This window comes from Vicugna pacos, unplaced genomic scaffold (genome assembly GCF_048564905.1).
Source record: "Vicugna pacos unplaced genomic scaffold, VicPac4 scaffold_104, whole genome shotgun sequence".
NCBI lineage: Eukaryota > Metazoa > Chordata > Mammalia > Artiodactyla > Camelidae > Vicugna > Vicugna pacos.
Window position 1 is genome coordinate 5,563,361 of NW_027328784.1, and position 71,684 is coordinate 5,635,044.

The 71,684-nt window shown below is 43.6% G+C and overlaps 1 protein-coding gene across 1 annotated transcript; it reads left to right on the forward strand.

The window, feature by feature from the left end:
* The first annotated feature begins 15,936 nt into the window (after positions 1–15,936).
* On the forward strand, positions 15,937–54,420 carry LOC140694821 (uncharacterized). The gene is made up of 12 exons (XM_072957874.1): positions 15,937–16,096; positions 18,538–18,698; positions 19,173–19,453; positions 20,298–20,366; positions 41,032–41,058; positions 42,866–42,924; positions 43,122–43,274; positions 43,811–43,934; positions 48,505–48,564; positions 48,663–48,820; positions 49,099–49,219; positions 54,317–54,420. The coding sequence occupies exons 2-6, from the start codon at positions 18,560–18,562 to the stop codon at positions 42,869–42,871; spliced, it is 522 nt and encodes a 173-aa protein (XP_072813975.1). The 5' UTR covers positions 15,937–16,096; positions 18,538–18,559; the 3' UTR covers positions 42,872–42,924; positions 43,122–43,274; positions 43,811–43,934; positions 48,505–48,564; positions 48,663–48,820; positions 49,099–49,219; positions 54,317–54,420.
* The last annotated feature ends 17,264 nt before the right edge of the window (positions 54,421–71,684 follow it).

Genomic DNA, 71,684 nt, shown 5'->3' on the forward strand with positions numbered 1-71,684 from the left:
TTTGGGGAAGGGTTTACGAGTGCAGAAGGGAGAGCTCAGGTCCTCTGTGCTTTTCCTGAGTGCCCTGGCCTTACCCATTCCCCCAGCCCCCTCTGGGCAGCCAAGCCAAGGAGCTGGGCCACCAGGGGTTGTGCTGATCAATAATCCACCTTCACCCCAATTCCGGGGGTAGGTACACATGGTTGTAGACACTGGAGTCAGGTCCTTGGAGGAATTCCTCACCGAACTATGTTTTGGACCTTTTATTTTTCTCTAGAACCTCCAGCTGAAGAAGATTGTCTTAGACACATGAAAGTTGAGGACACCTTCTGTCCCCTCGCAACCCAGGTGGGCCTGGGAGTCTGCTTTTTCTATAGCCGATGGGCTCGTGTTGATTTGGGCATCCCTGTGCCTGAATTCCTGCAGTACACTCGGTGGTAAGGATGGGGGTGCCTGGCAGGGAGGGAAGCGGGTTGGGAGACTGTACAGCTGGGCTGATGTTAACCTGGGGTGAGCGGGAGCTTGCTGATGCATGGCATCTCGGGGCAGGGAACTCTCCACACTCAAGAGGGGTTCCCACTCCCGCAGGGTCCCTTTGATCAGGGTGCTGGGCTGTCAGGGGACCACAGGGGTCCCAGTGAGGATTAGGGTGCCTTCAGGCAATGGGAAGTGTGGGGTCCAGTGGCAATTGAATTAACTGTGCACCCAAACCCAGCCCCCACCTCTTTCAGCCTGTTTCCTAATCTGCAAAACTGGAATGTTATTAAACATCTCGCGGGGTCATTGATGGGCTGGGACAGACTACACAGTCAGGAGCTGGAATTCTTCTGTCCCCTGATTGTTTGCCTTCTTTCTGACTATTTGCTCTCACAAGCTCAGTCTCTCTGTCTCTCGCTCTTTCACTTCTAAGTTTCTCTCATGCTCTGGTTTCATTTGATTTCCAACCACCGCCCCTCCCCTCCGCCAAACTCCAGATGAGTGAACTTGATTTCTATGTGTCAGCTCCAAATTCCCAGGAAAGATGCTCTGTCACCCTCTGGATCTTCTGTCCAACCCATGAGTTGTGGCCAGATGAGCGAGTCCCTCTGGGACCAGCAGAGGGTCTCTGCCCAGCCCCCAGCCACCACTGTGGGAGCACATAGCTCTCCGTGGAGGAAGTACTGGCTGTGACCTTGTGTCACTAAGTGTGAATTTATGTCTTCTCTTGAACCACCTTCATCCTCCTAAACAAAGATGAAAATTAAACACTCCCGGGATTTGTGTCATGGAACACTCAGGGTGGGGGCTAATGGGGCTGGAATTTCTGCTGTATTTAAGGGGCTACAGTGAATCCCCAACGAGAGCCTGCAAAGGGAACAGCACCAGCCCCACCCGGCACTTAGGGCGCTGAGTCTGCGTGACGTTGAGCCAGGCTTCTGACCACAGCTCAGGGGTCTGGTCTGACCAGTTAGCCTTTGAAACCAACCAGCTTTGGATTCCTCAATCCCACCCTGAGGTTTTACCTGAACCATCAGCTTCTGTATCTCTGAAGACAGATGCTGAGGACCCTTCACGTAAGCCGTTCGCACAGCCCTGTTCAGGCCTTTGTGCTGCACGGTCTGCCCGGCGAGCTGACCGAGGTTGGTATTTTACTGATGTTAGAAGTAGTCTGGTTTCCCGATGTACTGTTTCACTGAACAAGCAACAGAAGCCACTTCTCGCTGATAAAAGCAGAAAAGGGACATAATGAAAAGATACTGGGAGGGTGTGTGGAGTGGCCAGGACCGGAGCCAACCCAGGAGCTGTAGGAGGTGTTAGGGAGCCCCAGGCACCAGGCTGGGAGGGGTGCTACCGGGCCCCCTGCCACCCCAGAAGGGACCCCCCTCCACCCGACCCTCCACCTCACTCACTGCAGGTTCATGTCCCGGCAGGGCCAGGTCACACTGAAGCCACCAGCACACACCTCAGTTGGGGAACTGGCCCCGTCTGAGCTGCGGGCGTGCCTGGTGTGGGGAGAGGCCCAGTTAGAGGAAGGCAGTTCCCCTACTGTTCCGAGTTAAGGTGCAAGTCAGTGCCCATCACTCAGGAGAGCCAGGCTGGACGGACCTCATTGTGGTGACTAGGCTGTCTGAGTTCACTTATTACTTTCTACGTTTGAAGGCCCTGGAGGGAGAAAAAGTGAAGGTTCTAGTACTTATTTTGTGTTTCCCACGTACCAGGTGTGGTAAACAAGCCACTTCAGACAAGGCCCGGAGCAACCACGTAAATAGGCCACGGAGCAAGTCGTGCAGTCAGGCCTCTGTGGTCCCGAAACCCGTGTCCCCATCGGCTCCATAGTTACCAGTGGAAACTAGGGGGATTTATGGGACTGTGTGCTCCTGTGAGGGCTGGGATATGTGTGTTTAAGTCCACATCTTCAGAAACTCGGCTAGAACCACAGCCACTGATTGCACGGTGGCAGAGGAAGGGAGGATTCCAGCCTCTGGTCCAGCTCGTGTGGAGCTCAGAAGTTCTTCCTCCTGTCCTGAAAATAACACCAAATCTGAGGGAGCTGCAAACCCACTGCTCTTCTTAGATCCCAGAAGACTGAGGGGGAAAGCTGCTCCCAACCCAGAGAGGTTGCAAAGGGAACAGCGGGCAGGCTTGGAGAGTCACAGCTCCCAAGGCAGAACCTGCTTTTGTAAGAACCCTGGGGGCAGGCAGATTTAACAGGTCCCTGAGGCCAGCAGGAGGCTCAGTGTGGGGAAATCAGAGTGTGACAAGTCCAGGGGGCCAGTCAGAGGGGCCCCATGCTCTTTTTCATGTATTTTACATCCAGGACCATGTCCTGTTCTCAGAATGAAGGTCAGAGGATAACTCCTCATGCTTCCTGCCTGGAGAGGAGAAAATAACTGTATTGAAATACACCCAGAACATTCTGTTTCATTGGGGGAAGTTGTTTTTTGTTTGTTTTTTTAATGAGAAATTATTTTACCAGAGCCTAACCAACCTGGGAGAAGGGAAATCCCTTCTGTGTCACCCAAATTGGGGTGGGGGGAAAGAGACACACTTGTGGAGGTCACAGCTCAGGGCACAGGCTCAATGAGAACTAATCACAGGACTGCAGATGCCCTGCTCTGTCCCGCTCCCCCAACACCTTACCTCCATGTCAGTAGGGCCCGTGTGTAATAACAGGAATAATACTAACAGAAGTAAATGTCTCAGGAGTGTCTAGGGAAAACCCAAAGACAGCGGGGAGATGAAAACAAGGACACACAGGCTGTTTTAGCCTCTCACACCAATAGCTGTAGCAAACTACACACAGCCCAGCCCCAGTAGATAAACAGACAACCTCACAGAAGAAATTATTTATTTTGGTTCTCTTACCCAGTGCATTCCATGGTGCATCCTCGCCTAGAATTGAGTGGAAGCAAGTCCATCTCAGAAGGGACATAACTGAAGAGGGATGGCTTCCCAGACTCTGAGGGGCAGAGAGCACCAGCCTGGGTTAGAGAAAGGTGAGGGGTGGGGTAGGGTGTGGGCTGCCTTCTTCCCCATATAAGGAACCTTCCTGAGGCCAGCACAGTAGGAGGGAGGGCCATGGGGTGGAAGCAGCCAGACTTCATCCTGAGAACTGTTGGGATGCCTCAAAGGGACCATTCAGGTGCCCAAACTGGGCCCTGATTGAGGGAGCCAGTCGGTCTGACTCAGAGCCCAGGACTGAGGTGGGCTCACAGCAGGCCGGTATTACTTGGCCGGATCCATTTCACTTCTCCGAAGCCCTGTGTAAAACATGAAGCGTGGACGGCCTGGTGAGCACAGCTCTGCCCTCAAGACCGGTTTCAACTCCTCTCTTCCCAGAGAACAGCATCTCTGAACCCGTCCTGGGTGACCTCACAGAGATCACCCTAGTGGCCCAGGCTAGTGACCAGGAACATGTACCTTCCTGCAGGCAACCCCTGACGTCCACTGATGCATCATATACTGGCAAAGAGTGAGTCACTGTGCATTGGTCTAACAGCAGAGACTCTGCCAAAGGCCCAAGAGGTGGTGTGTGGGACATGCAGGGGTGCAGGAGTGTAAGCAGTGCAAAAGTGTAACTGGTGACAGGGGTGCAGGGGCTGTGGAGGGCGCAGGCATTTCAGGGGATGTGGGGGTGGAGGGATGCAGAATTGCAGAGAGTAGCAGGGGTGCAGAGGTGCAGGGAGTGTAGGGATGCAGGGAGGTGCTCAGGGACCTGGCCAGGATAAGAAGGCAAGTGCACATCCTTGCAGTCAGCCTGACCCCGGTGGGCTATTGCAATGCTTTTGGGCGGCGGCGGCGGCGGCGGCGGCGGTTGGGAGGCTGCCCGGGCAAGCCGATCGATTTCTTCTCTTCCCTGCAGCCTGGCCTGGGGTGGGGCTTGGCCGCTGGAGATTCGCCAGATGTTGCACTCCAGGTAAGCTTGCTCCTGGGAGGTGGGGCCGTTAGGTCAGAGGGCGGTGGCAGCGGCAGAGGGGCGGAGCGGGCCTACCCCTGGCGAACGGGTGGAATAGCTGCCTTGTCCCGGCTGCTGGGCCTGGGAGCGGCCTCTTCTTCCCCAGGTCGCCAGACACTCCTGTCCCACTCAGCTTGCTGAGTGCGGAGTAGGGGCGGGGCCGTTAAGGTGCGGGACCCACGGGGGGAGGGAGGCTGCCGCGGGGGAGCCGATCAATTCGCTCCGCTCTCCCCAGAGGCGGAGCCAGGGGCGGCTTCTGCTGCCCTAGAGGCGGGACGCCGGTCTCCAGATGAGCTTGCTCCTGGGAGGCGGCGGCGGAGGCGGCAGGGGCAGGGGATGTGTTCCAGGGAGTTGCTCCATTTCTTCTCTCCCCCACGGCCTGGCTTGGGGGCGACGTCTGCCGCCGGAGATTTGCCTGAGGTCCGACTCCAGGTGAGCTTGCTCCTGGGAGATGGGTGCGGTGCGGTCAGGGGGCTGGTAAGGTGGTGGCTGCAGGCATAGGGAGGCTGCCCCGGAGGAGATTGTGGATTAGCTCCATGTCTGCACCGCGTGGCCTGAAGGCGGCCTCTGCTGCTCCAGGTCCCGGGACACCCCTGTCCCACTTTGCCTGCTGGGGGCGGGAGGCAGGGTAGTCAGGGTGCAGGGGTGGCGGTGGTCGGGGGCCTGCAGCGGGGGAGCGGCCCATTTGCTCCCATCTTCCCCGCGTCTTGTCCTGGGGGCGGTCGCTGTTGCCCTGTGTTACGAGACGCGTGTATCCTAGTCGGCCTGACCCCGGGAGTTGGACTTGGTACTTTGGGGGTGGTGGCAGCAGCGGCAGGTTTTCCCATGGAACTTGTCCATTTGCTCCCACTTCCCCCCATGGTTTGCCCTGGGGGCGGTCCCTGTTGTTCCAAGTTCGTCGGACGTCCATCTCCAGGTCAGCCTGCTCCCTAGAGAAGGCCACTGTGAGGTCATGGGCAAGAGTGGTGGCTGCTGCGGGGGTAGGGGCTGCCTTGGGGAGCTGGTGGATTGGCTCCCGTCTCCCCGATGGCCTGGTGTGGGAGTGGCCTCTCCTGCCCCAGGTCACCAGACTCACGTGTCCTACTCAGCCTGCTGGGGGAGGGGCGCCCTGGGCGGTGCCTTTAAGGTGCGGGGGTGGCGATGGCGGGGGTAGAAGACCTGCAGCGCGGAGCCTGTCAATTTGCTCTCCTTTTCCCCGCGAACAATCCTGGGGGCGTCCTCTGCTGCCCAAGAAGCCGGATGCCCGTCTCCAGGTCAGCTTGCTCCTGGGAGACGGGCCCGATGCGGTCAAGGGGCAGAGGCAGTTGCGACGGCCGGGTGCCCCGCCTAATGGGGCCACTTCTTCTCCTCTCCCCTGACCTGGCCTGGGGACGTCCTCTCTGGCGCAAGATTCGCCTGACACCCCACACCTGGTCTGATTGCTCCTGGAAGGTGGGCGCGGTGAGATCAGGAGGTGGAGAGGACAGGGGCTGCCCCTGGAGAGCTGGAGGATAAGCTCCAATCTCTCTGCAGGCCTGACGTGGGGGCGGCCTCTGCTGCCCCTCGTTCCCAGGTCACACTTCTTCGGGTCATATTTCCCCGGGGTTGCGGTAGGGTGCGGGGGCGTCGGGGTGTTGGCGGGGGTATGGAGCCTGTCACTCGGGAGCTGGGGGTTTAGCGCCCATCTTTTCCGCAGATTGGCCTGTGGGCAGCCTCTGTTGCTCCAGATCGCAAAGCAATTTCCCTGACAGCTTAGCCACCAGAGGTGGGCAGGATGGGCTGAGAGTGCTGAGGCAGCCGCCAAGGCAGCAACGGAGGGGGCTGTCCCTGGCCAGCTGGTCAATTTGTTCCCATCTCAACCTTTGCTGCCCCAGTTTCGCAGAACGCCCTTCTCCAGTTTATTCTTCTCCAGGGAGGTGGGCGCAGTGCATGCAGCCCGAGGTCTGGGCTCTCCCTTGGGAGGGGCAGAAATCTCTTGTTCTCCTTTGTCTTTATTCTTCAGCGAAGTGGTTACTGGACGCAATTCTTAATTCTGAGAAAGTGTAGCCTGTGTTATGGAAGAGCTGCTGGACAGTGAGGTTTCTGGGTGGATTTTCACATCAGCTGATGCCCCAGGCAGGCAGGAAAGCTATTACTCAGAGCTTCTTAGTCTGGGGTTGGGGATGGCCCCGCCATCCTCGCCATGCTTTTTAAAAATGTGTTACTCCCCTCTTTTTCCTAGGTGACATTTTAGGTTATTGGGTCTCAGATTGCTGGCACACTCATCCCTGTTCTCAGACATCTTTTAAACTTGGGTGAAGTGATAAGTAGGGGAAGATGATTTACTGAAAGGTAAGAATACTTAAATTCGCATTAAAGCTACATTCTGTCAATCTTTCTAAAATGATTTTCCTCTGATTCTAAATCCACGACCTAGTGAATGTTGTACTCCTGTGTAAAATCATTGATCTTCACATCACATTTGTTGAGTGGTCAACGAGATTTGTTAATTAGATTATTCCTGAAAGGAAAAGTTCAGGCTTTTCAGAATTCCTTGTCTGATGTCACCCAGGCAGTCACAGTAGAAGACAGAGCTGATATAAAAATCCCTCAGCTGCCTGAACTGCAAAGCTTCTGGGATTACTGATCCCTGAAATGCAGGTGACTCTTGATGATAATCTGGGGGATGGTTTAAATGATCAGATTCTTCCAGTCCTATAAATGGGTTCCGTGGCCCCAGCCCCGGGAGAACTGGACATAAGGGCCATATCGTGTGTGGTGGGATGGGAAGGCAAGGTGTAAGAGCTGGAATCACTGAGATTCCACACTCGCTAAACACAGACTCCAGAGCCTAATTGTTGTCAGGTTCTGTTCTGGATTTGAGAGTGTGTTCATACATGATTCTTGCCCTTCTGGAGTCACTGCCTGGGTGGAAGTAACCTTTACATAGATCTGTGGAGGATGACATTTAAGTAGATGGGCTGTTATGGTTCTCAATGTGCCCAGGCTTGCTCTTCCAGGCACTCGTGGGACTAACGCGAGTCATGTTATTCACTCATTCACTGATTTATTACCCTTGAATTGATCACTCGTCCCACAGTAAGTGAAACAAGGTAACAGGAAGCTGAGTTTTGTCCCCTCTCCTATCACTGATTGTTTTTCAGTCGGGCGCCCTGCGTATGCATTGTGAAACGGTGGTATTTCGTGCCCAATGGGGCAGCACTGTCAGTTCTGAGAATCAGGGGAGACACATGGGTAGGACAGCACCCTGACACACATGGCACCCCCCATCCCGTGAGACAGAATTGTCGATGCTCAGGTGACCCGATGTAGACTGCGGTGCTAAACCTGAGCATGTTTAGTTATCTTGGTGGCTATGAAAATACAGACTACCAGTCGCTACCTCTGGAGACTCTGAGGGTGTGCACCCCAGGATTCTGCATTTTAAGAAGCACTTTAACGAATCCTGATGAAGAGATCTGAGTGTCCCACGGAGAAACACTGGTGTGCGAGGCACCAATATTGAGGATTCTCAGGGAACGATGTCTTTTTAGGATGGTCCATGGGCCCTCACTTTAGACTTTTGCCTTGAGTTTAATTTTATGTGTTCAGAAGTGATGTCTTTCAATTCCAGTGCATGTCAGCATGCTCTGTGCAGGGATTTACTCTCAGTAGATGGCAAAAACTATGATTCTTCAGGTCACCGAGCTACACTGTGAACGATATTTTATTTTGGTTTTCTTTGTAGCAATGCAGAGTCTCCCGAGAAGAGATTTAGACTCAACAGCTTTGTGTCAGACTTTGGAAGACCGCTGCTGCCCAAGGTGTTCTCTGGCAGTGCAATGACGAATCTAGGTCCCTCTTTCACTGCTACATCAATGAAGTGGACCACTTGGACAAGGCCAAAGCTGGTATCCCTACCATAGCCCTTTACAGTGTTATTCGGCTCCAGGAAGCCATCAGATGCAGCAGGTGGCCAGAGGAGGAGCCGAACAGACTCATGAAATGTGACATCCCCAACTTTATCAACACGGACCAGAACTCTGCCTTTGTGGAAGATGATTTCCTGATTTTGTAACTACTGATTGTTCTAGAAAATAAGCCAGTTGCCCAGAACTCACACAAAGACTTGAATTGAGAAACGTGCTTTCTCAGGTATCTTTCTGAAGATGTGAAGTCTGTCTTTGTATGGAAGGAAGTCCCCTTTCACAAAACTGAATGTGTTTGTGTCTGAGAGAGGGAAATGGAGACAGAAAGACGAAGAAGCAGAAGAGAGCCCCCTCAGAAGAGATCTAGTTAAGGTGAGTTTTTGTGCCTTTAAAAAACATTTGGGGTTTTAGGGGGAACAAAGTATTTACACTGTCTTATTCTCCTCATTGGAAACCTTGGCCCCGTCGTCAGAGTCAGCGGCCTTGAACGGGGGTTGCACGCTGTGTTTCATCTGGCACTGCGACTTCCATGCTCTGCCTTTAGCACGTTGCTTTGCCTGTCAGGGTTGCCACCCTTTTAACTGTAAGGTGAGGAGTCTGGAGTAGATGATCCACCCCAGCTCTGCTGTTTTGCAAATTTCTGATTTCGTATTCGGATGAGTCTGGGATACACCCAGAGCAGTATAAACCAGGCCCTACCTCCTGCCTATTGCTGGGGCATCCCTCAGGTCTGTGCCTTCTACTCAACCCTTTACTGAGCCCAGCTTTTGTCAGGAGCCCAAGTGCCTACTGGGATGGCAGGGGACTTGTCTTTCGTGGTCACGGTGGCCAAGAATTCTATTGGTGTGCTGAAACAACTCTTCTGAGATCCTCCACCCACCCCTGCTCAAACCTAATGACAGCACTACGGTTCCTTTCCTAGGAGGAGGATCAATCCATGGTGCATTTTATGACAATCCTGTCCCCAGGGATGCACGGAAGTTTATCAGCTGAGTGAGGGGAGGTGCCTCTGTGTCCCTGTATCTCTGCCTGCTGACAGTTCGCTGCCACCGGCTACTGAACAAGAAAAGTGCTATTCACCATGTTGTGTGTTTTCCAAATGTGTAGGTGATGGTCTTGTGGCTCGTGCGTGGGCTTTGATTTGGGATGGTGAAGGGCTTATAAATACCTCATCAACATGTATTCGAGGTGGCCTGGTGCCACACAGATTTGATTCATGAAGGCATCAAGCCTGCACACTGGTTTGGAAACAACTTGGTTTTGATCATTCACACTGCATGCATGACTCGCTGCTAAACTCTGGGTGGTTTTTTCATTTCAGATTTATTCACCCCATGTCTTGCTTAAGCTGAAAAATACATTTATTTCACCAGAATATTCTCTGATTCTTTGTTTACACACATCCAGTTTTTTAATTCCTTTAAAAATGATTCTGTGTTTATAATGCCTCCTAATTTCTATCATCTCTATGTTGCCAGTGGCCTGAGACATGCACCAGATTTGATGCCGGAACAGTTCCACCAAAAGAAATCCCTTTGCCGTAATATCTTTTGAGGAAAATATTATTCTTTAAGGCTCTAACAGTAAATCGTAGAAGAAAGCATGGAACATTTCTTGTAGTTAATACATGTTCATGCGAAAAGAAATGATATTTTCATTAAACAATGTTGATTTTAATAACTTTTACAAATGTGAACATTATTATTCATAATTTAAGTAACCAGATAAAACCACAGTTATTTATTATGAAGATTGAAAACTATTGACATGGTCTCTTAATTAGAAGTAGCTTTATTAGAAGACTGAAGGGTATTTAAAAGATGGAAAAATACCCATGATGACACCATCATTTTTATTAACTAAATATCAAGAACTGTGCAGGGATAAGATTTAACCCTCTGCAAACTGCCAAGTTAGCATGAGGTAGTTTGTGGATGCTGCCAGAGGACAGGACACTCCCCCAGGATCAGAGACAAAGGACTCCCTGCCAGCACAGCAGGCAGCCTGTGGTTCAAGTTCATATTGGTTCCTGAGTTCCTTTCCTATTGCTGTTGTAACAAAGGACCACAGACTCAGTGGCTTAAAGCAATACACATTCATCTTCTCACTGTTCTAGGGTGCAGTAGTGCAAAGTCAATGTCAGTGGGCTAAAACCAAGGAGTGGCCAAGGCTACGTTCCACACCTAGGCTCTTGGGAGGGATTCATCATCCTACCTTTCCCAGCTTGCAGAGGTGCTCACACTCCTTGGCCCAGGGCCCTGTGTCACTGTGACCTCTGCTGCCACTTTACATCTCTGTCTCTGACTATATAGATATAGAGGAAGAGTCTTCTACATCTGGTATGGACCCTTTTTCCTACATGGACATTGTATCCTTATTTATGTGCAGATGAAAACCCCTTCCCTCCAGGGTGCGGTGGCATCAGCTCACAAGATGACCACTCTGGGCTTTAAGTGTCCTCTTTGTATTGTCATCAGGGAACTTCTCTTTCCATAGTTAGCTCTGTGTTACTTTGTTGTTATATTTTACCCAGAATTACTGAAAGTTTTACTTAAAAGGGATCCTAATTAGCTCTGTTTACCTGTTTCCAGAGCTGAAAGCTTCAGTTCTAGAGTATCAGTTTGACTTTTCCTAAAAATACATTCCAGTATATTTCTCTGGTGAAAGTCTCTACCCTGTTATCTATTCTCCCATCATTTCCTTATTTTCTTGAATATATTAAAAGTATTTTATAGCCTTTATTGGTAACTCTGATGCCTACATCACCTGGGGTTTGCATCCTTTGTCTAATGCTCCTTATTCTCATGTTATCTGTCATATAGTCTGGACATGTTGCATGTCTAGAAATTCTTTATTACATGGCAGACATTGCAAATGAAAAATCCATGTTATCTTCTGTGAGAGCTTTTCTACCTTCCCGTTAGGCAGACAGTGTGAGGGACTGATCATGTCACTCCAATCAGGCGCTGAGGTGGATCAGGACTAAAGTGCCTTTTTTCTTAAAACAGCTTTGAGGTATACTTGGCAAAATAATTTTCACACGTTTAAAGTGTACAGCTTAATATGTTTTGACGTAAGAATATCCCCAAGGAACCATGACCACACTCAAGACAGTGAACATACCCATCACCCACAAAGCTTCTCTCCTGACTTTTTTTGTCCCTCCCTCCCTCCCCGTCTCTTCCCCTGGGAACCATTGATCTGCTTTCTATCACAACATATTGGTTTGCATTTTCAAGATCCTTATATGAATGGATTCATGCAGTATCTACTCTATGTTGTCTGACTTCTTTCATTCAGTGTAATTATTTTGAGAATCATCTGTGTTGCTGTATTAATAGCTTATTTGTCTTATAGTAGAGTATTGTTTAGTGCTGAGTTTTTACTGAAGAGTTTATTGTGAGCAGTGTTTGTATAGACCATCATTTCTTTCTGCATTTACTTCTTGATGGATGCATGGGTTATTTACAACTTGTGCTATTATAAATAAAATAGCAGTGAATATTTGGTTATAAGTCTTTGTATGGACATATGCTTTTCCTTTCTAAAGCACCAGATGAGGAATGTCTGGATTATATGGTACATAGGTGTTTACCTTTTTAAAAGAATCTGTTAAAGACTTTCCCAAAATGGTTGTACTATTGTAAATTCCTCGTGGTGTGTATCAGTTCTGGTTGCTCTACTTCCTTGCCAGCACCTTGTAAGGTCAGTCTTTCTAACTCTATTCATTCTAGTATGTATGTGAACTAGTATCTCACTGTGGTTTTTAAAAGTATTTCTCTAATCATTAATGACACCTTTAATCAGCATCTTTTCATATGCTTATTATCCATCTGGATATCTTTATTGAAGTGTGTTTTCTGGCCTCATTCATTCAGGTGTTTGAATTATTATTGAATTTTGAGACCTCTTTATTCTGGATCAGATACAAAGAGAGACCATTATCAGATATATGATCTGCAAATAGCTTCTGTCTATGGCTTGTCTTTTCATTTGCTTAGCAGTGTTTAGAAGAGCATTGAAGAGTCTTCATGTTCATAAAGTTCACTCTATCAGTTTCTTTTTAAAATAGATGATACTTTTGGTGTCATAGCAAAGAAAAATTTGCCAAACCCAAGGCCATAAAGCTTAAGCCTATGCTTGTTCTCCTAGCTGTTTTATAGTTTTAGATTTCCTATTAAGATCTATGATCCATTTTGAGGTAAATTTTGTATATTTTGTGAGGTGTGAATCAAAGTTCATTTTTTTTTTTTGCGTATCACTATCTAATTGTTCCAGCACTACATGCTGAAAAGATCCTTTCTCCACAGCATCCTTTTTGAGAATCAATTGTCTGTATAAGTCTTGGTTTAGTTCTGAACATTCTATTGTGTTCCATTATTCTATTTTCCTGTTTTACACCAACACCATAATTTCTGATTACTGTAGCTTTATAAAAAAAATTTGAAAATCAGATAGTGCAAGTCTTCCAACATTGTTTTTCTTGTTCAAAGTTGTTTTGGATTTTTGGGATCCTTTGAATTTTTATATGAATTATAGAATAAGTTTTTAAATTCCTTACATCCTGTTCTGCCAAAATTCCACCCATGTCTTTGGCCGTCTCCAGAGCCACATTTTCTGAAGAAGTCTCTCTAGATCCCAGGTGAAAGGAATTTCTCTTTCGTCTGTGCTCAAATCACATTTGATATTATTTGATTCCATTTAATCATATTTGCCTGTATGTACTTGTCTGATCTTTCCAGCCATTTAGTAAATCTCAAAAGATTAGGAATCTTGACTTGGTTCCCTCTGTGTGCTGAGAAACTAGTTCTATGCTTTGCAGGAGTGAGCCCTGCAGTAAGAGGTATCTGCAGCACACATCTAGCTCATTGCTTGAATATTGTCAAGGAATTCTGCAGATTTAGAATTGTTTATTGATTGTTGTCTCCAAGACGGCTCAGTCTTTTTTATTTCTATTGCTACTGCTGCAGTTTCAAAGAACAATGGGCTAGTTATTTTGCAAATATCAAATCATACTCTAATTGTGTTGTCACGCAAATTATGTGCTGCTGTGTCTTAACAACCTGCTTAGTGTTCACAGGCTCCTTCACTCATGGAAAATTTGGGAGAATGTCATATCCTTAGAGATAGCAATGCTGTCTTTGGCAACCTGAGCAGCAGTATCTGAATTCACTCCTGCTATTTTTCCAGTGTCCCCTCTAGACCTCCTCCAGCCCTCCATGGGGGGCTCTGCAGTTCTGCCCTAGAAAAGCCTGTTGCTTCTCAGGAAGACTTCCCTATGAAACATAATCATGTCCTTCTTGTGGGGACATTCAGTCCAGAGACCTGAAAGCAGGGGAAAATGTTCAGCCTGCTTTTGGTAGAACCTAAATTCTTCCATACTTGTTAGAAGCAATTTCAATGAGGAAACTGTTTTGGCATCTAACAAATCAGCATAAATGACTGATGAGGAAGATCAGCTTCCCCATCCCACTCAGTCGTCATGTTGATGTGACACACACATTGGCAAACATTTTCCCCTGTGAGCAACGTAAAGTTCAAGACGTTATGAATGGCTTTTTATTTTTATTTCTTAGTCTTTCCACATTCACTGTGTCTCGTGAGATTATATGAATCCTGCTTATTTTCAGCCCAGCACTAAACTTTTTAAAAGGATCACGTGTTTAAAAGGCTAGTGGACAATTTTTTAGAAGACAGAAATCCTTAGATTTTGGTCCCAGAGTTGAATCTTGGTTAGTGGTGAATGAAAATTCCCGTTAAAATTTTAAATTCAGTGATATAAAGTCTTAAAAATAGTTAAATATTAGTCAATTTCATTAAACACTATAAGAGTTATTTACCTTTAAGCCTGTTTCTGGGGCAATTTTGCAATGATTCCCTCCCTTTATCGATTCCCTCTTTATCAGAATCCTTGAGAGGCCCCTGTCATCATTGTCAGTATCATCATTATCATCATGGAACTGATTCTTCTGGAAGATTCTAGGAAAATAAAGAGATGGACGGGATTATGTGTAGGTCAGTGTGTGCATGTACAATAAGAACAGCTGTCAGGCATTAGATGCAAGATACCCATTTCATTTAGGGGAGAATGTGGTCATGAAATCCTGATGTGGTGAATGAAGGAAGCGGTGGGAACAGGATAGTCAATGCAAAGGAGGAGGAAGTGAGTGAGTTGGAGAGCATAGATCCTTGGTTAGTTGATCAGCACATTGGTAAGAATGAGGGGAGTGTGATGGCAGAATCATGTCCCTCCCCGGCCACAGGGTAGCCACCTGTGACAAGTTACTGTACATGGCAAAAGGGATGACAGATATTTTAGGATTAAAAATCTTAGAGGATTTCTGTCTCCTAAATTGTCTATTAGTTAGCCTTTAAACCCATGATACATTATTATAGATTAGTGCAGGGGCACAAATAAAAAGGATTCATATAATCTCACCAGACAAACTGAATGTAGAAAGGATAAGGAAGAAAAACAAAAAGTCACTTATAAGTGCCTTGAACCATAAATTGCTCATGAGGAAATGTTACACAAGGTGAATGTCACAGCCACATACATACTGCCTGAGTGGGATGGGACAAGGGGATCCTGAGATGAGACAATAGGGTGAGTAGTCTGGATTGTCCAGGTGGGCTGAATGTAATCACAGGGGTCCTTAAAATGGAGGATATTTCCCAGCTGAGTTTAAAATCAGAGGGAGGTGTAGCGATGGAGCAATGTTCAGAAAGGCTGCTGACCATGAAAATGGAGGAAGTTGAGGGGCACAAGCTAAGGAAGGTGGGTGACCTCTGTAAACTGGAAAAAAAAAAGGAAACATTCTCTTCTAGACCCTCTAGAAGGAAGGAACCCTGCTGGTATCTTGAATTTATCCCAATGAGAACTGTGTTGGATCTCTGACATCCACAGCCATAAGCTGATAAGTCTGTGCTGGTTTAAGCTATTAAGCTTAATGGAATTTGTTACAGTGGTAATAGGAAAATAACATAGTGAGCGGTAGTGTAAGGGATTAAAGGTCTAGGATGGGGTGTGGAGAGAATTCTGACATTTACACCTAAAAAACAACCAGGTGAAATGGGAATGTGTTTTAAGGAAGTCCTACCTGGCAGGGCTGTCAAGCAGACTGGAGTGAGCGAATCCTTGGAGTTAGAGGAATCAATTAAACCTCTACAAGGAAAATAAGAAATAAAATGTAGCAGGGCTTCAGTGTTAGTAGATGTAGGAATGGAAATGGGCAGAGAGATATAAACATTATTTTGAAATTAGCTACAGGTTTGATGACTGCATGTTTGGGAGAGTTAGCCGATGTGTGGACTGAATGCATCCCCTCAAAATCCATATGTCGAAACCTCATCTCCCAGGTTGATGATATAAGGATGCGGGGCCTTTGGGAGGTGATTAGTAGGATAAAATGAGGTCATGAGAGTATTGCCCTCATGAATGGTATTAGTGTTCTTATACAGGGCCCCAAAGTGCTTGCTTCTCTCTCCTCTCTGGGCCATGAAGATAGTGGGAAGACAGCCATCTTCGAGCTGGCAATCCTCTCCCAGATACATTGACCTTGAAAGCCTCAGCCTCCAAACCATAAGGAATATGCTGGTTGTTTAAGCCACCCGACACACGGTAATTTGTTACAGAATCCCAGGCTGACGAAGACAGTGGAGAATGACACTGCGTTTGGAACTGATTGCCTGGAGAATGCTGAAACCCAGGGAAGTGGGCAGCACAGACGTTTACTCATTTAATCCTGCCAACACTGTAGGGGATAGAGTCTACATTTTCCTCGCTATTTAAAAGGTAAGGAAAAAGAGGCACAAATAATAACAATGACAATGACAACAACAACAACAACAGCAACAATAATTTGTCCAAGATTCACACAGAACTCCCTGGAGGGAGAGTGAGAATTAATACTTATGCAGGCTGGCCCCAGAGCCCCTGCTCATAACTACTAAGTCAGATCACCTTGCTTATTTAGATCAGTTTTTTTTCAACTGTGATATGAGTGTACTGTGTCCAGTAACTTATAATTTCAAAATACCTCACTGTAAGGGAAACATTAGTTGCAGGCATTACAACCCACAGAAAGCTAGACATACAAAAATAACTTGTTAGGGCAAGATAACCAATAATGTTTTTAAATATTATACCTGCTGACCCTTTGCAATAAAGTGTTTATTTATAATTCTGTCTGGCTACAGAATAACATCATAATCCTGCATGTGGCTGGTGGCTCCCGTGTTGGACAGCACGGGTCTAGAGAATTTAAATGACTTGCCCAGCCTTGCCCAGGAAGCTCGTGGTGGGATCAGAGCTATAGTCTGGGACTGTTCCTTCCTATCCAACAATTCCCTCATGGAAGTTTAGAAGCTTCTCCTTTGGTGCCCAGCTGTCTATCCGTACTTATGACATCTTGTCAGGTGCCCCGGCCTGCTCCTGAACATCAGCCAGAACCCACTTCTGCTCTTTTTTGGCCAGGTAATACCTTCTAGCAACTTCCATTGCCTTCTTGGCATCAGTTTTTACATGGAAGGGTAGTGGCTAGAGAAGGAAATGTGTCCACATGACAGGTTTTTCATAAATATAGTAGGAGTGGTCAAGAGAAGAAAACCTCAGGAATACGAGTGGAAGCAGGTCATTTAATATACCAAATGCGTACTTTCAATGTATGTTTGTGTTTCCGAGTCCATGCTTGTTCTACTCGTGCATTATAGGCCAACACATCAGGAGACAAGGATTTGGGGCAAGAAATAGCGGCTTTAATTTGTAAAGCCAGCGGAGAAGATGGTAGACCAATGTCCTGGAGAACCATCATCCCAAGTCAGAATTCAGGCTCTTCTTATATTAAAAAGGGGAAGCGGGAATGCTTGGTTGTTGCAAACTTGGTGTATGAATTCTTTGTTGTTAGAATCCTTTGTTCTTGCAGCTCTTCACCTGGGTCAGATCCGTGTAAACCTCCAACAAGCAAATGTTATTTTCTATTCTGTATCTTGTTATCTTTATACGAATGGAAAAGTGATAATATCCTTCAAAGTCAGAGCCTTGAGAATAGGGTCTCCTGTATATTTCAGGATCTAGGCAACATTGTTTCACAAAAGGTGCAGAAACAGCAAGACTAAGCCTAGGAAACAGGGCACATGTTTAAAGTCAAAGGAACAGATCTAATATGGAGTCAGATTTGTTCTTTCCTATTTCAGTAGTGCCATGGAGAAGGCACTGTGGGCAGCTTTCTGTAGGGTCCTGGAGGCTTTCTCTCTCAGCCTCTGTGCGCCTCTATTGAAAACCCGTCATCGCTATCTGGCCTGCTGGAAAACCAGTCCGCCTGTTTTGCCCTGAAGTTGTGTTCTGTTTATAACTCATCTCTACTCCTTGGAAAACAACTCAATAAAAACTCAGTTGGTTTCCCACCAGCCCTGAGCAGGGGTGAGGGATAGCATGTTATTATTTTATTAAAAAAATATATAAAAGAGTTTTAAAACAGCACTGGGCACATAGGAGAGAGACAATCAATGCTTCCTGGCTTAAATCGAAAATGATGACTCAGTGAGTCTATGGCTGCTGTATTTGCTGAGCTATTACTCCTTTGCTCCATTACACATTTATTTTAACTGAAAAAGAAATATATGCATATGGTTAAAAAAATTCAAACAGAGCAAAAAATACTCAAGTGAAAGAAGTTTTCCCTCATCCTCTGTTCTTACATGCCTCCCTGGAGATGCCAATGTTTACAATCCTTTGTGTGCTTTTCCAGATATGCTATGCAAGTTCCCATCAATGTATGTAAATTCCTTTAAAGTTTTACTTATTTTTAACTTTAAGGGATTTAAATCCTCAAGTGGCTTCTGCCACAGTAATAGAAAAGAAAAAATCTGACTCCATATTAGATCTGTTCCTTTGACTTTAACCCTGTGCTCTGTCTCCTAGGCTTCTTCTTGCTTGTAAAACAATGTTGCCTAGAGCCTAAAATATACAGGAGAGCCTATTCTGAAGGCTCTGACCTTTAAGGGTATTTAACACTTTTCCAATCATATAAAGATAACACGTTGCAGAATAGAAAATAACGTTTGTTTTGTTGGAGGTTTACAGGGATCTGACCCAGGGAGATAGCTGCAAGAACAAAGGATTCTAACAAGAAGGAATTCCTACACCAAGAAGTTTGCAAAAACCAAGCACATAGGAAAGCAGCCTGAATTCTGACTTGGGGAGATGGTTTTCCAGGACATTAGTTTGCCATCTAGGTCTACAGAAACTTGCTATTCCATGCCCCAACACTTGGTCTCCCAACTTACTGGCCTGTCCTGCACTGAGGAGAATGAATTTGGACTCAATAACACTTCTACCTACCTAGCAAGTTGGACACTGGGACTGAGGGCAGCTCTCCCACACACAGGGGCCTACGGTGAGCCCTTGATTATTCCCCGAGGTTGGGGTGTGGTTTACCCAGGAGGGATGGGGACTCTACACCAACACTCAGGCAGTCTGCTCCTTCTGGGGCTCTGACATTTTACCTCCCGCTCCCTGCCAGCCCAACATTTGGGACAGTGGAGCTAAGGCAGAGATCGTGCCTGCCTGTTTCCCAGCGTGTAAAAGGGGAATATGTACTCTTCCCAAGGTAGTTCTGAGAAACAACACCTGCAGGTGCTTGGTTCCCTGAGCAACAGTAAACCTAGCTCCTTGTGGGGGCAACGGGTATGATACCCGTAGGGTTTCTGCAGAGACCTTAGCTGGAGGGCTGGGCCAGGGACGTAAAATATGAGCTGTGGGCAATGACGGGTAAGAGAAGGGTGTATAGGCAGGACTGCTGCCTCCTTCGGGGTGCCACAAGAGGTAAAACGCTTTCTCCCCATCTCTGTTACTCCCCTCCCAATTCCAGATAACTGCCTTCCCTCTGCTCCTCCTGTCCATGTGTCTCCCTCCACTTTTCCCCGCCTCCCCTCCTCCTCCCCTATTCTCCCTCCCTCGGTTCCCCTTCTCTCTCAGGACCCAGAGCGGATCGCTGGCCCTCCTGTGCATGCGCAGTTGCTGCCAGCTGGACCGCGGGTTGGAAGCTCCAGCTCCGAGCCGGGGATCGGCCCCAATGGCTTCTCAGCTCTGTCGCCCTGTAGGCCTTTGGCTACTGCCTGGGGCCGGGGCCTCTGGCTGTGGAAGTGCAAGGTGAGGGGATATCGGGAAAGGGGTGAGGCGGCTGCGGGAGGGCGGTCGGCGTGTCACAGCCCCCCAGGGCGCCAGTCAGCGTGTGTTCAGCTGGATTGCTCGGGCCAGACCCCTCTGCCCGCGCCACCTGCCCCGGCGCCCCGGCCACAGCTGTCCAGGGCCAGGTGTGCCCCTGCGCCTCTTGGCCCAGCCGGGCTCCCCTCAGTCCGCGGCTGGCGTCTGCTTCCCCTCTCCCGCCCGCGAGTCCTCCCCTCCCGGGCTTCCTCTCCTAGGCCGCCGACCCGTCCCCACCACTGGGCGGGCTGTGTCCCGAGCGGGCGGGGTCTGCACACCCGGACGGGGCGGGCGGCTTGGGCTGGGGCTGGGGCTGGCCTCCGAGCGGGGCTGCAGCCCGCGTCCCCCACCCCGCTCTCCCTGCCCCGCGACCCCGGGGCTGCCTTCCTCTCACTTTCCCGATCCCTGAGGTCCAGATTAGCGGCGTGGGCGCTGCTCCCCAGGCTGAGAGCCCGCGGCTGTAACTCCCAGCTTCTCCTGGTGGAGTCGGGAAAAGGGAGCGGCAGTGCTGAGGGAGCTTCTGTCTCCTTGATCAGGATTTCTGCCCCAGATAAGTACCTTGAACACTTTCAGCTGTTATGATGGCGGTGCTTGTTGATGTCACATGTTTTTATACTGAGAGGGATTACAGTGGTGAAAGCAGGGCTTGGTTCAGTTAAAAATGAGCTGAAGGCATGAGGCTGTCTCATCCTCCATCATTCACTCTCCCAGGGTGAAACGTGAGACCGTCGATCTTAAAAAGATACTTATAGTCCGTAACTAGTCCAGCCCAGCTACTGTGTGTTAACAGGAACAGCACAACCTGAGGCGTTGGAGACCCAGGGACATTGCACTCCTAAAGAGCTCCTGGCAAAATCTGGTTTGTTTTGGTTTTTTTTGTTTGTTTGTTTTACTTAAATTGTGGGACAGACTAGTAGTATAGAGGGAAAAATAATTGGCAAGAAGGATTTTTTCATATAACAGCTTTATTGTGATATTGTTCACACACCATGAAGTCCACCCACTTGAATGTTACAATTCAGCAGCTTTTAGCATATTCACATTTGTGCAACCATTATTATTCCAGAACGTTTTCATCACATCAGAAAGACCAGTTGAAATACATGACCTATCCACCCCTTCCCAGTGGTGGTTCTAAAGAAGTTTCTTGGCTGTTCCTGACCATAAATTAACTTGTTACATTCCATGAAATATCTGGGAGGAATTCTAATCAGAATTGCAATGAATCTGTCTATCAAAGCAGGAAGAATTAATGTCTTTATGGCATAAACTTCTTCTACACATGAATATATCTGGGACCCTATCTTTTCATCTGTCCAGAGCCAGGCCTATGGGAAATCCTCATTAATTCTTGGGTTTGTGAATGATGAGATTCAATACATCATTAGATGGAACTGTAGCCTTTCACTGAAGAGAAAAGTAACCTCGTAGAAGCCAAGTGATTCTCTGATGGTTAGAATGAGAAACCGCCAGTGCTGGAGTATTCGAGTGGACTTGGTGCTTGCAGAGTTCTCCACCACCTACAGCTAAGGGGATTACCGTGTTCTTTTACTTTTTTTTTTATGGCGTTGCTTTTATTTTTACTTATTATATAAAATTATTTTTTATTGAAGTGTTGTAAATTTACCATGTTAGCTTCAGATGTACAGCAGAGATTCAGTTATAAGCTTATGCATATGTATATAAATGTTTTTCAGATTGTTTCTAGTACAACTCATTACAAGAAATTGAAAATAGTGCCCTGTGCTATATAGTAGGTCCTTGTCATTTAGTTTATATTTATTAATGTGTATCTGTTAATCCTCCCTTTCCTGCCTGCTAACAACAGTTTGCTTTCTATGTCCATGAGTCTATTTCTAGCAGCACCGTTTTTGCTAGCAATATATGCTGGTTGGCTCTTTTCTGTTTCAGTAGTTCCATCTTATGTGTGGGCGTTTTTCTTCTGGTGGGCCTGTGTGTGGTTTGCACACGTGATAATAGAGATCTGTATTTGGGAGAACTCCAGGCCTCGTGTAGTCCCTCGTATGGAGCGCCCACTGAACTGATGCTTGAACTTGGAAAAAAACAGTAAATGTTGGAATTTCCACTATGGTTGAGACTTCCAGGTTTCTATAACCTCTTTAGCCCACCTAAATTTTGGCTGCACCCAATACTGGATAATTTGGTGGAACTTCATGGTATGGTGGTGTAGAGACAGGGCCTTGTATGCTTCTTCTCTTTCCTTTTTCTAACAATCATTTTCCTGGGCCTTCCAGGTACTCCCCCAGAAGGGCCCAGGGCTGGCTTGGTGCTGCACTGAGGCAATATTTGTTAATAAGTCCCTTTCCTCATCTCTTCTGAGCCTCCATTTCCTTCTCTACACAATGAGGGCTTAGACTAGATAAGTGCTTTTCAGTTTCTTTTAAAGCCATGTTTCCTTTGAGAAACAGAAAATTCAAATCTCTCCTCCCATCACAACCCTTTAGATTTTGACACGTCCTCCAAGGAGTCACATAGCTCTTTGTGGTAAATTGATGTGATTGTGATTCCACGTGGCACAGAAAAGACTCTTCAGAGATTTATTGCAGGGAGAGGGCAGGAAAGGGGCAGTATGTCACACTTTCTTGTGTGAGCACTGGAGCAAAGGCTTGGGTTTAAATACAGTGTCTGATGTGGCATCTCTCTAATCTTGCACAATGTGATAAACCTCTATCCCTAGTTTCTTAATGTGTCAAGTTGGGGTGGTAATGTTTTAAGGCTTTTGTGAAACATTATACACATAAGCCATTTGTGTCTCGGTAGATACAAGACCTGCTAGAGAGTCGGAATTTCTTTAAAAATACATATATATTGTCCACATCACTCTGTCTGTGTGTATTTTGAAGTTCCTGGAGGGTGAGGGTTGAGTGTAATGTCCATCGTGGGACAGGTGGCCCATGGGTCTGTGTGCCTCAGATTGCCCCCTCCTCCCCAGTCCTCTTCCTCTCAGTCCAGGATGAAGTTCCCTAGTAGATTTACACACAGGTCTTGTGGAAATGGCTTTTCATTTTATTGTTTCACCAAGGAGGGTTGCCATCATGATCTCTGTGGTCAGGTTTTGGTGACCTGAAGGCTATGCAATTGGGGATTTCTATTTTATAAAAAGAAAAAAAATTACAAATACAAAATTAGACCTAGGTTGGTGGCAGGGGCTTTTGAAAGTGGGGACCATTAGCTTTTTTAGCTTCAGGTGCAGTGGCCTCTGGCCACGAGGACACATCCTCATGCTCTGAATTTGGAGGGACCAGTGGGTTCAGTGGGAATATTTACTGAGTGCATCTCATGGGCTGCGCATTCTCTTATTTGTACTGTGTGTTCCTTATTTGAGATGGTGAGCTGATTTAAACTCAATAGCCTCTTTAAAATAATAGACTTTTTATTTTTAGATGTAATGTAGATTCCCATGTAGTTGTAAGAGATAATATGGAGAGGGCCTATGGACTCTTTGCCCAATTTTCTTTAATAGTTCCATCTTGCAAAGTTGGGGTACTATTCATTCGTGACTCACTAACCCTTTTAGGTTTGTGTTATTGCCCTCATTTCTATTTATGAATAAACTGGTGTTGAGAGAAGCACACAGGTCTGCCCAGGTCACCCACGTGGTTAGTGAAGATTTGGGTGGAACGTGGGCTTGGCATTTCCAAGCAGTACCATTATGATGGTCTGTGGCAGGGAGCAGCATTCACTTTGCTTGTTTATTCATTAATTCAACAAACATTTATTGAATAAACTCTGTGGGTCAGATGCTTTCATAGGGTTATCTGATTCTTCAGCAGTATGGAGAATCAGGTAATGTTTTCTTTTTTTTTTTTTTTTAATATGAGAAAAATATCTCTGAGAGGTTATAATCTCCCCAAAGGAAAAATAGCTCATAAATGAGGGATAGTACATTTGTACAGTTCCTTCTTCTTATGCAAATGGTACCCTAGGCATTTTACATTTGCAAACTTCCATAATCCAGATATATTCTTGTAAGGCAAGAAGTTTTTTTTTTAATTGAAGTATAGTCAAGTTTACAATGTTGTGTCAATTGCAAGGTGGTTTTTTTTGAATTTTGAATGGAGAAAATATTTTTTGAGGGGGTTAATTAAGTTTATTTATTTGTTTCATTTTTCTAAAATGAGGTACTGAGGATTGAGCCTAGGTCCTTGAACATGCTAAGCACGTGCTCTACCACTGAACTGTACCCTCCTCCCCAAAGCAAGTTTTCTTACCCATTATTCTGCACCTTAGGAGTTCAAATAAATTGGCGTTGAAATCCAGATATTTTGATCCTACTATGGTTCTTTGCATTATATCCTGCTGAGGGGTGGGGAAGCAGTTCCTTTATTCATTCATTTATTCAGCAGTTTTGAGCACCGACTTTGCATCAGGGCCTGCCTAGGTGCTTGGAAACAGAAAACAAGAAATGATCCTTTTCTGCAGGGGATGGAAGCCTAGACCAAAAGCTGGGTAATGTGATCTGAGCTTCAGTAGCCATGTGCAGACGCTGAGGACAAACTTATCCCCGATTTGCTTGGACTTCCCTTGCCTTCTGGCTGGTGCACACCAGGTCGCCGCATCCCAGTGAGGCCCGCAGCCCACAGCACAGTATGTACATCGATTTACCCTCCCTTCTCGGCAGCGCCTGCAACATGAACGCCCCTGACTACATGCAGTGCGCTGAGGACCACCAGACTCTCCCGATTGTGGTCCAACCCGTGGGGATCATCTTAGAGAATTTCTTTTGCATCTATAATGGAATCTCCTTGGTGAGCCAGATCAGACCGTGCGGCTCCCAGTGGGCACTCTGTATCTACTATAGGTATCTCTATGCGCCCGAGAATGGATGGAGTGACTTCCAGACCCACCGCAATGTCATGGGCCTTGTCACCATTACTGACTGCCTCTTGGCCAAGACCTTCTAGAAGCTCCACGCACAGAGGAGCTGTATGGCACCACGCTCTACGACTCTCAGCTCTTTGTCTTTATGCTGTATGGGGAGGTGGCCGAGCAGCCACACACCGACGTGGCCTTCAATCTACGAGGACTGCGGGTGGTGGAGTAGAGGATCAAAGACTTCACTGAGTCACTCTTCATCTTGCCCAAGTCCAAGTGGCTGGATGGGGACCCCGAAAATTCTGGGGAGAAGACCCCCCTCCTCTACATCCTATTTGAGAAGGAGGACTTCGTGGGACTGGACACAGACAGCAGGCAAGTCAACCTGAAGGCCGGGCCACCCTGGCTGTGTGACAGATTGCTTCCCTACATCCAGAATGGGATCATCAAGGAGGAGGGCTTTCTTGTAGCCAAGGCGGGAAGGAGGTGTAGCCCGCCGGTTTTCAGACGTTTAAAACTAAATCCGCCTTTGTTTCAGAGAGATCCTTTTAGGGTTAGTGTGGACACTTACTCCCCTCTTTCAGCCAGGACACTTGGGGGGACCCCTGGAGTTGCTGTCCAATAGAGTAGCCACAGCTACTGTTGTTAGTAGTGCTGGGGAGGAGGCCGGTCTGAGCTGAGATGTGCTGTAGGTCAAATGCACATCAGACGCTGAAACTTGTCTAGTAAAAAGAATATAAACTATCTTGTTACTTTCTATATTGATTACACGTCAAAATGATAGTATTTTACATACAGTAGAATAAGTAAGGTCTGTTCTTAAAATCAGTTACTTGGTTTTTTTTTTTGTTGTTACATTTTAAACGTGGCAACTGAGAAACATTATTTACATGACTCTCATTTCATTCCTGTTGGACAGCCTGTCCTGGGACAGTTTCATCCCTTTGCTTATAAATGAGACTCTGAATCCCGAGACGCAGAACGAGGTGCTGGTTGAGCTCAGGGTGGAGCCGATGTCTCCTGCCTCCCAGGCCCAGCACCAGCACGGCTCAGGCCCTCTCCCCTGCCTGACAGCCACCATGCCAAGTTAGAGCATCAGAAACACTGCCAGGGGCTTCCGAATTAGCTCCTTACGCAGGGAAAGGCATGTCACGGTGTATGGGACACAGCAGGGAAAAATTCGTCCTCACTTTCTCCCTGTGATTAGGTCAAAGACCCCACTCTGCCTTGGAAGTGCAGATGATCTCTTCTGGGCTGCCTAACCCCTCACCCTCTACTATGTTTCCCTGTATATCTTTCAAGCTGTCCCACGGGCAGAAGAGGGTGAGACGTCTTTGCCGAGAGGTGGTCCCCCTTTACTGGGGAGAGTGAGGTGAGCTGTGTCCCCCCGGCCTACGGCCTCGGGCCTTGAGTCTGGAGAGCGCTCATGGCGGTCCCACAGGTGACGGTCGGAGGACATGGCACGTGCTGCCGGGCCCGCTGTGCAGGAGGGGCTCTGTGATTCTCTGTGATTCTAAGGTCAGATTCTACTTTCTTGTTGTTGGTAAGATGGAGGAGAAGATGCCAGAGAATTGATAAAAAGAAAATCCACACCAGTCCTGTGAATGACAGACACAGGGGATCCGTGTCCCACCTGCGTGTGGTGCCTGGCAGGCTCTGGAATAATTTTCACTTCCTCCCCGGACATTCCTCTATGGCTTAAGGAAGGGGAGAGGCATGTCGTGGCCATGATCTGTACTTGTCCTCACAGGGTCCTGTGATCTACATGCCCACACTACACTTCTGCTCCTTGGAGATGAGGTGTCAGGTTTAGGAAACTGGGCACTGCTGAGGGCATAGCTGCCAGAACCGTGCTACACCAAGGCTGGCTCCGTTCACCTCACCTGTCACCTCCTGTTGAGTCCTAAGGCGTCATTCAAGGTAGGTGCATCGGTGCAATGAAAGCAGGGACCTCCTTCACCCCCTGGACAGACTGGTGGGTGATCAGTGGAAGCCTGGAGCCCTGCCCCAGCCCCACGCCAGTGCCTCCTATTTTGTCATAGGAGGCACTGGTGACATTTTTGCTCAGCAACTGCTTGGCTCTGATTCTGCAGAGCCAACAGAGAATGCCAGCTTGTTTTTGCCTTTTGAAGTCTGCCCTTGGGATTTGGCGGAGTAGCTAGATGTGTGCTTAGCCCATAGTGGTTGACACTGTCACCATTGTTTACCCAGAACCTCGTGTACCAGGCATGGCTGCCGGCATCAAAATACAGCAGCACATTAAACCTCCCTCCTGGTGGGTCTGTCTGTTCTGGTACCATAAGGGCTCAGCCAGCATCTGAACGTCAGTGAGATAACGTGGCCAGTGAGCTCGGGTCAAGCACGTTCTCCTCCAGTGACTTTTACTCCATTGTTGCTTTTACTATTACACAGTCATTAATTTTTTAAACAATGCTTTGGTTCAGGAGCAGAACCTAATTCTCCCCTGTTCCTCTTGGTGGGAGTGAGTAAAGTTGTCCAGCTTGAAATGCGACCACATTTTGTAGCTCAAAAGCTGTCTACACGCATCTAGGTGAAGTTTTGGTTTGGGGCGCTGACCACGTTGGGGTCCCCCGGCAGCATCGCTCCCCTCAGGCCCCTGCCTTCCCTGGATCAGGAGGTGAGGGTGGGTCTCACCGTCCCCGCGTCCCTGTCCTCATCACACTCACGTAATTTCTTGTAAATGCTGTCAAAGTCATTTTTGTTCTCGTGTGTTTCTAATTTTGGCTGTTCCTCTATTCCTTTTTCTATTTTCCTTTATCCCTTATACCACCCCGTGAGCATGTTGTTCGGTCTGAAAATGTGGGCTGTGCACACCCTGCATTGGAATAGCCAGATCGCCCTCTGTGCCGTCTCCATCGCTATAAAAAGCAAAAACTTAACAGTTGCCATGATTCGTATATTATCCTAGTCATCTTATTTTCTACTTTTTTGGAATTTTTGCTATGTTAGCACATCACCCACTGGAGTTTGATATATGTTAAAGTCCTTGCTTTGAGGAACCTATTAGTTCGTCCTTATATTTGGTAACAAATGCTCTCTTACTAATTTTGTTTATTTGTTTTGAAGAAGTGAGATGCGAATTGATTTAGGCGGCTGCTGAGGGATTTTTTTCATGGAGTATTTAAACTTGGAAAGTCAAAATCTGCAGCACCTTGCTTGATTCTGGCTTTTACACAAACGTGCTCGGCACACGGTTCCTGGCTGTCGCTGTGTGACGTGCGTGACGGCGCTTCCTGGCCGGCGGTCACTGGTGAGGAAGTGGCCGGCTCGGGGGTGAGCAGCTGCACGGGACGCTGTTGGAGGAAGCAGTCACCGGTTTTTTGTTTTTTGGTTTTTTTTTTTGCATTCACCTTCCCAGTGCCATTTACTTTACTTTGCATTCATAGAGGGGCAGGAGCGGGCCTAAAACCATGCCACTCTTTTGTTCCCTTTATGAGGCTGGTTTTTCTAAGTATCAGGAAAACATTGCATTGTCCTAAGGAGCTGGTTCACTTGGATCTGGTGGACACAGGGACCCCTAAATGGGACCATAGCTTCCTCTCTGCTTCAGCCAGTGGGCATTCAGAGCCGGGTCTGTGGTTTGCCTCAGCAGCCGTGCAGGCCTCCCTGCACCGGCCTTTACTTTTACCCCTTTTTGGCAGTAAATAGCTGACTCTGTGTCTGTTGCAGCTGATGTCCACCACTGACGGCCGTGTGGTTATTTTGTGGTAGTGAGTCTCCAACACCCCTGTCAGCCGTGAAGGGACCTTGCATTCTCACCCCGACCCTGGTTCATCTCACCCAGGGAAAGGGCTTGGCCACCACCGTCATGCTGGACATGAGGCCTTGTTTCTCCTTTCATGCTCTGGTCCAAATGTGGACACTTCATCCTTCACTGACATGGTCTCGCTTGAGACAGTCCAGACTTTCTGAAAGAGTCCATCACATTCTGGGGGGGAACAGAACAGAAGTAAGGGTCGCAAGTAGGAGTCTAGGCTGTCTGGGTTGGCAAATGCAGGCTGGGATCTGTGATGGCCGGTCTGTGCCCTGGAAACTGGCCTTTCCCGTGGCTCCCGAGAGAAAAGGGGTCGGAGCGAGAACAGACTTGCCTGGGTTCCTACCATCCTCATCTGCTCACTGACAGGAGTGTCAGCTAACTAGGAGCTCCCCCAGACCTCGGGCCCTTCAAACTTCAGATCACGGGAGATCCTTGAGTCCCTTCTTCTGGTCCTTCTTTGTGAGAATCCAGTGCCTTCTGAGGTGACTGGCAGCAGGAGATGCCTCCCCCTCCAGGGAACTCCCTTCGGAGGACTGTGACTCAGTGCACCTTGCTGTGAGCTTGTGGGTTTCCATCGTGCTCCCTGCAGAACCAGACTTGAGACTGGCTTAGCGATAGAAATAACAAGACTGATTCCAGGGCAGGGCCAGGTGGAGGGAACAGTGGAAATTGAATGTGACCTCAAACACCTAGGTGGGTGCTGGGGCTGTTACTAAAATGGGGAGCCTGGGAGGTACCTGCCAGGAATCGAAGTCTAGAGTAAATGGTGGACATAAGGCCTTTTTTTTTGATATATGGCATTTTTAAGATGCCATTTGTCATCCAAGTTAGGACTTCCAAGAGGCACTCGTGTCTATGAGCCTGGGGCTCAGGTGAAGGAGCTGGACTAGAGATACACATTGGGATTCGTCATTCTTAGCTGGTGTTCACAGCCGTGCAAGTGGATCAGCTCATCTCAAGAGGTGCAGACTGTGTCTGAGGGGGGGCAGGGCTGTGTCTGGTTTGGAGGAAAGCCCGGACCATGCAGCTTTGGTGTGTCAGACAGCGGCGTTTGTGATTTTCAGAGCAATGGCATTTATCCTTAAGGTTCTGGGGGGTGGGCAGGCCCACCCAGGAAGAAATCTGAAGAGAGGGTTTTGGCCACGTGTGCGCGTCTTGGGACGATCCAGAGGCTTCAGGGTCCAGAAGGGGAAACTCCTCAGAAGCTGGAGTCGGAGTGGGGAGTTGGGAGAATGTAGTCACACTCTCCTGTGATGAAGGGAGGGAGGCCTAGGGAGTCCGCACCCTAGCGGACTCTCTTTCCCACGAACAAAAGGCAATCAGACAGAAGATTTGAGGTAAGAAGGGATGGGCGTTGGGAGAGGAGCCAACCTGGAGAACGGTGGTTGAACAATTCTTGAATAGTCTCCCTGAAACATAGAGTTAAAAAAACCCAGACTCTTAAGAATATTGATAGTGACTGGGGAGGAGGCAGTTGTTTTTCTGACCTCCTAAGGGTAAGGTATGTATCCGGGGATATACAGAAGAATCGGGCAGTCTGTTCCTGGGGCTTCACCCTTACCAGGGGGAACAGTGCAAGTTTAAAGGGGGAGAAGGGCAGCGGAGGGAAACTAGCCAGGCCCCGTGTCACGTACCAGTTGGCCGCCCTACTTGCGTGTTGCATTCACATCCATGCCTCCCAAGTGGGCGGTGGCAGCCCCGTTTTGAAGATTGGGAAGCCTCCTCAGAGGTTTAAGGAATTGGTTCATTTAGCAGCTAGTAAATGCTGTAGCAGGATTCCAGCAGGGCCTTGTCAGACTTCAAGGGCATGTTCTCTCTACTAATTCCGGTTGTACCTGAAATGGTGAAGTGAGTCAGTTTCGGAGCCTTTCAGAGAAAGTACGCTTTAAGTGCCTCAGGACTGTTGCACAAAGCTCAGTGTTCTTTCATGGTTCAGAACCACCGCAGTGCTTTTTGCCCCACAGATGTAAGGTCTTACTCCTTTGACGATGGCGTGGTTGTAAATGACATACAGGTGCAAAACCACACTTAGCAGCTTCTGAAGGGAAACTCTCCTGTTCTCCCTTGATCGGCTTTCTTCCACGGGATGTAACTGTGCTGCAGCTAAGGCCTGAGCTTTCCGTATGGAGTGAGGGTTTGATATCCAAATTTAGCATAAAACAGTCAGATGGAGAAAATCGAAGATGACAATATATTTTGGGGTTTCATTAGACAAGACATACTATCTGTTAATGGCTCATAAAGCTAATGAGATTGAGTACAGAACATTTCATTTCTTACTTTCTACTGAGAGCTGTCTTCCAACATAAGGTTCTCTGCTTTGGAACTTCAGCTCAGCCACTAGGGCGCCTGTCATTGTGTTGGTGTGATTGCATTTACACAGTGCATGTAATCTGGGCTTCCTTAGCCCCAAACACTCCAGTGCAGAATCATAGGCTGTAGCCATCACTTAGTTATACAAATACTTCTAAAACTATATGATACCAAAAAAAATAAATAAATAAAAATAAAGAGATAGAGGGAGATTGCCTTTATCAAAGTTCCTTTGGATTTTAACTGCAAAGTGTTGTTGAGCAGCTCTGGTTTCCTTTGGATATGAATATATACATTTCTTTGCATGTAACTTGGATTTCAGGCTTGAACACCAAGCTCTTGTTTTCCATGAGCCACAAAAATCATAGCCAAATGACACACGTATGAAACAGTTTATTCTTTTTATCTGAGACAGAATCCTTGAATTTGGGACTTGAGCTGCGACTTTCCTGTTTGCTCTTCCCACCCCTCTTGTCACCTCACTCCTTTTTCCCACGTGGCCTCCAAGAGGTCATGGTCTCATAGGAGCAGGTGGACAAATACCAGTTGGTCGCCAAGCAGTGCTGCTGTAGATGGAGCCAGCCAAGAGCTAAAGGACATCATCAGGGAGGACTTCCTGGAAGAAATTGGCTCTACATTCAGTTCTGAGGACAGAGTAAGAGTCAGCCAGGGGAAGGAATCAAGAGGGTGACTCAGGTGGCAGGAGCAGCCTGGGTAGAGGCCTGGAGGCTTGTGGGGTGAGGACTCGGGGAGACTGCCCTGTGTGGTCCAGGGTGGTGGGTGACCCTGCTTTGAAGGACACTGGAGAGGGCCTAGGGGTGGAGGGCTTTGGAGGAGCTTGGTTTTTACTAGAACTGACACAGAAGAGGCAGTGAAGGGTGTCAGTAGGAAGTGACCCTTAGGAGAGCAGCTCTGCCTGTCCTTTTGAGTCCCACCCCTTCATTCTTTTATTCACAACACACGCAATTCTGAGTGTCTAGGGGAGAGGGGGTGGACCCACAGTAGTAAGCAAAATGTACTTGCTTCTTGAGAGCTTAGCAGTGTCAGAAGTTGACTTAGATTAAAATGTTTTATTAACACAGCAGGGCACCTAATCCAAAGTGCGGAGGTTGGAGGGAAGGAAGACTTCCTTGACAAACAGTTAAAATGAGCCTGGAGGCTAGTGGGAAGTAGCAGCAGGTCACGGGGCCCCTGAGGTCACTGGGGACCTGGTACTGAGGTGAGGATGGACAAGCAGGGTCGGGGGTGGGGCTAGAACTCTACCAGGGAGCCTCTGATGGGTTTGAAGTGGGGGAGATGTAATCAAATTTGTGCTTTGGGAAGGCTGCCTTGGCTGTGTGTGTGTGTGTGTGTGTGTGTGTGTGTGTGTGTGTGTGTGTGTAGCGGGGAAGAGGGGGAGGGTGTCACCAACTGGGAGGGTCATTAGAAGACCATTCACAGGCTCGGAGGCCACCAGTGGGAGAGGGGCATCGGGACTGCTTGGGGACCGCAGGGGCAGAGTGGATGCCGGGTTTCCTTGTGTGGAGGGCTTGTTAGCGGGGTCGCTCTAGCGACACCTTGTGGCTGGAAGTAAACAGATGGAGGCCGCCAGGTGGACTTACCTCTTCTCTCCTTCCCTGCCTTGTGTGATGATCTTAGCTCTGCCAACATATGGAACAGAAGAGCTAAGTTCCAGAGTAGCCCAGGACTTTGCTGGGCTCGTTCAAGTGAGAGCAGATAGGATTTAGGCTTGTGTTGAGATCTGTAAGTTAACTTAGCTAGAAACGTCCTGTCTTTTGGATTTTCATAGGGGTAGTAATTCTTGATAAAGATTGCTTTCTTGGTGAGAGGAAATTTAATACAACTGATGTCTTTCTCAAAAAATATCTTATCTTTTAAGAAATTTAATATTCAAGATAATAGGAATATTTTAAAATGATAAACTAAGGCTTTCGTGTAGTTTCTTTGGTTTCTGAGTTGATGTGTAGGTAGACCCTTTGCATTACATAATAGCACATCTTTGACAGTATTTAAAGAGCTGTTAGTGAGCGCCCCCAATTTGAAAGCATCATTAAAGCTTGCTCTGAAATAGTGAAGTCATATAGGTCTTGTTTGCAGAAGCCAGATATTTGGTTTATAATCTGCAGCATAGCTCCCTTTATAAAATAATAATAGATTCAAAATTAACAAAGTGGAAAATAATTGATTTTTTTTAAAAAATGAAACATAAACTTTCTTGTGCTATTGTTGCAACTGGAAATTTTGAAAAGAAAAATCCTATTGTAATATCATCTAAGTGAAATACATATATGTCTGTCACACTTGAATAGTAACTGCACAGTGGTTTTTGAAGTCAGGATCATTCCAGCTCAGATACTGGCAGTGATGGTTGCTGGTTTTCAATGGAAGAGCCTAAATTTGCTTTCTTAGCTTTATTCTTTTCTTTTCTTATATTTTCTTTTCTTTTCTTTTCTTCTCTTTTCTTTTCTTTTCTCTCTCTCTCTTTTTTTTTTTTGGGGGGGGTAGTGCGATGGTTGAGTAGTGCTGTGCCAGCATGATTTGGGGGCAATTTGTGGGCAGATGTCGTGCAGCAGCAGTGAGATATTTCCATGCATTTTACTTTCCGGACATCACCAGGGAACATGTGTGGTTTGTGCCTGCAGGATGGGATGCTGCAGGACTCCCTGGTCCATCAATGTTATGTCTTGGAGCTGCTCCGGTCAGTGAATGATTTTCTGTGGCTTGGAGCTAATGTGGTCTGATGCAGATGATCAGATGTGTAACTAAAGTACTGTTACTTGAAATAAGAGAAAAGCTAGCAAAAATGTCTCTAAAATACAGGATGAGGGAGGAGAATTGGCTGAGCTGCTTGCAGTGGGGATATTCTTAGGTGACTCCCTCACTGTGTCTCCTGTCACTATCCCCCACAGCCCTGCATGGCAGTCCTACTGAAGCAACCATGCACTTTCTCAGAAACGCGCTGAATTTCCTTGTGCCTCTGATTGTTCACTTTTTTTTTTGAAAGCACATCTTGCCCTTTGCTTAAATGCCATCCCTGCTAGCCACCACTTACACTCATTCTTCTGGACCTCATCCATATATAGCTGCTGAATGAAAGAACAAAATGTAGTATCTCCATTTAGTGGAATATTATTCAGACATAAGAGTGAATAAAAAAGAAAAAATAAATAAAGGGGAATATGAAAAAAGCCATCTGCTCTGGGTAGTCCACCCTGACTGCTCAACCCGGCCTTTTCCCTTTGAAACCCCATCCCTTATACCCCACTCTACTATTTTTGATAGTATTTACCACCTTCTAATAAAGTTTAACATTTTCAAAAAAAAAGAGACATGCTGATACCACTTCAACATGGGAAAGCCTTGATAACAGCACGTTAACTGAAAGGAACCAGACACAAACAGCCACATATTGTTGATTTCAGTGATCTTAGAAATGCCCAGAATTGGCTCATGCAGTGGCAGAGAGCAGATGATGGTTGCAAGGGGCTGGGTGGAGGGGGGTTGTGGAGTGACTGCTAGTGACAGGGGTGTTCTATTGGGGTGATGAAGTGTTCTGGAAATAGATGGTGGTGAGGGCTGCACAACCGTGAGTGTGCAGAAGACTGCTGAGCGCTGTCTCTGGGAGTGCTTGTTGTTGGGGCGGCTTTATTTTGTTCTCATCCTGTAATGTGAAGGGTCATCTTGTGCTGAGACCATTCAACTCCTGTGAGTGGTAAGGCTAAGAGACTTGGCAGAGTCATGTTTCTTTTTTCCCCCTTGCTGAGTGTAGGCAAAAATGGTTTAAGCCTGAGAAAGTGCTCCATATGCAGAAATGTCTTTCAGTTTTGGCTGGTGTAAAAATCTTGTGAGCTTTTTAATCATTTAGGACAGTCTGTAGGGGGAAACAGCCTGTGAAGCCTGGGTGAGACTTGGAAGAGCCGCGCTACCCTCCCAGACACGGGTGGGGATTTCACCCCCATTCAGGCAGTGAAGGGCCAAGACCCGTGAGAGGAGTTGACAGTCATGAATATTTATGTGTATCCGCTGCTTCATCTTGGATATTAATTTCTAGCTGAGTCATTTTGTGGCGGCAGCCTCATCCTACATCAGGAATTTATAGTATCTGCTCTTTGAGGTGAAGAGCTGACAGACTTGATTATTTAACAGTCTATCTTGTATTGATATCTCAGATTCCTTTGTCAATCGCAAAACAGCAGAAATACAGACGTCCTTTAATGCCGATGTGACCTGGAGCAGGTTTAGTTTCTGTACCTCAGTGACCTTATCTGCGTGTGGGGAAGATGATAACAGTGCTTCCCTCAGAGGGGCTGGTGAGAGGAGACTGAGAAGCATAAATGGAAGACTTACACGAGATGCTCATGAATGACAAAATTTAGTGCTCTCAGCCTGGTGAGGCCTCAGGGGCAGAGATGTCAGAACAGAGCAGTCCTAGCCAGAGTTCGATCCGCATTGTCAGGTTTTATGATCACTATCACCACTGTGGGTTATCAGGTAGTTTTAAGACTTGGTAATATGAATTCATGAATAATGTTAAAGACTAGACAACTCAGATCCGGTTTACATAGTTCTCAAGATTTCCTGTGAGAAATGGATATTTTTTCCCCATCTTAAATCTGAGTGGATTCTCTAAAAAAATTCTGTAGTCCTCCATCTTTTTCCTTTAATTCTCCTTTTCTTTAAATAAAAGTTTTTAAATGGAGTTACTGGGGACTGAACTGAGGGCCTCATGCGTGCTGAGCACATACTCTCTCAACTGAGGTATACTCTCCCCCATAATTTTTTTAAACCTTACTTTCTTAGTATTCAGAGGTTAGAGGCCTCTAATTCTTTTTTTGGAGACTTGTCCATAAACCGGTAAATCTAAAATTAATGGACAAAATTTGGTTTATTAAAAAAATCATTAGAACTTTTATCAATCCATTCAAAAGGAAATGCTTATTGAGTTAAAATGTTTCTCCTTTATGGTGATTTCTAATTTTTGGTCTAGCTTAACTTATTAAAAGTAATCCTCATCATCATAATGACCAAGCTTGCTGTGAGTGGACACCTACCAAAGGCTAAACTGTTTTTCTCATGTTTTACTTCAAAGCAGGTGTTTGACGGTAGGTATCAATGTCTCCTTTTTGCAGCTGAGGGATTGAGAGCTGGGCAGCTTGTCCCAAATCAAACGCAGCTGGCGGTGCCTAGCTCGGTGCTGGAACCCAGGCTGCACAGGATGCATTCTCAATTTCTCCTCTGATCAGCCTCCCGTTGAGTGGTTTCCCGAACTCCTGTGAGTCCATAAATGACCGATTTTGGCGATCTCAGCCTGATGAGGCCTTCAAAGGAGAGACACCAGTGAGAATGTGAGACAGAGCGGCATAAATTAAAATTGTACATTTTCACAAATGTTGCATTCTCAGGTAATGACTTAAATAGTTTATGTTTTCTTTATATTAGTGCTATGTAAGCACTAAAAACAAAACTTTAAAAATGATTATAGTGCAAAATAGGAGTGGGCTTTGAAAGTCCAATCATTGCTAATGATGTTGCTTGTTTTTCTCTAGTGGTGCTTATTGACAGAATAATTTACAATGACTGAATTTGTTTTATGTATGTAGTCTTAGTATGGAGGAAAAGTTTGTCAGTGCATATTGAAAGTAAAATCTTTACTCTTTTCTTTCCTGATGATAAATATGTACGTTGTTTCCATGGCTTAAGTATATTTCCTCATTTGTGAAATTTGAGTGATGCCGTTTACCATGTCTGACTGTGAGAGGTAGACGCCTTGTATACAAAGCATCCAAGAGCTGCTTAGTAAAAATGTGCTGTCACAATGACAGATAGTTTAGAAGGATCAACTGTGAATACTAAAGAGGGTGGCTTGTTTCTGATGCATATTCAATATGGATATATATGAATATGGCTTAAAGTAACAAGGATTCAGGGTTTTGTGTGTGTGTGTGCGTGCAGTATGAAGTTTTAATGAAATCTGTATCATTCTATTGAGACAGGGACTAGTTAAATTGACTTAAGCAGACGACCTTGAAGATTATTTACACAGAATGTGTATTGTTACAACTCAGTGTTCATGCTGCCGTGTAACTATACACTCAGACATTTAAATTCGTAGGACTCTGACCAGAAGCATTAAGTTTAGAAAAATCCACATTGATCATTTTCAGGGAATAAGCTTCTCTCTTTTGTGATTAAAGAAAATTTTGATTTATTTTTCTGCACTCTTCATAGGTTTTAAAATATCAAAACATTGATTTGACATGTCAGCTTTTTTAATAGAAAAAAGCTCATGCTGTTTTAATATGTAAATAAATGTTTTTGTATTTCAATACACTTCTATGATTTCCTGGCTCTTTGAGAAGTATTTTGCAAGATACTTAGATTACCTCCTGTTGGAAAAATTCAGACATGACTTTTATGAATATAGGCCTAGTACAGGTCTGTTGGTTTTTGCTACAGTGCAAGACATGAAGACTAGGAGAGCAGTATGTACTACATAAGCTTTTAGTTATCTGATTCTTGTTTCTGATCCACAGGCAATTTTTGTGTTGCACCTTTCCAGGCAACCAGGAAGGCCTTTTAAGCCATAGGTGGCGCTGTTGCACCTTCTTACAGTCTTAACTTTCCTGTTTGTAAAGGAAGTCTTAAACGTTTTTTTTTTTTTTTTTTGATTCCTTTGCTTAGTGCTTCAGGGTAGCACAATGTCCATTATGTCTGACTACCTGGAACTATTATTCTGCTTATGTCTTAGTTTTATTCTATCATCTCGCTGTGAACATTTCAGACTTCCTGTGCAAACAGTTGCAACATCGGACTTTTCTTGCAGTGTTAGAAACCAGTGAGCCGGGATTTTATAAAAGAGCTAGAAGCGGCCTCTGGAGCACCTTAAAGCTGAAAAGTGTACTGAGTTCCCTAAGTATTATCCCCACCGCTGTGTGTCAATGGGTGGTAGGAGATTTGGTACATATACAAAGGGGTGTGGTGTTTTGACTTGGGTTTGTGTGCACGCGCTGCCACTGAGCTACGTGATCCTGAGTCAGTTTGTTCTGAGTTTTTCCCTCGTCTGTGAGATGGGGACACTCATTTCTGCTTTGTAGAATTGTGAGAATTAGAAATTATGTAAAGTGTTTAGCACAGTGTGTATGACAAGAGGGCTCATAATCTTAACTGCTATTTGGTGTGAAGCCATCATTTGATAGTCTTTGGCAATTACTGAGAAACAGGAAAATAAGAAAAGCTGGTTTTATGATGAAAGATATTTGAGGAGGTTCCATAGTTCCTATACACATAATTTAGCATCAGCAGAGTCAGGACAGTTACACAGTCGCCCTGAACCAATGTTAAGCCACAGAATTTTTGTTACTTCATATATGTTGGGGCTTAAGGGGACCCAATACTTATACACATGTTGTGTCCAGCAGCCAACTGAGAGATGACAAAGAAGAACAGGCAGGCGATAAATGTCTCCTTTATTACTGATGAAGCCACGTTCTCCATGAAATTCAGGGCTGTGGGAGAGTGAGTGTCATGACACTATGTCCCAGAATTAGAGACTTACGCAGTCCCAGGTAACTCTGGTCCACAGCGAGCATTCCCTTGAGAGATTCTGACCCATAATGCACAGGACTGTCTTGCCATGGAACTGAGCATCCCGGCTGCTTCCTAAGGGTGGCCAACACTGGAGGGGAAGGAAAGCTTTCATATGCCCTGCTTGTCTCCCCGGACTCACACCTCAATCTGTTAGTGTGAGGAGGGCTAGCCGTGGGCCAGTGGTCAGGGGTGTGAAGGGAGAAGCAGTCTCCCATGGACCAGAGGAGTGGGGAGGAGGGAATCCCCCCTCAGATTAAACAGGTGGTGGCTTGAAACAGAAGGGTGCTCCTCAAGAGTTTATAAGAGGGGAAATAAGGATTTCCTTTGGGACTCAGAATAGTCATGAAACACAGAAGATGATTAGATGGGAGACTTGTAAATCACTTTCTTATTAAATTGAAATTTGTTGGGCACCAAAAATGTGCTACATTCTTTTCTGAGAGTTTTACAGAAATGAATCCTCCAATTTTCACAACAAGTGAGTAAGAAAGATTTGATTGTTATCCCAGGTTTACAGTGTGGAAATTGAGGCACACAGAGGGTAAGTAATTTGGCCAAGGTAACAGAGCTAGTAAGTGGCAGAGCTGGGATTTAAATCCTGGCTATCTGGTTTCCAGGCTCCCAGGGATGGGCTTTGGGTGTTTACAGGTATCTGCATCCCTGGATCTCTGTACCTCTGCATCAGTTAGACCAGAAAGGACAGGGAAAGTGGAGTTATACAGGTGCTCACAGTCGTGTCTCAGCCACTGTCCATGGAGTGTGCCCCGTGATTGGCATTAATTGTTTTCCAGGCAGTAGATCTGTTCTTGTAACAGAAATTTAGTCCATTGAGTTAATCTAGAAACCCTTCCTGCTCTGCTTCTGTCCACGCTTGCCATGTGACTGCCTGCCCGAGATTGGGCCGTGGAGGAGAATCTGTACTCATGGTTGAACTCTGATATTTCAATCTGGTTTGTAGTTTCACATCTCCTGTTACATTAATAAATTAAATTTCTGGTTTTCTTGCATCAGTGTGTCATAAGTTTGCTTAATGTGAAACCAGTCCATGGGAGCCCAGGGGTGCTGACGGTATAATTTCTGAGCATGTGGCATTTCTACCCGTGCAGAAATGGCTGGAGGATGTCCACCTTCCTCACTGATTTCTCCCAGCAGCAGGGTCCTCTCCCACCCCCGGATGTGAGGATGGGATCTCTCTGAGTAGGCCATTCAGAGGCCGAGTCCACCAATCCGAAAATGATGAAGTACCTGGAAGTGGGTTTAATAGAAGACAAGGGCTTCCAGTTTGTCAGATGTGCTGTTCGAGTCCATTTGGTGAAAAGCTGTCCACTGTCTGTGGTTGAGCTGCTTCTTTGCTGTTTAAAAGTCTGTATTACATGAAGGGATTTTAAAAAGCAGAAAGGTGTGATTTCAGGTGGTACATCCGCACCGGTGAGTAGTGCTGGATGACCGCCTGTGTGAGGAATAGACAGAGTCTTACAAACTTCATAAAACAGCTTTTAAAGCTCTTCCATCTGAGTGCACTTCGTATGGGGTCCAGTTCATGACTGGTCGCGCTGAGAGGGCACGTAACTGATGATGGCAGAAAGGACACGGAGGCATCAAAAAGGTCCCAGACATGTTCTGTGTTTAGAGGATGGGGCACAGAGTAATATATTTGAGATGGTTTTTCATTGAACACTTTTGAGTATTTTCTAGGACTCCCCAATCCCCCATGGTTCCATGCAGCTGGGTGTCCCCTCAGTGCAGCTCTGTCAGCGCTTGCCCTGGGCTGACGCGGTGTCACGGGGAGCAGGACGGTCAGTGTCCCCGGCTCCTCCGAGCTCCGTCTCCTCATCCGCAGAGCCGGGTTTCTCATCCGTGTCTACTTAGTAGGATTGCTGAGAATCACACGTGATGGTTGTCAGGTGTGATTTGTGGTTGTCTCTGTGATTGGCGTATAGTCAATATTTGATAGAAACTCTTGTTTTTTATTATAATTGTGGCTCCTAGATTGCAGTGGTTTTTAGTCTGCATTTATTTTTTTATATAAATTTATTCTTATTTTTAAGTAAGCACTTGTATTTATTTATTTTCATGAAGGTACTGGGGATTGAAGCCAGGAACATGTGCGTGCACAACAGGTGCTCTACAATGGAGTAATACCCACCCTCCTTGTCTGCACTTAAAAATAAATATTTCAATACACAAAATATTTCTTAAACACCATCATGGGTCCTATTTTCTGCATAGACAATTGAATACATATGCCATCTCAATAAGAATAAATGTCATAGGGACATACCTTTCTAAATCTGTTTACATGTTTTAAAACGATCATAGCTAGTGAAAAACACGAGTCTTGGATCCACTACTTCTTAGGGTCTGCTTTGCCATCATGGGGAATTACATTCTACAGAGAAGGCTAATTGGATCTCATTGATATTTGGATGATTTTGCAATGTTCAAGGCTTTCAAAAGCTGACCGTTTTGTATTTTAAACTAACTACAAAGTTATCTTCTAGAAGTTGTAAGTCCTTAGCTTGTGAAGTGCCCAGTAATTCAGTTTGTATATGTCTGTGTCTCTGTGAACGTGTATGTGTGTGATTTCAGGAATGTAGCAATAAGTTCCATATAGCCTTCTGAAATCTTTCTCCTCCAGTTCAAGGTGTAGGTATATATTTACACAAATAAATTGATACTCTTTTGTGATTTGGCATATTGGTGGGAATAAGAGGTTCTCATAATTGTTTCAGAAGGGTTGGGGAGCATGAGCTTAGAAAATGGGAGGAGATAGAGGCAGGGAGGTTCTTTAAACTTTGTGCAAGATGAGAAACAGTAGCTTTTCTTTTTTCTTCTAAAGCAAACTGGCACTGAATTGTAACATACTAATACTCAGAATTGCTTTTCTGATCAGAGACAAGTGCCTCAGATTTTTCAAGGCAACATGAATGATGAAATGTGTTTTAGCAGTTATCTTTAAAAGTAGTTTTATTTTTCAAGTATAAGTCTATAGACTGTTCTTTTTTTCCAGCTGTACAAGAATTTCTCATTGATCCAGGTACGTGATCAATGTGTTTAGTTTCTTTGGGTTATTTATTTTTTTTAAGTGCTTGATTCATTCTGGTGTGAATGAATGTTTAAAATTTCTGGATTTTGATCTTTAAAACTTGCTGATTTATCAGAACTGCAAAAAACCTGATGTTTGTTCCTTGTTTGGTGGGGCAACCTATTGATTTATGTTGTCTGTTATAGAGGGAAATTCTTCCTCTAGCCTGTAGATAATTAAGTGAATGGTTTGCAGTGTGCCTTAAAAATTATTTGAATGCATTGAGCATGTTTGTCCAGTGAATTTTGGATTGAGTCATAATAATGACTTTGCTTTGATTCTGTGGCTTTTGTCCTCTCCACAAGAATTTGAATTCTGTTGCATTTTGTATTCGTGTTCTTAACAGGGGAAGGAATTTTGCATTTTTTACAGAGGTGGGTTTTCCTATCCCCTCTGAATTCCTTCTGTAATTGATACAGCGAAAATCTGTTATTGCAGTGCTTAATTATTTCATAAAAAATTTTTTGGCTTAATCAGAAACAATGACAAAGAATGATAATAAAAAATACGAAAACCTTCCTTCCTTTGAAGAATAGAAATGAGGTGGTCAGGCTCACGCATGCTTTGTACCTGACACACTTACTCTCATGTCATTGTGTATCATGAGTCGGAGATGGAGTTGCTTCAGGTTTATAGATTTTTGTTTTAACATTTGTGTTGAATTCATTCTCTAGGCATGATGATTCCTGTTGCCTTTGTGGAAAGTGTAGATGAAGGGAAACAAATGCTTTGTTTTGTTTTCAGGAGGCCTGAGATGCTGATGAGAAAAGAGTAGAGGGTGGGCTGAGGAAAATAGTGATAGACCCTCACCTCCAGGCTGAAATTGATGAACAAAGAAATCAATTAAGTGTATTGGTATTTGACTAATAGAAGTCAGACAGCCCAGACTGTCTAGTTATACCCAAAGGAAAGTACTGAATTCACCTGCAGAATTAGGTGCTTTACCATGTAGAAGCAGCTTAGAGCAATCAGAAAAATCAGTCTTATGATGAGATATAAAAAGAATATATTATCTTTTATTTCTGAAACTTTTCTACATTAAGTTGTGTAGAGCTAAAATTAAGTTTCAAGCACCAGGAGTTAAGAGTTTAGGTGGTTCTGTGGGATCGTTATTCAGGGATGTGTCTAGACCCTGCTGGAGTGGCCGAAGCTGGCAGGAAAAGATCCAGAGCCAGGATTTGTCATCCTAGGATGTCCTCCATAATGGTTCCATGTGGGAGCCCATGATTGAGTTAACAAGTTGTAACACATCGCAGCCGCCTGTCAACTTTAAGAAAAAAAATGTGCTTATTAACTGCTTTAAAGCAAACACCTGTGCATCCTCACTCCTGTCTCCTTGCCATAAAAAGCAGAGACAATGCCTTGCTTGCATATTTGAGGTTATAGGTAGCACACTGCTTATTGCACAGCAATGACCCAGGCCCTCAGCTATAAACGCCAGGCCTGCGTGGTGTTAGATAGTCTATTATCCCCAAAACAGGGACCAGGCTGGTCTGGTGGTCTGCTTTGTAATGAACATGTCTAAAAAATGTATCTTGTTCCCCTCAGCCCATGACTTCCCTAAAGGTAAACTAAGCCTTAGTACTCATGGTGGAGTCTACAATCTCTGTCTCATCCCTTCTTTCCCCAAGTTCCTGCCTACTATCTCACAACTGTTATTGACTTTTTACTTTGATTATACACAATAAATATGGGAGCATTTGAGAGACTCGTGGATTTGGCTCCCTAATCCCTCTCGCTTTCTTTCCTTTTTCCGCAGTCTTGAGAAATTCATTCCGTGTCGGTAAGACTTCCGCCAGCCAGAACCCACAGTTCCAGGTGAGAAGGATGCAGGCTTTATCCCTCCTACCCGAGGGAGAGAGAGGAGATAATTGAGATATGCTCCCCTGTGGTCCCTTCCTGCCCCAGGGCCACTCCAGTTCACCTGCAGCCTTCTGGCCTCTGCTCACAGGGCCTCTGTCCCAGGATTGACCGCAGCCTTTTATTCCCTTGTCAACATTCCCTGTGCCTTTCAGAGGTTGCTCTCTTCTCTGCAATTCAACCCTGGCACGTGTGATGGTGGTCAGCGTGCTGATGGGCAGTTACTTGGGGACTCCCAGGAGCCATGCTGATTCTCCTGAGTCATTCGGGGTTACAGAACTGTCAAGCACTGCAGGAAGCCCATTCACGTGAGTTCAACACAGCATTACATCACTTTCATTTTATTTTTGAATTTTCAGTGGAGAAATTATTTGTAGCACACTGTTCCAGATTTTAGGCCGCCTGCTTTCCTCACCACCATTTCCTTGTTGGCTCTGGTGCTTGTTTTAAGAACCAGGTTTCTTCTCTGGTCATTTGTAGCAGCTGGGCTTGCCGAATCCTTGATTTGCATTTGAAGCAGAATGCTTCTTCATGATGTCAAACTGATTTTCCTTGTCATGTCTGAATATTTCTTGTACACTCAGCAACAGTTTCAAGTGAAATGCTCTTGTCCAATTTCGGTTAACTAATATTTGCTGATCTCCTGCTTTCATGCTGAGGGCAGTTTCTTCTTCCTGTAATAAATGTTAGCAATTTGCATTTACTATGGAAGGTACTAATCCGAGGTGCTTTTGTTCTTAACAGTTTTAATACAAATCACCCATTAAAATGTACAGCGGATTTTACTCTATGCCCAGAAATGTGCATCCCAGTCAATCTTAGAATATTTTCTTCCCCCCAACAGGAAACCCAGTACGCATAAGCAGACATTATCAACTTCCCCATCCTCCCCAAGCCCCAGGGAGCCACTCTTCTGTCTCTGTGGATTTGCCTGTGCTGAACATTTCATGCAATTCGAGTCACTTCATGTAAGTGGAACCGTCTATTTTGACTGACTTCTTTCACACTGAGTAACGTTTTCAATGTTTGTCCATGTTGTGGCCTGAGTCAGTACTCTATGCTTTGCTATTGCTGAATAATATTTCACTGTATGGCTGGGCCCCTTTATTTACCCATTCATCACGTGATAGTCATTTGGGTTTTTCTGTTTTTTGGCTCTGAAAATTAATGGCGAAAAGTAATGGTGAATATTCCTGTAGGAGTTTTTATGTTAACATTTGTTTTCAGTTCTCTTACTTGTGTGCCCAGGAAGCAGAATTGCTGGATCATTCAGAAGCCAAATGTTCAACTCTCTGAGGACGTGCCAGGATGTTTTCCAAAGTGGTCACGCTGTGTTACATCCTCACCAGCAATGGCTGCGGGCTCTGCTTCCTCTGTGTCCTCATTAGTGCTTGTTAATCTTTTTTTGATTTTAACCTATTGTAGTGAATGTGAAGCGGTTTCTCCTAGTTGTTTTGACTTGATTTCCTTTAGAGCTAATGTTATTGAACACCGTTTCATTGTGCTTATTGGCCATTTGTATATTTTCCTTGAAAAATATCTTTTCAGATTCTTTTTTCATTTTTTAATTGAGTTGCCTTTTTATTGTTGAGCTGTGGAATTTTTTTTTTGATACACAAATTCCTTATCAGATAAATGATTTGAAAAAATTTTCTCCTGAGTGTTGTTTTTTCACTTTCTGGATGGTGTCTTTTGAAGCAAAGTTTTAAAGTTTAATGAACTCCAATTTATCTCTGTTTTCATTTTTCCTTGTGCTTTTGGGGTAATATTTAATATCTGATGTATTTTATTAAAACTTGTATATATAAAATAACTTAATTCTTAGGACCGTTCTAGGAGATGGGTGCGGTTGTTGTCCCCAGTCTATGTATCGGAGACTGAGATGCAGAGAATTTGACTGACATATTAGTGTCAAAGCTACCCAGTGCTGTGGGAATTCAGACCCTCATGTTTTTCCCTAGCATCTGAGCTCAATACCACCATGCTCCAATCTTTCCAGGAAACGTTAATGAAAAAATCTTTACTTTTTTGATTTCTTGTTAGATTTTTTTCTTATTGGGGACCTCAAATTCTCATTTTCTTTTCGGATATCAGTGTCGATTTATTTTAGGTCTCATGTAGGGAGAAGCATTGCTATCAGTTAACTTCTTTATTACTCACTCTCCAGTGATGATTGTTGCTAGTTGATCTAATCAAGTCATGCTTAAGTCTTTCCTGCTCATGACACTAACAGCAGAGTCATGACTTATAGAATGCTCAAAGAAGAAAGTCCTTGATTGATTTTATTTTGCCAACCAATCAAACCAATCAGATAAAACCCTGGTGTTGACACAGACTATAAGCCCTCCAGAATAGGGTCACTGTCTTCATTGTGTTTCATTTGTTGGGTCACAGTGTCTGGATAGTGCCTTGCTGTCCAGCAGTTTTGTGAGGATACGGTGCTCGTGAATCATTGTAAGGACAGAATTTTGACAACAGACTGTGTTGTTCATTTCACGACGGGAAAGGTAATATAGAATTACTGTTCAGATCTGTTTTAAAATTAAGCTTTGAATTTTGAGAATAGTTCAAGAAGCCATACAAAGCTCTTTTTCACTAATTTTAGATCTATCTTAGACACATTATGTTTACATAGCAGAGTAACTTATCAAGTAGATTTGACAAAAGGAGTGTTATATTGATTATTTGTTTTAGTTGAAATATTCTACCAGGGATAAAGTCATAAGTGCCCATAAATGAACAAATATATTTGTATTTAAATGCAACATGGGAGCAGACTACATATGTTTCTATATAATATATATGACTGTGTGTTTTAATCTTTCTGTCAGTGTTTTAATAGTTTTTCAGCAATTTTGTAACTTTAGAATTCTTCTATGGAAATCACCCCCAATTCTAGTGCAGTTTGTACTGTGTATCCTGTCTTATGCATGGGATTCCACTGTCCCCTCAGTGAGGAATTTCCTCTCCTATTGTGTTAGGAGCAGAGTTAAAGGAACTGTGATTTCTAGGCCTTTGCTCTCCATGTGTTTGCAGTTGGCTCTCAGTCACGATTTTCCCTTTCCAGAGTTTTCATTGTTAAATTAGAATTTCTGAAAATAACTATTAATATGTTGCATTGGTCTCCCTAGAAACTTGACGTCTTTGTGCTTTTCAGTTTTCAATTTATGAAAAATGCAAATGCACTCTTGTTTTTAAGTTGTCCTTTTTCAATAGATATTTATCTCTTAATTGATAGAATAATTTTTTCCCAATGAATGAATCGGTGTGCATGTTTTAAAGGATAACTTACTTTTTATTTTTCTTATTGTAACAGTAATATTCATTGTAGAGAATTTAGTAAATAAGGATTAACACAGTAATAACTTCACAATGGCCTCTAATCTCACCTGGAGATACAGTTGTAAGGTTTGAAATTGAGAATTATAAGTCCTCTCAAATTTTTCTTTTTCAAGTACGTATTGGTTACTGAGATCCTCGAATTCCCATATGAATTGTAGCAGCAGATAGTCAGTTTCTGCAGAGGAGCCCGCTGGGATTGTGATCGAGACCACGTTGAATATACGGATCGCTCTGGGGAGCACTGCCATTCCAAGAGCACTTTCTTTTGATAGGGGAATGTGTGTGGAGTGTCTGTCCTGGTATTTAGGTCTTCTTTAACTTTTTTTTTCAACAATGCTTTGAGTTTACAGAGTATTATTTTACTTTAATTATCTTTGCCTTTATATTGAGGACAAGTGTGCAAGGTACCGGGATCAGAAGTGTATTTGAGCCCCGCAACTTGCTGCCACCATGGACGCTGCGCTCTTGCTTCACCCGCTGTACAATCTTGCACAGAATACGACCTCAGTAACTCTCTCTTGAATGAATGATTATATGATTGTTGGATGATGCTTGAGAGTCCTTGTGATGATTTTTTTCCCCAGCCTTTCCCCAGTTCTTAACTATGCCCTTTCTCTTCCTAAACTCCAACGTGGGTTTCAGCCTGCCTGTGGCATTGATTTTCCTTGTCTGTGGACTCTTCCTTTCACTGGTTCCCGATAATGTTACATGTGGGCTGTGGAAACTTGCTAGATGTCAAGAAAGAGCTAATCCATTGTAGGCCAGTATTTTTAGAGTTTGTTATTGTTTTATTGATTGAAATTAAATGAGGCTGCCCCCTGAGCCCTCCCGTGAGCACTTTTGACCTTCCTACAGCTGATACTGCTCTAGTTGCTGCATGTGCCCTTTCCCCAGCCTTGATTTTGTAATTGAATAAGTCACCATCACTGGAGCCCTCTCTTTAAAAGATAAAGAGAACATTTGCTCCTTTTCCCTGTTTGGAGACTTCGATGAGATGAGATCCCAGATAAAGAATGGAGCCCCACCTCTTTCTGACCCCCGCTGTTTCCGTTCCTTTCTTCAGGGGAAAAGAGTACAATTCAACAGTATAAAGATTGATTGTGAGCTAATGAGATAGACAAGACAACCGATCATTTATTAAATAACCTTTCATGATAGAAACAAATGTATTATACACACAAACAGCACACAAAGCACTGTAGTACCATGGTTACAATCGTGGGTCCGAGTTCGTGTCCTGCTCTGGAGAGACCAGTCCTGTGAGATGGAGAACTGGTAAGTCGGCTTAGCCTCTCCAGAACTGGTTTTCTGTCCTGCAGAGACGGGGCTCGCTAGGCGTCCCCCCCGTAGAGGTGCTGTGGGGTGTAAATGACGCGCGTGGGCAGCCTGAGCACAGCTGCTCATTCCTCGTAAGTGCAGGGTAGCATAGCTTTTGCGGTGATGGCTTTATGACCGCCCCATGTAGACTGTCAGTGCTCTGAAGGGATGCCTTGTGGTTTGGAGATGGGATTCTCACTTCTGTAAATACCCAAGTGTAGTTTTATTGGGCCCTGCTGATTTCAGTCTATTCTTTAGAAAGTACATATTGTAGATATATTTTTCAAGCATGCGTGCTTTTTTTCTTTTACTATTTAAAGTTCTACCCTCTCATCTCTTGGTATTACTTTTCATGGAATCCAGGAAACAGTCCTAAGCTACCTGCCTCTTCACACTTTTCCATGGTGGTTTCCTTCCCTGATTAGAAGAGGGTTTTGCATAGGAAATTTTATTTGTTCCCCTTTTCTTGGAGTCTCTCTCTCTGTCTGCCCATCTCTCACCTCTCAATCTGTCCATTTCTCAACCCACTGCTTCTTCTGACATGTTCCAAAACGCATTTCAGGTAGCTTACAGAAGAACAGATACCAAATAAACAGGTGAGAAAATGGGGCCCAGTTCAGACAGTGAGGCTAGGAGGCGAGCCTGTGTGAGGATTGCAGGCGTGAGACACATGTCTCTGCCATGTGACTTATAAGATCGACAGCAGCAGTGTGCTTCAAGCTCCCAGCAGACACAGGGAAGCAGGATTTGAGGGAGATGCTTACTGGCTGTGAAATAAATAAGTGACTTAGAAGAAGCCCAGCCTTTCCAGCTACTAAGGCTTAGGAGAATATTATGAGTGTCTTCCAAAATCAGAGTATGGCATCTTTTCTTTTTCAGAGTTCTATGTATAGTTGGTTACATTCTATACCTGGAAATTTCTCCAAAACTGCTTCCCACGTGAGTCCCATGGCTCGGGGATTGGGTGGTTCTGCTCATTGATGGGGGTTGGTCAGAAACAGAAAATGAGAGCCTCAAAGGGGCCTGGGATTTGTCAGTTATGTTTTGTCAGTGCTGTAGGGTTCAAGAAATGCTTTCACCGTTTCTCTCCATCTGAGGCGGCAGCGTAATCTCTTACCAGCATCAGGAGCTCAGGGCCACGGGATGGTGGGGGCTGACTGCACTGCCGTCAAGACAGCTGAGCTAGTCACTGCAGGTGTGGTTCTTTTACATACTGCATTTCATGTTCTTTACTAGAATGTTTCAACAGGGAGTTAATTAACTGAGTTAATTAACATTTAATAAATATGATCTTTGTTGAAAAGACAGTTATAGGCAGAATATAAGCTGTGAAGTCTTTAAAAACGGTTTCATTACTGAAATTTCATTTGGGGAGATACACGGTTTATCTTATATATGGCTCTCTTTTAAAGTAACAAAGAAACAAGACAGAAAAGGCAGAGGATGATTTCTGTTCTTCCTCTCGGCTTGCAGGTGCCCTCACCCCCAGTAGCATCAATCAAGACACCAGCACTGACAATGGCCGTGCTCAGAACTGCCTCAGCCCTGAAGACACTGCTGACAAATAGAAGGGGGCCACGCCCTGTTACAGCAGGTGCTCTCACTTTGTGGGTCCTTATGTAACTGCGTGGTGTTAATCAGGATCGCCCGTCCTACATTGTGTGATGCTGCTGCTTTGTCTCCTAGTTACTTGTTTCTCTAAGTATTCTTGTATTATTCTCCAATGCATAGTACTACACACCCAAAAATGCTTTTTTCAGATGAAAAAGAATGTGCATTTAAAATAATAACTCTGAAAAGCGGGGCAAAAGAGGCTATCCTTGTCCCGCTGTTCAAAGATAATAATTAAGACGTTAACGTATATTTTCATCAGTGTGGATCACCTCTGTCATAAAAAACCAGAGAGCACTCTGTGACTGTTTACTGTGTGGAAACCTCCATTTTCCATTTGGCTTTTTATATGTTTTTCTACAATATTCTATCTCCTCTGGCATGATTTTTGATGACCAGTATAGCATTCTGTCTTGTGGAGGCATTGTCAATTTTACTTCGGACTTAAATAAACTTTTAAATTCCAAGTATACTTAACTGAAATACTGAAAAGAGAACTGTGGTGGTAGAGGAAGGCCCTACCTCCCTTCCCCTTATTTCCGAAGAGTAAAAACTGTTGAAAATTTGATATATATATTTCATGACCTTTATGCCTATGACATACATATATACACACATATGAGAATTCCATGTATACGTGTGTGTATATATGCTTTATTTAAAAATGAGACCATACTATATGTTTTTCTGCAGCTCGCTTTAAACACTCAGGTGTATATCATAGACGTCCTCCCACTCCAGACTCACCCGGTCCTTTCAGATAGAGTGGAGGGGTCTCCTGATTTGCGGGTGTGGTCTCTTTCCCACGCACACCTTTGGTGAGAGAATGCTGTGGACAAGGCCCTGGACCACGGCGAAACGCTGGCTCCCTCATTGCTCGCAGCTCGTCGTGATTTACCGCATCATTGTCTTGATGGTGGACAGTTAAATTTTCTCCATTTTCCACTGTCAGAAAGGATATTTGACTGGCATCCTTCTTGTACAGACATTCCTGTGATCTTTTATGAGTATTCCCTTAGTTAAGGCTTCTGGAAATTTAGTCCCTGGATGTGACATTTACATTCATCACAGACTCCATTCAAGTAACTCTAGAAATTCCTTCCATAGGGGAATGAAAAGATGCACAATTACTTATGTAACCAATTCTCTATTGCTGGATATGATTTCACTTCAGTTTTTCTTCCCACCATTGTAAACAGTGCTGTGTAAATGCCCTGATGGGTACATCTTTTTGGACCTAATTTGTTTTTTCCTAAAGGAAACGATTCCTAGAAGTGGTGTTGAGTCATTGTGTACGTACTTTTTCAGAGTTTACATATCCATTGACATGTCGTCCTCTGAAAATGTCGCTCATGGTTTCTTCTCCCACAGATGGACACTAGATAGAATATCTTTTAAAAATATTTGCCAATATGATGAGCAAAAGTGCTTTTTCATTGTTTTAGTTTGCATTTGATGACCAGTGAGGTATTGAGCATTTTTCACTCATTAGCCATTTGACTTTTTTAAAATGAATGATTCCTTTTATCCTTTGCACACATTTAAGTGGGGGAGCTTCTTGTTGCTTTGTGACAGCTCTTTGTATGTTATGAACATTAACTTCTTGTCTTCAACAACATGTATCACAGAGCTTTTTCTTGTCATTTCTTTCCTTTCATTTTGTTTAGGAGGATTTTTATTTTGGTAGTGTCTCAAAATATTCTTATGATAATAAATGTATTCCTTATGTGTTTTATCTTTGAAATTATTCTTAAAAATAATTTCTTATACTGGAATAAATCTCCTCTGTAGGTTTTTTTTAATCTCTAAGATGGAGATGATAATAGTACTTGTTAATGTAAGGGTAAGTTGAGTTAATAAGAGCAAAGTGTTGTATTTGCTGTTATTAGTACTTTTTTATATTTACATCACTGTCTGTAAATTATCTTGTGGTCCTTATGAGAGGAATAGTATTTATTCTTTCTAGGTGATTGTCTGATTGTCTCAGGACAATTACTGAAGTCATACTTTTCTCTTTGATTTGAAATCCCACCTTTACAAAATACTTGTGTACACTAGAGTCTCTTTTTGAGCTCATGGTTCCCTTCTGTCAATCTGCCTTTCTTACTCCAGCACCATAACTTACATATTGTAAAAATTTATTTAATAATTGGCAGTCTGAATTTTTTTCATTCTTTTCTTCCATCCCAAATTTTCTTGTCTAGTATTATGATTTTATTATTCCTGAAGAATTCCAAAATATTTTGTTCAAGTTAAAAAAAATCAGATTGGAGTTGTCATGGGAGTTTTCAGTAAGTTTTGAATTATTCTGATGAGAACTTACATCTTTACAAAACTGCTTTCCTCCATGCAATTTGTTGATGTCTCTACATTCTCACCTCTTACTTTACCCCTCAGTACAGCCCTGAAGTTTCTCCATTTAGAACATGGGCATTATTTTTTAACTTATTCCAGATTATTGTTTATGTTTTTGTCAATTTTGTAAGTGAAAATTTTTTGCTATTATATTTTTAAACGCTTAAAACTGAAATTTAGAAAGGAAGATTCGGTTTGTAAATACTCACTTTGTATTTTGTCATTTAAAATTGTAAGTATTAAGTAGTTGTTCCAGAATCCTTTCTTTTTTGTTTTTAAAAATTTGTGTCGAAGATTCTCAAAATGTTTATAGCTAAGTAGTATAGGTGGGGAGACAGATGGAGAGAGGTAGTGTGGCTCATGTACAAACTGTGAGCAGTTTCATGGCTGCCTTTAGGCTGGAGAAACCACAGAAGAGCCCAGGTTAGACAAGGAATGGCTTTGTATGCACTTGAAAGCCAGCTTTCCTGCCTGTATGGTGAAGCCTGGTGGGCGTGGCAGGTAGATGATCAAGGTCTGATCAAGGTCATTTGCTGCACAGAGCGCTGTGTCTGTGAGAAATGGTGACCATTGCCATGGCAAATGCTTGGTGCCAGGAACAATGCAGGGGAGCTGGGGAGCCTGTGTTAAGGATTTTCCAGTCCTGGGAGTGGGAAGATCAGACTCTGCATTCAGATCTGAGTTTGAATTAATCCTCTTTAGTTTACTGGACCTCTGACTTTTGTCAAGTTATGCATCCTGTTTGAACTCCTGCTTTGTTGTCTCTCAAAACAGAAGAATTACAGCCTGCTGCTAGAGTGTTTGATCAGGGTAAATGATTTGTGTCTATAAGATGCCACGTACAGTCACAAGCTCAGTGAGCAATGAGCTGTCCCCTCTTCTCCTGCAAATCAGTGCTCGATAAGTCATCAGCAGAAAGCGAGTCCCTAATTTGTATGTGGTGCAAGGAAGAACAAAACTAACGTCTTGCCTTTCCCTGGCAGTATTCTTAGTTCTTTGCTTCATGTACCTCTTTCCTCCTTCACTCTCCCCTTTCACCTCCTCCACCAAGAGCCTGAGACTCTCTCAGAACACTAGATTCAAATTATTTAAATGGTGGCTCATTCCCATGAAATGACAGTGACTTAAAAAAACTGTACACATCCCAGAATTCATTGTATTTGATTTACACACACACACACGTGCACACACACACACACACACACATCAGGCTACCTCCCATTTGCTGAGGGAGAAGGGCCACTTTTTCTGAGTTTTCATTTACTCAGCGTGAGAGCAGTCTCTTAAGCAGAATTTCACCTGGCTTCGTGCATGGTTTTTTAAATTGGATTTCTGCTTTTTGTCCATAAAAATATTCTCCTATTAGAAGACAGGAAGTGGAGACATAGATATTCTGCTGAGATATTGGTGTTATCATATTTGAGTTTTAATGGACATAAGGCGGCATAGAGTCATACATTATTATGGATGAGAATCCATGATGATGTAACTTAGACAAGAATCTGGGTCTCCTGCCATCGTGTCCACGCAGGTGAAGAGGCAACTGGGTGGGGGATGGCAGGGAACCTTCTTGCTTGAGTTCCAGGTTCTTGTTAGTTTTCATTGCTCAGCTGCCTTTAGTTTATGTCCATGAGGCCTCTCATGGGAAGGTCACTATGTCCTGAGAGACTGAGTTACTAATCAGCAGAAAGCTCTGGACCCACTCATATTTTCCAGAGTTTTTCTGCTGACCTGCTGACACTTTATATAAATGAGACCTAACAAACTACTGGATATAAAATCCTTATTGTTATCATTTGCCCTCGAGTTCCATAGGAATGGGGTGCTGTCTCAGGCTGTCTAAGGCTAGATCTGAACAAAGATAGGGTGATAGGCTCCGCTGCTGGACCCTCCCCAGTCGAATGGGATTTCCACCTTAGTTTTTAGAATCAGGCAGATGAGTTCAAATCTTATCTTTACCAGTTATTAGCTTTGTGACCTTGGGGAAATAACTACTTTTTTGGTTCCAATTTTCTTTATCTGTAAATAAGTTCAGTATTTATTTTAGGGTTTTTGTTTTAGAATTGAATGTGCTAATTCCCTAATTTATTCCTAAAATACTGATCACATGGTTCTATGCTGGTGCCTTAGTAGTTGATTGCTAAGGGACTCAACAGTGAGAATGGGGGTGGAGCCCCCTGGATCATACAGCTTATATTCGAGGATATGCTTGTAAAAGACAAGATTGCAGTGGATTTTTAGTAAATGTCCATTCCTTTCCTAATCCCCATTGATTGTGTATATATCTTTATACTAATATATGAACAATTTTTTACAGTTTAAATCTCTTTGTAGTATTTAAAGAATGTAGCTATAACAAAAATACGTGAAATAAAATGACTTGACTTTTATTTTCCTTTCAATAAGCAAAACAAAATAAAATAGAAAAGAAAAGAAAAAGTATTGAAGGAGTAGAAATAATTTTATTTCCGTGGAATCAACTCCCTATGTTAGGTTTTTCCATTGTGTTGTTCAACATCATATAAAATTGACAGGTTGTGACTTCAGTGTTGATAGCTAGGTGAGTATAGTTTCTTTTTGTGGTTGTCTTTGATGAATTATTTGCACTAGATCATAAATGATGTGCATGTTACATATTGGAAATGAGGAAACATTGGAGACATACTACCTCCAATGCAGTCATTTTGTTACTGAGTCCAAACTCGTTCTGCTCGCCACATGACAGGCCAATAAACCGGGAGATGAGGTGTTGGAGCAAGGAATAGTGACTTCACTTGCAATGCTGGCAGACCCAGAAGACGGCAGACTGATGTCCTGGAGAACTATCTTCCCCAAGTAAGAATTCAGTCTCCTTTTATACTAAAAAGGGGCGGGGTTGTGGTTGGTTGTTGCATACTTCTTGCTTTATGAATTGTTTGTCCTTTGAATCCGCTGTTCTTGCAGCTGTCCATGTGGATCAAATCATGGTACCCCTGTAAAACCTCCAAAAAAACAAAGGCTATTGTCTATTATGCAACTTGCCATCTCTACAGAAGTGCAGATGAGCTAACATTTTTAAAGATCAGGGCCAGGAGAATAGGCTTTCCTGCAGATTTCAGGCTAAAGGCAACTTTCTTTTTCAAATGGTGCAGAGCTACCAAGTCTGAGCCTAGGAAACAGGGCACAGGTTTAAACTCAAAGGAACAGATTTAACATAGGGTAAAAACTGTTACATTTTATTACAATTCCGTTTCCAGCTTCATAGATAATATTAGTAAGAAATACGAGCAATTTTGTATTTTTGCTTCTTAATAACCGATAAGTGTACCAACTATATTTTGTGAGCAGGGATGCTGTGCAGGCATTGGGGTGACAGCAAACTCTTGTAGGGGGTGGCCGACCCTGCAACATCTCTGATGCCCTGTGAGTGTTGGTGAGGGTCCCCGTAGCCAGGGGCTCTCTTCAGGAACCAGCATATGGGCATTGACCTCTGGAGACCTCTTTTTCGGCTGCAGGAATTTTTTTCAGATATTGAGATTGAAAAATCACTCCAGCTGGGAATAATTAGGGAAAAAAACAAAAGGAAAAGGGTTTGGAGTAGAGTAGAAGAGTAGGACATAAGATCACGGAGCCTGAGTGCTTGGCAGCGGGGCCTCGGGAGAGAGGGGAGCAGAGGTGGGGAGGGGCCTGGCTCCAGAACCAGCTCCTGTAATTGCCCCCGCACGCAAGCCACATAGCTTTAAATTGGCCTGGGCCACCTCTCTGGGCTGGATATCACCCTGGGCAGAACCGTGGTATCTGTAAAGTAAAATGACTTCACAACTATTGCACAGAGCTGCAGGTGTAAGAGAGCCTAAGCCTGTCTCAGAGTGCAGGGGACAAGCGGAAAGGAATGGCAAAATTTCCACTGACAATTGAAATTTTGTTAAATAGCCTGCTACAGTTGTTTGCATCACTTGAATGAATGCAGGCATATTTCTGTGGGCATTTATAGGTTCACTGAACCCCACCAGCCCCTCTTGCCCCCATCGGAGATGGGCTTTCTCAAGCACAGTGCCCCTCCTGCTTGGGTGGAAAACGCTGCTGGTCCTTGCCTGGGGCCGGGCTGCTGCAGGGCACTGAATCCCCGAGGCACGGCCTGTGAGACACGACAGGAACATCTCTGCTCTTGACTGGGTGCCTCCGTTTCCCCTGCAGTGTAAAAATGCCAATGACTGAGTTAGAAGCATGCTTCCAAGCTGTCCATGTCCTTGGCATCCAGAAGCGGAGCCTGGAAGCTTTCGAATTTATCCAGAATGCGGTTTACATTCACCTTCAGCAGGTGAGTGTATGTCCTTACACAAGTGGAGGAATTACTGCAGTTTTCCTGGAACTTTCTCACTACAAGTCCATTTGATTTTTCTGTGCTAGGATTCAGTATGGCCTGCTAAAAACTCTGGAGTGAGATCTTGAAACCCTGATGAAGAGCATTATTTATTTCATTTCTCTATATGATACTCTCTTACTTTTAAAATTCAGAATTTTTGGTTGTTTCAAAAATTTTTGGGGGGGTTGGAGAATCATGTTTGCTCTTACCATCTTTGCAACCTGTTGCTTTGTGCCTCTCACCTGTCTTCTGTCACTTGTGAGGCGGTTCCTTTTGTGACCCTGTCCGGGTTGTTCATGTTATAAAACATAAAGCCTGTAAAAGTACAGTCCCTTTTCCTCCGAAGACATTCCACAAATACTCCTTTAACCTGGGTGTGGTTTTAAGAAGACAGAATCTTTAGAACATGTCCTTGCAGGTTGCTAGTGCAAAATCCCAAAATCAATAGTCTAGCTCAACATCTAAAATCTTTCTAATTTACCTTGGAATTGTATGGATAATTGAAGCAGTTTGCTAAGAACTCAGACCAGGTTTAGAATACAGGCTGGTGTAGCTCAGCAGGTCCTCCCAAGCTGATGCTCTGCCAGAGGGCGGGGCCGAGGGGAGAGGGCGGGGCCGAGGGGAGAGGGCGGGTCCTGCCCTCCCTGAGGTGACAATTTCATGGCAAAGACTTTCACCTGGTGAAGAACTTGGAGTTTCTTCTAAGAAGAGTGGGTCTGAAAAGAGTCCAAAAAGTGCGGGAGTGACAAAGTCCCATTTGTCTCAAGTAGGGGAGAGTGGCTGTGGGGCCACGTAGGAGACTCGTGAGTCCAGGTGGGCAGTGTTGGTGGCTTCCACTTGAGCGGTGGGACGGTCAGTGTTTAAAAGCGAACATATTGAAGGCATGTTTAGATGGTAAAAAGGAAAGGATGAAGGCTGTCTGTGAATGCAGGATGGAGTAAGGCCCAGGTTTCTGGGTGGATTAATGAGGTAAATGATGGTCCTTCTGTGCTCTGAGGAGGGAAAGTTGCAGAGGGAGTTCTGCGGAAATCTGATGAGTTCAGCTGTGGGTAAAGTGAAAGGTTGTTAGATGTGTGGTCTGGGAGCTCAGGTGAGAGCCAGTAGTGAGTAGGGGGAGGTGAGAGGGACTTTCAAATAATTTTGTATTGTGAACTTACAAATAAGTATGAGTAATGACACATTTAACACCTCTATATTCTGGATTTAAAGCCCAGTAACATTTTGCTATACTGACTGCAGAGGTTCTTAATATTTTTTAATAGAAATAAGTAGAAACAAAATAGTGGAGTTAGTGAGCATCTTAGAGTAGATGTGTGTCCTTGTATGTATTTTTATACCTCATCTGTTTATAACCATAATCTACAAAAAGTTATCTTGCTTAGCATAAGAGTTAAACACAGGGACGTGACACACATTGTTGGGGGTTGAAGCTGATCTTCTCGGGCAAATTATGGACCCTCTCTTTGCCTTAGTTGCATCGTCTGTGACTGCCCCAGGGCCCCTCATCACAGCTGATTTCCTAGAGTAGATGTTGGGAGGGAGGCTGCTGAAGGGAGTAAGAGGTGGCAACTGCTAGGGATATTGAAGAGAGACAAAAACAGATTAAAGCCGATAAACTGAGTACAAATACCCTCTAAATAGAAGGAATCCCGCAGTGTTTTGAGCCGCTTATCATAAGGGAAAGAAAATCACGTGGATCCAAAGCTCTTGAGCATATGAATATTGTGGGTGGGAGGGTGTCATTATAAAAGTGTTGAGAAAAGGCCTCTTTGTTTTCCTTGACATTACCAGTAAGGATGGGGAGCAGAAGCGAAACCCTCTGCTTCACAGTTGAAGGTGCTGTTTTGTGTGAAACTGACCAAAGTTTGGAAACCAGTCATCAGCGATGCTGGCAAATGAAGAGGCTTCTGGATTGGGTGGGGCACTTGCTGTGACTTCCAGGTGACCTGCTGGCTGGGGACTGTGTGGCGGGCAGTAGTTTTGCAGGGTAGCCCGGGCATAATCCCTGGCTCTGATGCTGCTGGTCTGATTAACAGACCTGGGCGCACACTGTCCTAATGGGGCAGCTCGGGATGTGGCCCTGCCGTGCTGAGAGCGAGAAGAGGGCTCCCCTGAGGAGGTGTCCCTGCGGAGAGTGGAAATGTACTCCTGCAGGGGAGGAAGAGCCTCTGAGCAGCGGGCCGGATGCACAGGCAAGACCAGCATGAGCACTGATGTTTCCGGGAGCCGGAAGTCATACAGTGGCCCAAACGGCCTTGTTCCTGAGAGACTGGAGGGAATAGATGCTGAAAAGGCAGGCTAGGGTCAGACCATGTGGTGGGTTATGAGTGACAGGAGAGGATTGTTCAGGCAGGCATGAGACAACCCTGTGGGCGTCCCAGCTGGGGCGTCACGCCGAAGGGAAGAGCAGAGTTATAGTCTTTGCCACTTATTAGCTGTGTGACTTTAAGCAATATCACCCCACCTCTCTCTAAATATATCTTCATCTGTAAAGTGACACAGTGACAAGGTCGTGTCATCAGAAGTATTAGCTTAGCTCTGATCCTCTTTGTCGACTCCTGTCAGTGCTTCCCTGCAAGGTTCTGCAATGGCTGCTTTTACTCTGAGACAGGAGGGCGTAGAGGGACACTGTAATACCCGAGGGCAGGAAGGGGTTGCTTTAAAAGCAGACATGTAACAGCCTGCAGCTGCAGACCTGCAGGCAGTTTGGTTGACGGTCCTTGAGAGGACTTTGGAGGCCTTAGCGTCGTCTTAAGTCTTGTTTCCCCTTGGGGACCGGATTTGCCTTTGGGGATTGATGTTGAAGATTTGAGCTTCTGCAAAGCTGTTTTCAGAGATGGGTATATACGTAAAATATCATATAAAATAAAATGATTTATTTAACGAGTGCGAATTTGTAGCTGTTAGGAACAGCTCTGTTGGCCTGGTCTCCACGGGGGACACCAAGTGTCAGCAGAGCGTGCAGGAGGGCAGGCAGCCTGCAGTGCTTCTGCGGGGTGTTCTCCCCAGCAGGGCGCTCTGCTGAGTTGAGTCTTCTACGAGTTTTGTTGCCAGAGGAGCAGACAGCAAATTAATGAGTTCTAGAGGGATTGTATAATGACAGGAAGAAATAGGAACCCGGAGATTTTCCGGACTAAAACACGCTTTGGTTCCTGATTCAGTGTGTTCCATTACAGAATTGATGAGTTGTGTCTATTCTGGAACGTCATTGAAATAAACGTTCAGCCTATATGTTAAGGGCTTTGTTTTATTTGGCTGGAGGACTCGAGCCGGGATGACAGCCTCTCAGATCACTCTGAGGGACTGCTCCCAAGAGGTAGGGGAGGAGCTAGGATATATAGAAGCTTACAACAAAGACCAGGTAATTGGAACAATAAAACATTGCTTGTTATCTAAAGAAAACCAGATATCTCAAGTTCAAGTATTTACTGCTTTTCTATGTATGGTGAGAAGCAAACATTTGGGTCATTGAATTCATTCCTTTGGCAATCCCCTGGCTATCTAGGGCCAGTATCCTGTCCTTTCTTACTCTGAGTCTGCTCAGAGGGCACCACTGTGAGTGGCTGAGAGGCCGGGCTGTAGGCATGTACTCGCTGGGGGTTGGCAGCAGCCGCTGATGACTCGGATTCAGCATTCTTTGTTTACTGTCATGGTTGCAGTATTTTCATGCACATTGTAGTATTTTCATTCACAGTGCTCCCACTTGGTCCTAAATTCGACCAATATTTTGAGAGAAATTTCATGACCAATTTTGTCCCACGGTGCTAGGATGGCTCATTCCTAGTTCAGGTGAAGAATCTTCTGAGTTGCCATTCAAGGTGTTATTTTTTTTTGTCAGGCCCTGTTGATACTAAACGTTCTCTGGATCACCTGTCTTACTAGTCTATTATGATACAGAAAGTGTTTACCCATCTTTGCTCATTCCCATACCTAGAATCACACTATTATATTTATTTTATTCAGGGTTATAAATTTTATCTGTTTCTTCAAGATGTTTAGCCATCATCAATCTTGTGGGCCTAGTTACACATTGGGAATTGTAACAGACAACAATTTTATAAAATAGACAGGATATAAGTAATACAGCTAGTAACGTTAATAAAGTCACGAGTAAGAATTTAATAGTCGAGAAGTTGTATTTTGGGGTTAAAATTTTGCTTGTGTTTCTGAGTTTGATCCTATGAGAAAGTTCATATTTATGGTCAGGGTCAGAGCAGGTATTAATTGGCCAGTTGAAATCTCCCACCTTGTAAGATCAACAGTGGCCTAAACAGAACTATAAATTCTTTTTAGAATAACGTTTCTGAGGGCTATCTAGTTAGAGCCTTGGAGTAGGGAAACCCACCAAGGTAACACAGAAGTACTAGACATAGGTAATTTATCATAAACTTAACAATTGGAGTAGTTCATAATCAAAGGTTGGAGAAATTATCAAAGTAATTGGTATACAGTCCTGGTCCGGTGTCTTGGGTCAGCTGTCTAGCTCAGATGTCATCTTCTTCTCATCCTGGTCTGGTAGCTTTTTCTCCATTTGGGCATTGTTTTCAGGGGAGCAGCACTCGATAGGCCAGTGCAGTGCAGGGGATGTTTCAGATAGGAAATGAATCGGAGACTCCGTTTCCTTCAGCTTTGGTGTGTATGGTCTGGTAAAGAGTACCTGAAAAAGGGTCCTTCCATTCAGGTTGGAGACAGTTCTTTAAGTCATGCCTGTTGCAGTATGTATAACCCCTGGCTGCAGGTCATGGGGCATTGGAACTTTACCCAAGGATAGATTTCTGAGCTTCAGAAACAAACCTAGAGTATCTTTTTCATAATTCAATTAAACCGTACAGTAATGTGACATAACAGCAAGGAATGATCTGGGAAGTGTCTTAGTAAATATGGACCTCAATTAACAAAACTAGAATTTAATATCCACTAAAATATAATTTATTTTCTCTCTTAAGTTACCCTCAGTTTTCTCAAATATAGCCAAATCAAGATTAATTTTTTACAACTTAAGTCTGATTATTTGATCATATAGGCTTTTTTAAATTGGCTGTGTTGGAAGTTTTAATACGGAGTCTCAGGGTAGAATGTTAAGGTTTGCTAAGGCCAAGAAAGCCACGTCAAGGCTTTTCATGGGTTTCTGCCTTACAGATTTAGGTAAATTCTTTTCTCTTTAAAATCCTTAAAATATCTTTATACTCCTATATCTGTTAGGAGATGATCTCCCTAATTTGTTTGATAGAGCCACTGGGGACCTAAGTGTTTTTAGTCTCTTGAGGGATCAGATAGAGAGAAAAGATAAGTGTTCCAAGTGTGATTACATAGGTATAATTTATCAAATTGCTGTGAACCATAACTAGCTTAAGGAGAAGAGATTCTTTACGTCTGGGAAACAGGTTAAAAGCCAGTAGTATTTCAAACAATATCAAAAATTATAACCATATTCAGCTGGTTAATCAGTCCCATGTAACTAATTCTTTTAATGAGAGTTTTCATTAGAACTTTAAAATTTCTTACCCAGTTTAGTTCAGTGCTGTAGTTTGAAATTTATTAGAAATCAGTAAATCTCCTTGAAGAGAAAGCATTTTGCAAAACCATCAGAAGAAAACAATTAACTGTCTATAAATGACAAAAATTTAAAAGCATGGTTAAACACCGTTACACTATAATCAATAAAGAAACCTGTTCACTATACCCATAATTATCACTGGTAACATTTCAGATATGCCAGAATTTTAGGGAGTCCATGTAATTTCTACAATACCTATATTAATAATATTTCTCATTCAATATAACCTTAGAAGTTTTATGATTCATTTGACAATTCCATGTTATTTAAAATACCAAATGAAACTTTATAGTTAAAAATCTCTCTTTGGGATGTTTCAGGGGCCTTCTGTAGCATCCCAAACTTAACTGGAGATTAAAAGAATTTTAATTAATTAAATTAATTTTTATTTAATTAATTAGAATTTTATATTTGGGGAGCTTTGTGAAAGATTTCAGAACACTTGATCAGATAAACATATAGATCACTGTAAAGTAGTACTAATTCATTAACAAGAAAATATGTCAAATGTAAAGGCAGAACAGATCAGCTAAGTGGTATAAGAAGTTTTACAATCTGTTACTGAAGGTGGATTAATATTTTAAGAAAATTTTTTCCTCTTAACAGAGAGAAAACCAAATCTAATCTTGTTCCAGCTAACTTCTAAGATTCATTTACGTTGCCCAATTTGTTTCTAAACTTAGCCAATTCTGACCATGTACAAAACTCTTCCCTCAGGGTTCCTTTTCCACAAGCCTTCCACAGCTTTCTATACTTATATTAGTGTGTCCCTTATTTTGTCTTCCATTCAGAGGTAACCAGCTTCAGGAGAAAGTCACTATTTTTCATTAACAAAGTATTATTCCATTCTTACATCTTCCTTTACGCATTTATATTACTTTCCTAGGATACTGAGATCATTCCCTTACTAATAGAGACTATTTCAGTGTGGCACCAACCATTTATTAATATTTCTATATACCTTTAGTTTCACTGTAAGAGGAAGTCAAATGTTAAGTAATTCGTATTTCAATGTTATTTTATCTGAAAATGGCATAGCTATTTAATAAAATCTTGTCATTTAACTTAATTTAGCACACCACTAGAATTTAAAGATACCAAACACTTAGAGATTATCTTAAACATACATTTTAAAAATATATTTTAAATATTTACCCAAAGCTCTCATCTCATTTGCATTTAATTTAATTAGAATTTTACCACAGCACATTACTTTTTTTTTTTTTTTTGACAAATCTGCAACAGATATAACAGGATCTTATTTGACTTTCATTAAACCTAGGTACAGTAAAGGTATTATACATAATATTGATGACTTTAAAGATGTCTATATTAATTAGAACATACTTAAACTAAACAATATCAAATATTATCTTAATATTGAATATTTTCCATTTCACATGACGCTGAAAGTCAATTTGTTCAGTTGTTATTTTAAAAATACTTAATGTTTAAGCTCTTATATTTTTACGTCAATTAAGCAGAGCTCTATGACTTTGAATTTTTTTTCTTTAGCAGTAGAAATATCTCACTTCTATAATGTGTACACAGGCTTATAATCAGAAAAAAGCTAGAGATCTCATAGCTTCACTTTAAAACTTACTTATAAGATAGGTATAATAATAGTTGGAGTAAGCTGAATTTGCTTGCTCAAATCACTAAGGCTTACTATTTATGAAACAGACAGTTAAAATTTCTTCACAAAGGCTGAAGGACCCTTCAGAGTTCTGAGTTCTAATATGCCAAAAATTTCTTGGCCTTAAGGATTATTTCGTTGAGCTAATTAGACTCAGTCCTAGGTCACTGTTTGTTGTATTTATATTTCTGATGTGCAAGACAAAGACACTGTCTTCCAGGTCCCCAGAGAACTGCTCTCTCACCCATGCCGTATTTTATCTCCTTAAATGGCATTTTTGTATCAGTGAGAAGAGCTGTAAACAAAGAATTCCATGTTTTAAAACATTAAGGCTTACTTAAATATGTCTTCCAAAACTTGCATAAGGCATTTAGTAAGATCTCTTTTCCTTGTGTTATAAGTTAAACCCAGGGTAAACCTGTATTTTTTTATTAGCCACTCAAATTAGTTTTTAGTTTTACATTATATTGGACGGCTTATGTAACTATATTGGTTTATTTTAATTTGTTCAATTAATATTTTCAGAGGGACAGATATGTGCCTAGCCTTATAATACCAAGAAGGGGAAGTGTTTTTCCTCTTAAACATACGTATCCCACAACATAAGCAAAAGTTTTGTATAAAGACCATTTAAATATACCAATTTCACAAACTTTTATCTCAATTTTATTAAATCTTATACCTTTAATTTTTATATTTATTAAGTTTAATCAATAATTCTTATTTCTAGAAGGAGTGCCAGAAACCTTTTTTTGTGTGTGTGTGCATTGTATATAATTTTATAGAAGTCTCTAGGATGCCCAAGTTTCAGCCAAAGAGCTTAGGCACTTCTCAGTTTTTAATTTCATTAATTGGTCTGTTATCCCAATTATTGATCAAGTATTTCAGTCTATATATACATATATTTCAAACTGTGGTAAGTAAAATGGGCTTGTTTGAACTTTAGTCTTGGGGGGGAGTAGGTGAACTCTTTGGCCCTTTTTTTTTTAACTTTACGTTGTGTAGTATCAAAACCCTGTATGTAAATCCAAAAATGTCCATTTTATGTATTTGATTCAAAATAACCATATAAAAATATTTATCCTTTTGGGATAAGCCACTTAATTTTTTTTTCGACATTTTTACAATCATTTTTCCAGTTATTCAACCTAATTAACATTAATAATTCTAAGTTTTTATTAGCATATCTAGAAACATTTATTAGAAAGGAAAAACACAAACGTAGCTTTTCAAACCAGCTTTATTTTTTTAACTAAGTTCTTAGGTTAACCATTAGATATATTTTTCTACATTTAAACTTGGTTTTAATACAAACCATAAAACAACTGTTTATAATGAGATCTCTTTAAACTTTCACCAATTAAAAAGTTTTCCAAATTAAAAAATCCATCATATGGCCGTCAATTTATATACAAATATAATATATATATAGTGATTTTAAACCAATAAGATGAAGAGGCCCTTCCACATGAGAGTCGGGGTGTTGCCTAAATAAAATTCAAAGGTTTACTCTCCAAAAGCTAAAAGCCTTTGTGGTCCAGGCTGATGCAACAAAGTTTAAGATGGCAAAATATCTGAAAATTGGTACTATCAAAGAATTGCTTAGAATCCCAATTTATTTGCGTGGCCACCATATGTACACAATACTTGAAACTTTTGTATGGTGGAGTCCAAGGTTTCCTTTAAAAAATAAACTAAACATACATATACATACATACACACACTTAAAACACCCAGAGAAAGATAAAACATTTACATTTCAAGGACACAGGAAGAGAAATCCAAGTTACCCCTAAAGGGGATTTTGTTTTTATAAGTTCAGAATGCCAAAATTGTTTTTATCAGGCCTGGTTAGTTATTTTCAGAGTGAGTTTTTTTTTTCTTATTCCCAATTAATGTTGTAAATTTTGTATGTACATAAACCTGGCTGGGGTAATAGTTGGAGACTGGCAATCTGTCATTTCTTTTTCTTTTCTTTTCTGTTCTTTATTTTTTTTTTGAAAGTTCTATTCCCCATTGTAAGGTCGGGTTCTCAGAATAAATTTGCTAGTAAGATTTCCCACAGGGACAACTCTGTGTCATGAAGTCTTTGTGTCTACCACTCCTGGAAGATTCTCTGTCACCCGAGAAAGCTGTTACCAGCCAGGAGGATGGTCCGAATTTTGGAGTTGAAAGTTTCCTCATAAGAGTTTTACTTTTATCCTGAAAAATTCAATGTAGGTAACCAAATTGAGGAAAATATTAGACCAGACTCTTACCTAACCACTCAGTCCTGAACCCAGTGTCTTTCAACTTGGACTCACTCAGGATGTCTCCACTGGGTGAGTATTTTCCTCATATGTTTCCACCAGCCCCACTTTGGACATATCCTCAAGGTGGATATTTCCTGTTACCTTTCAAACAGGCCCCACCCAATATGTCTCCACTGGGTGGGTAATTCACCTCAGGTTCTTTCAACTGGAGGGCCACGTACCTGGATACACCGCCAGATAAACTTAGGATCATCAACCAATATGTGAGATCTGAGAACCAAGAGACACTCACCCAAATTCATCTGGACTCCCCGAGGAGGTGGATGGGCACAAAGGGCCACTGCTGGTACCAAGGCTCCAGTTACTTGGAGAGTTCAGGTGGAGAGAAATCTGCTGTGGTGCTTCATGGTGTCCAAAACTGTTGACTGAAATACATGTGCAGCCTAAAAGTTAAGAGTTATGTTTCATTTGGCGGGAGGACTCGAGCCGGGATGACAGCCTGTCAGAACTCTCTGAGGGACTGCTCCCAAGAGGTTGAGGCAGAGCTAGGATATATAGGAGCTTTACAACAAAGACAAGGTTGTTGGAACAATAAAAGATTGCTTGTTATCTAAAGAAAGCCAGGTATCTCAAGTTCAAGAATTTAGTACTTTTGTATGTGTGAGAGGAAGCAAATATTTGGACTCACTGAATTCATTTTTTAGACAAGCACCTAGCTATCTCGGGCCAGTAGCCTGTCCTTTCTTATTCTGAGTCTGCTCAGACGACACCATTGTGAGTTGCTGTAGCAGCTGGGCTGCAGGCCTGTCCTAGCTGGGGGGTGGCGGCAGCCTTTAATGACTTGGTTTCAGTATTCTTTGTTTACTGTCATGGTTGCAGTATTCTCATTCACATTGTAGTATTTTCGTTCACAGACTGATTATGGATAATCTGCAACCTTGGAAAGCAACCGAGATGGAATTACTGCAGGTACCTTCTGCTTTAATAAGCCGTGTGCAAACATAAACAGGGAGGAAGCATACACTTGGATTTGGAGGTGTAGGAAAGGGATCCTGCACATTGCAGGAGAACGCAATGCAGAATTCCTTAAGTCCACCTTTCTTTACTGTAGTGGTTTCTGAGAACAGTTTATGGTAATTAACCAACATTGACAAACTGCACAAATTGCATTTAAGAGCTGGCCGGCTGAAACTTGTGTATTGGAGAGGTGGAATTCAAAGGCAAGTGGTCAGGTGGATTGGAGAGAGATGGAGCCAAGGCCTGGGCCCAGATTCCGGTTTAAATTGCCATTTCTTCACCATAGGGCCTTGGAATAGAATTCAAAATCTCTTAACCTGTTGGTGAATCTGTGAAATGGGCATAACATTCGTTTCACCCTGGGATTGTTGTAAGATCTAAAGAGTATTATAGCACACATGAAGCACTTAACCCACTGGCACTTAGCAGTGTTCACTGTGTGGGGCCGCCCTGCTTAGCATGTGTCAGAGCCGTAAAGGCAGCATTTGTCTGTTGAGGATGCACTTGTAGCCCCTTGGCTAGGTTATGAATTTGGTGATTTCCTATAATCCTTGTAATTCTATGTGCCATGGACAGTTATTTTCATGGACAGATGAGGAATCTCATGGTAAAAAGACTGTATAATTTGCCCAAAATCAGACCATAATTTTGGGTGCAGAGGCCTCGGTTCAGCATGGCCCCCTGGGCCTTCTGCCCTCTCTGTTCAGCACCAGAGCCAGATATGGAGTCGGCTGTTTCCCTGCCCAGAATATCCGGCAGGCCGCAAGACACATCTGGCCCTGTGCTGCTTGAGCAAAAACTCCGAAGGAGAGACAGTTACAAAAGGGATAAACATAAAAACAGACGACAGCAAATTGTGATCAGCTCTGAGAAGGAAAGGAACACGTCTCGCCGTGCAGAGCTGGGAGCTTTCCCGTCGAGGCTGCTCTGGGGTTGTTCATCTCAGCTAAACAATTTCTGCTGCTGCACCAAGGCAGGAAGGCAGGGCGCGTGTGGCCAGGTAGACAGGGCCTCGTTGATCGTACTCATTCCCCATTAAGCGGCAGCTTTCACGGGCACTTACCTAGTAAACAGATGTTGGCCATAATCATCACGCACTTTGCTTGGTAGTTTTCTGGGCCCCAGCATTGAGATGAGGTCATTGAAGCTGGGGAGTTTGCTGCATGCCCGTGATTACCTTGCAAATACCCCGACTGTTCTTTCAATCTAGACTGGTGTGGCTGTCATGTCCCAGCCCTGTGAATGGCATCGTGTAGCTTCTCCCAAGTGGCCCAAATGACTGACATTGATATGCTTAATTCGTTGGAAATAGTATGTGACAATAATAGAAAAAGGTAGTAAGAAATTGTTTGGAAAACTGGAAAAAACCTTTTCTTCCCCAGCTGGGGGAGCGTAACCCATATCACTCACCCTACTCACTGCCTGTCACCTCCTCCCTGCCGACTCCGTGTTCATAAGCCACACTGAGCCTTGGGAGAACATTTTGCCTCATGACACTTTTGACTAGGACCTGCAACTTCTTTGTCCCTAGTTAACTCTCTCTTCAAAGCCATTCATCTTTTTGCAGGCTCCTCCACTCAGATGTAAGAATAGCCTCTTTAAACTTCTTGATGCAGCTCCTTAATGAAGATCTTGTGATGGAAACCTAGCCAAAACTGGGATGTATGCATATAGTGACTGCAACCTCAGCACTTTGTTAGTTCAGAATCAGAGGGGTGAGTGACTCAGGAAATGCTTTTTTAAGGTAACAAGGGGAAAGTGAAAGGACGCAGGCTGTGTGAGAAAGAAACATCTCAATCACAGCCAGTAAGGCACCTGTGTTCAGGATGGGGTGTGGCGAGTGCAGAGTTCTCACAAAAAATAGTGGTGTGATGGGAGCGAGGACAGTTGGGTACTTTATTGGGGAGGAAAAAAAGTGGGCTGAACATTTCCTTGTTGAACAAGAGGATTGTGACATGATGTGCTTGTATTTTGGAGAGAAGGGTTTTGTGGGGACAAGCCTAGGAGTACGCTGTATGTCTGGGGAGTCAGCACAACAGAGAAACACAGAGAACCGGGCAGACCCCAAGACCCATGCTGGGGGAGAGACTGCCCACCAATTGGAGCCCTGGAGGCTGCTTCTGTCCCTTAGCTGTGGCCTCAGACCTCCCTTCACAGCCCAGTCCTGTTGATACAAGAATAAAAAACGTTGGGCATGAGAAGGGCTGTGTCCCAGGCTTTCATTGAGCCCCTGGGATGTGCCCCACCAGATTTTGTTCCTTAACTTCATGCAGTAAAGAATTCAAGAGCAAGCCAGTGTTGAGTAAAGGTAGATTTATTCAGAGAGATACATTGAAATGCAAGAGAAACGTCACGAGGTGTGGGGGTTTGATGCTCATATTAGAAGTAGGTACACACTCCACAGATTGAGGGCCTTCCCCAAAGAGGGAGAGAGAGTGGTGACCGCGAGGTGGCACTGTGTTGCTTGTTTTCTTGGGCTTGGTGGTTTCATATGCTAATAAGTAGAAGGACCAGCCTTAGGGTAAGGCGCTGGGATTCCCAGGGAGTTGGCCATTTCCCACCCTTTGACCTTTTGTGGCTATCATTGGGACTGCCATGTTGCCTGGGGCATGTTATTGACCAAGTTACTAATACAATGGATGTTTACTGAAGCTCAAGATCTGCTAGAAGTTAAATCTCTTCATCCTGAGCCTCAAGGCCTATTGGGGGTTGAATCCTTTAACATTTTGATGTTAATTGCTGTGGCCTTCCTTGAATGGCTGTGCTCTTCCCCCTTCCATCCTGTCTCACTGTGATGACACAGAGACAGCAAAGGTCTGGCCCTACCTGTGCTCTTGCATTTAACTGCGGGAGGTGTGAAGTGGGCTTATGATGACCCTGAATGGTGAGAAAAATGTTTCAGATTTTCCTACGTGAGACATGGGGACCTGACAGCAACCTCCGCAGATTTATCTCACGGGCATTATCGCTTGTGTTGTTATAGAAACAACAGGCAAGCCAAGAAACAAGTATAACTCACAGGGTTGTAGTACTGAGATTTATTATGCTGACACGCTCAGAGGGGCTTCTTTTCCAAAGCTCTGAGCACCTCCAAGACGTGCACATGAGGTTTTATAGGGTTAATTACAAGTATGGGGCTATTAGCCAATAAGGCCCAAACAACAAAAAGCAAGGAATCAGTACACTGAAGCTTATCAATTTGGAACAGATCCCGTTACTGACAATTGTTGTCCTTGGATTTACGTGTTAGCTTATTAGCCCATTAAACTGACACTAAACTTCAGGTTTACCAAGTAGCTCAGCAAAACTTAGATCAGTAAACCGACATTATCACACTTAGATTTGTGACTTAGCTTGTTAGCCCAGCTGGGGTTTTCCTTCACAGTGTCACTTATCTTTTTTATTTTTCTTTTTATCTGTTTTTAAGTATTTAACCCAAATTTAATATCAGGGTTTTTTGTGAAAGAAATTTCTCTTTTTCTTTTCTTTGGGGTTCTTTTGGTGGGAAGGTAATTAGATGTATTTATCTGTTAGTGGAGGCCCTGGGGCTTGAACCCAGGACCCCGTGCACGCTAAGCACATGCTCTACCACCCGCCCCTTCATCATATTCTTTTTGCTTTAGCTGCCAAGAATCTTACAGCTGAATTTGTAGTCGGCCTTTAACACTTGCCCTGACTTCATGGAATCCATTTTTATGAGTTTATCTCCCCCTGGTTTCATTTAAGTATTGAATCTCCATTTTCTCTTCACTCTCCGTTTTGCCTTTTTGTTGTTATGGTTGTTAAGCTGTGTTTAAAAAAATTGTTTAAATTCTCTTTTAGCAAGAGGCTGAATGTAAATATGGAAACAAACAGCACAATTAAATGCTTTTATATATTCTAAGCTGTTTAGTATTTACTTAAAAACCGATTTGAATATTAAAGTGATAACATTTTAAAAATATTTTTTAATTTTTTATAGAGATATAGCTGATTTAAAATATGATATTAGTTTCAGGTGTACAATAGATGCTCCATTTATAGTTACTGTAAAACATTGTCTGTATTCCCTGTGTTGTAAGATACATCCCTCTAGCGTGTTTACATTACATGTTGCAGTTTGTATAAGAAAGTTGGGTAACGCAGAGTCTGGAACGTGGCTGTGTATGACTCAGGTTCACGCTCACCCTGCATGGCAGAGCTCAGGCCTTCACTCCTTTCTGCAGGGGAGCGAGTGGAGGCAGCTCTCATCAGCGCTGGCACCACCCTCTGAGTGGCAGTGACAGCAGTGACTGTGTGTGGATGTGCAAATTGTTTTTCCAAGAGCTTTATATGCGTTTCTGCATTTAATAATCAAAGCCCTCCTGTGAGGAAGCGTTTTAAGTTTTTAATGCATAATACATTTTATTTTGATATTGATAGATTTCAAACCTCTGGAAAATTTACAGGAGTAGTACAATAAACGCTTAGATACAGTTCACCTTAAAGGGCACTATTTGGCTTTCTGTGTCTGGCTTATTTTAGCATAAAATTTCAAGGTTCTTCCATATTGTAGCCTGAATCAGTACTTTATTCTTTTTGTTTGATAATATCCTTTTCCATTTTTTTTGGTTTTAGTCTATTTAAAAATATTTTCATTGAAGTCTAGTCAGTTTATAATGTTGTGTCAGTTTCTTGTCTACAGCACAAGACTTCAGTTAAAAAGGAACATACCGGCATTCATTTTCATACTGTTTTTAAACATAAGTTACTATAAGATATTAAATATATTCTCCTGTGCTATACAGTATAAACTTGCTGTTTATTCTTTACATACTCAGTAACTGCAAATCTTGAACTCCCAATTTATTCCTTCCCACACCCTCCCCCCTCTGGTAACCACAGTTTGGTTCCTGTGACTCTGTCTGTTTCTGTTCTGTAGAGAAATTTATCTTTTTGTTTCTTTCTTTTTTTTTTTTTTTGATTCCACATGTCAGCAATCTCATGTGGTATTTTCCTTTCTCTTTCTGGCTTACTTCACTTAGAATGACATTCTCCAGGTCCATTGATGTTGCTGCAAATGGCATTATTTTATTATTATTTTATGGCTGAATAGTAGTCTATTGGACAAATATGCTACAACCTCTTTATCCAGCCATCTGTCAGTGGACATTTCGGTTGTTTCCATGTCTTGCTATTGTAAATAGTGCTGCTGTGAACATTGGGGTGTAGGTGTCTTTTTTAATTAGGGTTCCTTCTGGATATATGCCCAGGAGTGGGATTGCTGGGTCATCTGGGAGGTCAAGGTTTGTCTTTGATGAACCTCTA

What these genes read in the sequence shown, in the direction of transcription:
- LOC140694821 (XM_072957874.1), top strand. Translation starts at nt 18,560, where the DNA reads ATGCCCCAACACTTGGTCTCCCAACTTACTGGCCTGTCCTGCACTGAG. An exon ending in TCTGGCTGTGGAAGTGCAAG is followed by an intron (nt 19,454 to 20,297) that starts GTGAGGGGATAT and finishes GTGTGTTAACAG; the next exon opens with GAACAGCACAACCTGAGGCG. An exon ending in AGAGCTCCTGGCAAAATCTG is followed by an intron (nt 20,367 to 41,031) that starts GTTTGTTTTGGT and finishes CTTTTTTTCCAG; the next exon opens with CTGTACAAGAATTTCTCATT.